The sequence below is a fragment of the Patiria miniata genome, unplaced genomic scaffold (assembly GCF_015706575.1).
Source record: "Patiria miniata isolate m_02_andy unplaced genomic scaffold, ASM1570657v1 HiC_scaffold_1, whole genome shotgun sequence".
Taxonomy (NCBI): Eukaryota; Metazoa; Echinodermata; class Asteroidea; order Valvatida; family Asterinidae; genus Patiria; species Patiria miniata.
This window is the reverse complement of record NW_024037047.1, coordinates 25,995,459-26,060,945: the sequence shown is the minus strand read 5'-3', so window position 1 is coordinate 26,060,945 and position 65,487 is coordinate 25,995,459. Positions and strand designations below refer to the sequence as shown.

General features: G+C 43.6%; 6 protein-coding genes across 6 annotated transcripts; 1 reads left to right on the top strand and 5 right to left on the bottom strand.

Moving 5' to 3' along the window:
- Positions 1-412: 412 nt before the first annotated feature.
- Positions 413-5,648, bottom strand: LOC119726772. The gene is made up of 3 exons (XM_038198618.1): positions 4,157-5,648; positions 1,405-3,084; positions 413-1,157 (listed from the first exon to the last, which is right to left on the bottom strand). The coding sequence occupies exons 1-3, from the start codon at positions 5,629-5,631 to the stop codon at positions 671-673; spliced, it is 3,642 nt and encodes a 1,213-aa protein (XP_038054546.1). The 5' UTR covers positions 5,632-5,648; the 3' UTR covers positions 413-670.
- A 9,450-nt stretch (positions 5,649-15,098) lies between these two features.
- On the bottom strand, positions 15,099-19,404 carry LOC119726762. The gene is made up of 3 exons (XM_038198607.1): positions 17,913-19,404; positions 15,820-17,499; positions 15,099-15,565 (listed from the first exon to the last, which is right to left on the bottom strand). The coding sequence occupies exons 1-3, from the start codon at positions 19,385-19,387 to the stop codon at positions 15,121-15,123; spliced, it is 3,600 nt and encodes a 1,199-aa protein (XP_038054535.1). The 5' UTR covers positions 19,388-19,404; the 3' UTR covers positions 15,099-15,120.
- Positions 19,405-24,719: 5,315 nt separating this feature from the next.
- LOC119732338 lies at positions 24,720-29,008 on the bottom strand. The gene is made up of 3 exons (XM_038205799.1): positions 27,534-29,008; positions 25,441-27,120; positions 24,720-25,186 (listed from the first exon to the last, which is right to left on the bottom strand). Exons 1-3 carry the CDS (start codon positions 29,006-29,008, stop codon positions 24,742-24,744), a joined length of 3,600 nt encoding a protein of 1,199 aa, XP_038061727.1. The 3' UTR covers positions 24,720-24,741.
- Positions 29,009-35,585: 6,577 nt separating this feature from the next.
- Positions 35,586-40,210, bottom strand: LOC119732329. The gene is made up of 3 exons (XM_038205789.1): positions 38,381-40,210; positions 36,285-37,964; positions 35,586-36,030 (listed from the first exon to the last, which is right to left on the bottom strand). Exons 1-3 carry the CDS (start codon positions 39,940-39,942, stop codon positions 35,586-35,588), a joined length of 3,687 nt encoding a protein of 1,228 aa, XP_038061717.1. The 5' UTR covers positions 39,943-40,210.
- A 266-nt stretch (positions 40,211-40,476) lies between these two features.
- LOC119726751 lies at positions 40,477-45,555 on the bottom strand. The gene is made up of 6 exons (XM_038198597.1): positions 45,281-45,555; positions 44,468-44,514; positions 43,321-43,455; positions 42,608-42,776; positions 41,811-41,887; positions 40,477-41,567 (listed from the first exon to the last, which is right to left on the bottom strand). Exons 1-6 carry the CDS (start codon positions 45,336-45,338, stop codon positions 41,439-41,441), a joined length of 615 nt encoding a protein of 204 aa, XP_038054525.1. The 5' UTR covers positions 45,339-45,555; the 3' UTR covers positions 40,477-41,438.
- Positions 45,556-48,750: 3,195 nt separating this feature from the next.
- LOC119726747 (cysteine--tRNA ligase, cytoplasmic-like) lies at positions 48,751-65,133 on the top strand. Its single transcript, XM_038198584.1, has 16 exons — positions 48,751-48,829; positions 50,151-50,328; positions 52,121-52,316; positions 52,799-52,948; positions 53,290-53,430; positions 54,304-54,392; positions 55,546-55,780; positions 56,771-56,899; positions 57,588-57,821; positions 58,594-58,694; positions 59,283-59,472; positions 60,234-60,302; positions 61,279-61,360; positions 61,845-61,993; positions 62,612-62,755; positions 63,596-65,133. Exons 1-16 carry the CDS (start codon positions 48,811-48,813, stop codon positions 63,758-63,760), a joined length of 2,271 nt encoding a protein of 756 aa, XP_038054512.1. The 5' UTR covers positions 48,751-48,810; the 3' UTR covers positions 63,761-65,133.
- The last annotated feature ends 354 nt before the right edge of the window (positions 65,134-65,487 follow it).

The window sequence follows — 65,487 nt, the reverse complement described above, 5'->3', positions numbered from 1 at the left end:
CTTCGGCCTCATTGTGGTATGTGGGACACAGACACACTACATTATTTAGTGTTCCACTTGCGCTCACGGGTTAACTAATATAGCTCTAAGCCCGTGACCCATTTCATTGTGCTAAGAAAAAATCAATGATTAGTTAATGAACTGCTGTTATTTGTATGGGTACCAAAAAAAGTAAGCGTTCCCTAAAGGTTTTATCCACAGAAATAAATTTAATAGAATTGTACATAATTCTTTATACCCTAAAAGAACATTCTTGAATGAACTCATGACGTCATTACGCGTGTCTAAAATACAAACAGGCTTACTTGCTTCAATATAATAAATCTAAGTACAAAAATAGCATGAAATTAAAAGAATCATTTACAATTTGATTCAATGTATTCAGAATTGACTACAGCCGTCATTTTTAAACTGCAAAAGGGCAAAATTATCCGTTATTCGGTGACACTTTTTTTTTAATAGGAATATTTTGGAAGCGAATACTTGACACCAAATAATGTAATCGGTGATCATTTCCCTTCCACAATTTGGTGTGTGATTGAATCGAAGAGATGTTGATCGTTGGACAAAACTTCGTAGTTTTTGACAACTCTATATAACAGGGCTACACTAAAAAAAAAAAAAAAAGCCAAAGATTAGATAGCAAATTATTGGTGACAATGAAGACAGTTTAGGATTCAAGATTGCCATTATCCATGGTGTCTATGTGAGTCAGACCTACCCCGGCCTCCATCAAACGTTTTTCCTTCTCTGCTCCATTTGCCCGGGCCTTTTTATTTGCCACACACAACCCTAAAAAGATGATTGCTAACACCCCAACTCCTACGGTCGTTCCAATCAGTGCTGCGATGACGGTACTAGCCTCAGATAGGGGAAGCCTCAACCCACCCACACTGACGGTACAAGGTTCCGGATCCAGTGGGCAGGGCCGGTCCGGTGGGCAGGGGGTAGGCTCCGGTGGGCAGGGGGTAGGCTCCGGAGGAGTAGGGGCAGGTGCTGTGATGGACGGTAGGTAGTTTGCCCAGAAGCGAAGGAGATGTTGCCAGTTGTTGTCATTGCCAGAGAGGGCCTGGGGACAGTCGGTAAGTGACATGTAAGTCAGGTCGGCCGAGTCGAATGCTGGCCACTTCGCTCCAGAAAGTGAAGCTCCCGGATCCCTAAATTGGAAAACAACAATCAGACAAAAAGTCTACGTAATGAATTGGTGAGAGAATCTGAAAATACTAATCCCCAATACTATTTAGAGATATGAGCAAGGTAATAGTGGACGAGTTGTATGGCACGATAGTGCTATTAATTTTCTTCATGTGCAAGGATTCCGTTAACTCCGTTCTCGCACAACAGGAATTTGATGACAAACGACATTTTAATCAAAATTCTTGCAATTTCTAGACCGAATCGTACCCATTGTATGTATACATTTTCAAGAATGCCATCAGCTCGAGGGTGAACCGCTTATCTTCCAGCCTGTAGGATAGCTGTAGTTCATCTCCAAGAGGACTGTACGGATCTCCAAACAGGAACTGAAGATCATCTGCAAATGTTGGTCCGACCTGAGGTGGAAGTGGCCCCTTGTAATGATGAGCAGGTGGTTTGAGATCAATCGAGTAGAAGTAGACAGAGTGACCGGCGTCGGCGTGGAGTCTAGCAGCTTCCAATGTGCTCCAGTATGACAGATAGTCGTTTATGAACTGTCTGAAACTTCCCCGTGTCTGGCAATCATCATCGAGTCCACCCTTTCCGATATATTCCGTCGCAAGAGCGAAAGCTGTTTTATTAGGATTGGTGAAAGACAGCCTGCTCACTGTGTCTATGTACTGCTGGATTTCTGCGGTACTTGGACAATCAAGGCCGGTGAAGGCAAATGCCACCGCGGCATGTTCGTCCTGTGTCAAGCCAACAAGTATGTCAACGTCATTGATTCGGCCTGCTTTTAGCAACTCGAGAGGTTTGTCAGTGATGAGATCACCGTCAACAACGGTCGGGAAAGCTAGGCCAAATGGAGCACTTATGGTGACGGACACAAGGGCAGCCGCGGGCTTGTTACGGAGACAGCTGACCATCATCTCACTGGTCTTAGTTGGACATCGAAGTTTGCTGGCTAGAGTTTTAGCTGTCTCGGATGCACTGGGAAGTACTGGATTATCGACAGGTGGGCTTATAGCAGTTGCGCTCATCAAAACAGCTCTGTTGAATAAGCCCTTCGCTGTCTCAGAGAGTGTAAGCATGTGAGCAAGAATTGCACCGGAGCCGTGACCTTGAACTGTGACGCGCTCTGGGTCGCCTCCAAAGCTTCCGATATACTTGTTGACCCATTTGAGAGAAGCCAGGATGTCATGCAGCCCGTAATTACCAGGCACTATTTCGTCTTCTGTAGACAGGAAACCAAGAGCTCCTAGACGGTAGTTCATCACCACAACGACAGCTTTGACCCGAGATGCAAGGAGAGTTGCATCGTAGACAGAGGATGTGCCGTATTCTGCGTCCCCACCGTGAATGAAAACCAAGACCGGCAGAGCAGGGTCGTTAGGGTCTTGAGTCGGTGCGTAGATGTTTAGAGTCAGACAGTCCTCGCTAGTTTGGTTGAACCCCAGACGAACCATCCAAGGATCTCGAGTGACATCCTGTGGGCAGGCAGGCGGTAGGTTCGCCGGGATTCCGAGCGGTTCATCGCCCCATGGGCCAGTTTCTTGAGGTGGCCTAAATCGCAGTTCGCCGAGTGGCGGTTTTGCGTAAGGAATTCCCAAGAATTCAGCAATCTCTTGTCCTCCCATCGCCTCGTCTGCTACTCGCAATGCCCCGGCGACAGATCCAAGCACTTCTCCGTCTTTGCTTGAAATCTGCAGCGTCATATTGTCTGGCTTTCGTAAAGTGCCCCTCCTAACAGGTACTTCGTAGGAGCAGGTTTTCTTGTAAGATGCAGGTTCGGTTATGGTTGGGATGTAGTTGTTCCAGAAGGCTATTTTGTCAGGTTTGAAGCGCTGCCCCGTCTTGAAGTCAGGGTCTAGAATGATGTAAGATCCGTTCTCTGTTTTAAACTCTGGCCACTCCGGTAAGCCTGGTAAGCCAGCTCCATTTGGATTCCTGCAGAAGTAGAAAATAATTGGGCAAAAAACAATGTATCGTGCCTTAATTCATGGATATCTGATTCGGCTGAAAATGAAGATAAATTTTGTCACAAATGGCTTTATCTAAGTCCAGGGATGGACTGGGTTTTTTTAGGGGGGAGGGGTGTGTTGGAAGGTAGGGTTATTTTTTTTGCTGGGGGGTTCCATTTGCGTTCTATTGAATTTCGAATGTGATATTGTGGTTTTTAGCATCCTAGTTTTGCATCCTTTATTTTACCAACGGTGTCCGTTTCTTATTGACCCGGCATGATTCAGGGACCGTACTGCAAATTTGTGCAGTCAGTAGTTCAAATGTCTATAGGTTTTCCCGGCCAATTTCCTAAAATGTTCATTCACTTCTGAAAATTGGTTATTCACTTTCGTCTGAATTTGAGAATCTCTCTGAACTACCAGAGCATTCAATTCCATTTCAGTACATTCGATTAAGTGATTGAGCAGCACCTTTCGTTTATGTCCTTTCATATTCATTTACAAGACTTCTTTTTCGCTTTTAGAGGGAAATTTCAAACATTCACTATTCTATTTCACTTTTAGTTTAATGCCATCGGCACGACATAAAATTAGGGGTTTCTTTTTCATTAACCGTCAATAAAATTAGCTGTTCCTGAAAACAATTTTGAAAAGGTATGCTTGAGCAAATGAATGCACAGGTAACGTAATTGGCCGTCTGTATCTCAAGACCGAATGCACGGACAGTGATAACGATTGAAGTTTCGCTGAATTCCCGTGTTGAGGGCACGTGTGGTCTTGCGGTGGAGCACAAGATTCATGATAGTGAGATGGTGTGGGTTTGAGCCCCACCGTGGCCATGCGTGTTGTACCCTTGAGTAATTGCTTCACCTCAATTACTTCTCTCAACCCATGTGTTAAATGGGTACGCACCGGCATTATCCAATGCTGGGAAGGTAACATATTCGCTGTGGAGGATGTGTGGCGACCCCCCCCCCCCCCCCCCCACAGGGGACTTGAGTTGACTTGAGTTGAATTGATCTGTTATTTGAAATCAATTTTAAAACAAAATTCCTTACCCGTATCGTGCAAATTGGGTCCAGTAATCCATAGTCGTGTTGGAAAGGATGGCTGCGTCCAGGTCGTTGGGATAAAAGGCGCTGATGAAACCAAAGACGTAAAAGGTGTCTAGTGCGTGCGGTGCCCCTGAGATCAGACCCGACCATTCTGGTGGAAGGAAGAACTCCTTCCCCGTCTCGTAGGTGAAGTGGTAAAAATATGTGCTCGTGTTGGCCGCGGATTCAGCATGACGAGTTAGAAAGTTGATACTGGGAACCTTGAAAAACTGATCACCGGTAACGTCCAGGTATCTCAGCACATTTTCATCGGGGTCTTCTAGATCTTGTCCGCCGAAGTAGTAAGCGAAAACCGCATCGGTGATTTCCTGCGGGTTTTCACACTGGCATGACAACAAGAAGTATTGAATATCGGATCTGAGTTCCTCTGCTGTATAATTTTTACTAACTTGACTGATGAAGACACTTCCATCTTGGTCGTTGAAGCCCATAATGAGATCGTACTGTCCAACACGGGGATGGGCAAGGAGCGTGTTGATGTTGGTAGGAAGAAACTCTCCGTCAATTATTGCTGACGATTGCACGGTGTAAGTTTGAGTAAGTAGAGTCTCCACGCTGATACCTCGGAGGCAGCTGATAAGATCACGAGATGTACTGACGACGGGTAGGTTACACCCGAGGATTGAGCCGACGTTAAAAGCCTGAAACCGAGCCACAGTGGCCGGGATGACCAGGTTAGGGAACACCACCCCACTTTCAGCAATCACCCGCTGGAAAAGAGTCCTGTCGTTGAGTGGTGTGATCATCTGGTAGGTCACGCTCCACGCACCGGCCGACTCACCAAAGATGGTGATTTGGTCCGGATTGCCACCAAAGTTTGCGATGTTGTCTTTGACCCACTGGATAGCCAGGCGTTGGTCCCAGAGTCCGTAGTTCCCGGGTGCTGAGTCGTCACCGGTGCTGAGGAAGCCGAAGAGTCCAAGACGATAGTTGATATTCACCACGACGACCTGCCCGTGCAACGCCAGGATTGTTCCATCATAGGTCATACTTTGACCGGACGTAAAACCACCCCCGTGTATGAAAATCATGACAGGAAGAGGTCCGGACGAGGCCACAGCATCATGAGGCACATACACGTTCAGCAGAAGACAGTCTTCGTCCATGTCAGCCATGTTTAGTCCAGGTTGCGGACAGCTGGGGCCGTACACCGTGGCGTTCAGCACGTCCTCCCAGGGAGCCTTCGGTACGGGCTTGGCAAATCGCCGTTCCCCGGTCGGCGGTTCAGCGTACGGTATGGCGGTGTACCGCGTCACGAGTTGATCCGTAAGAGGCTGTAATGGTGTTTTCACTCCCATAACGGGACCAGAGGTGGTATTTGTAATAACAAATTGCCCCTCACCGCTTTGCAAACATGCGGTAAAAATGAGAAAATTCAGCAGAAGGAGATTCATACTTCTTGTTACCGAAGGCATCATGTTTGCCAGGAAAAATGACCACAATGATGTTCTCTATGTAGACATCTATGATTAAATGCAATTCAGTTAGTGTGTGGTGCAATATATCTACTTGACCCACAAAACAATTCTGACTGCCGAGTGACGTGTCTATTGAAAACGATGACCCTCAACCAAACCCATATTTGCTTTGATTTTATAAGAAATACTCTTGCCGATATGATTGTTGAATTGTGGTTTATTTATCACTGCACGAACCTGGCACCCCATTATTGAGATGTTGCCTTTGAATCTGATATCAAGTGTTTTTGTTTACGTGTCAAGTGCGTGCTGACCGTGAGCTGATGTCGATCTGTCGCATAAATAATACGGCCCACGATTGTGCAAATGTACACGATTTATTATCTTGGACTAAACAAATGAGTGATCCGATCCTCCCCAACAAAGTTCAAGTGTCTTAAACAATTATATAGGAGAAGCACTAAGCAGGATCCACGATTGGAGAAGTTTACAATGTTTTTTTTTATATAAACTGCTATTTTTCTGTTATAATTGAACAGTTTTCCTTTTTGCAACAAATTGTGACGTGTCGTATACTACAATCTCGGCCAAAATGGTTGGGACACTTCCTGAGCCTGCCAAGGTCACCCACTCCCCCGCTCCCCCGGTCAATGTTTTTCTCTCCAGCTGATGGAGCACACACCGCGCAATGAGAGACAACATTGAACGGGGGCCGGGGGGGGGGGGGTTGTGGGCCCAGCGAGATTTGGCCAGGATTGTAGCTCTCCTTCGTCTAGGTGGTTTGTTCGGTAGCGTGCCGCCTCGATGGTGCCCTATCCCTCAAGTGGTGGGTCACAGCACCAGGTGCGCCCCTTTGCCCGGTGGGCAGGAACAGTAGGCCGGTGGAAGTAGGGCCAATGGAATACACAGGGAAATGGGAATGGGGAGCCGCAATAGAAATGTGGAGTTGGAACGTGGGTCGAGTCGGAATGCGGGCAGGCGCGGTTCTACGGGGGGCTAGGGGGGGGGCTGTAGCCCCCCCCCCCCAAATTTTGTCTAGCCCCCCCCCCCCCCCAAAAAATAAATTCCGTAAAAAAAAAATTGCATTAGCAAAAAGAAGGATTGTGATGTACATGCGAACGGTCTCCCCCTAAAGAAGAAATAGCCGTGATAAGGGTGCATTAGTTAATATAGTGTTTATGATTTTAGGATTTTATTGGCGCTCCCCATTGAAAATATGGCATGAGCCCCCCCCCCCCCCCCTCCCCCCCCCCACCCCCCTTTTGATTTTCGGAGGCCTAAGTGTCTGGAAAAAATAACCGGTCAACATTTCAGCACGCCTCCCTGAAAAAATTCTGGATCCACCGTGCTATAGCCCCCCCCCAAAAAATATTGGTTCTAGAACCGCGCCTGAATGCGGGTCGAGTCGGAATGTGTGATGAAGTCGGAATGTGGGTGGAGTCGGAGTGTGGGTGGAGTAACTTATTTTTCCCTGGGGGATTTTGCCCTTGAATCGTTTAATGCTAAGTAGATCTGACCATATGACACAGACTAGTAATTGGTGATCGGAGACAGTCATCAAGTACTATTATTAATTATTATTATTATTATTAATGGTTTATTTTATTAAACTTTCACGGCCATAAGGCCGAATTGCAGTTTAATTTACACACATTAAAAATAGTTACATATTAAAATTACAGAGAATTACATCGTGTAAAAGATACAATAAAAAGGTAAATCACAACAAAATACACACAAGTAATAAATATTAAAATCATTCAAATCCGACTGCGTAAAATACGCAGTCGCAGTCCCCCCACAGAGATTGCCGTCATTGAGTGAGCTCTATACGTTCATGAATACAATAAAAAGGTAAATCACAACAAAATACACACAAGTAATAAAATTAAAATCATTCAAATCCGACTGCGTAAAATACGCAGCGTATGATCGTTTAATACACGATATTAAAGTTCATCAACTATTCTTTCTAGTATTGCGAGTGACTTAGAAAAAGAAGTCAATAGGAACATAGTGCAGGACGGCGGGATTGCGTTAACATCTGGTTCCAGTTGTGCAGAAAGTGCTGGAGGTGACGTCACACCAACGAACCGGATAGGTCTCACTCAATGACGTCACTTCCTACAGATTATAGCCATAGACATATAATTAAACCTAGACACGACATTATCTGCTTTTACGTTGTGAATTCTGTGAGAAACGGGCTGCATGACGCGGCCTGGGCGATGCGCGAATTATCATGTGGCCATGTGACTTCGATTTACGCACATACTTCATACACATACCACGTATGTTCAGGCCAGCGGTGCCAACGCACTTGTGCACCACTTAGTTGTTTTTACCCACATGCGTACGGGACCAAACGATTCCAAATAACGCGCAGTGCGACCGCTTTCACCATTGGCGTGACGCGTCGCGCCAAAAATGAGCGTTCGCGTAATTAACATCATTCTATACGCGCAGCATTTTGCTCACAGGCGCAATAGACCGCTTGCCGACGCGTTCGATAACTGACGCGCGAAGGTGCGCAACGCCATGTTGTGGGACAAAATGTACATGGATAGATATGCGCTTGTCCCACAACATGGCGTCGCGCGCCTTCGCGCGTCGATTATCGAACGCATCTGCAAGCGGTCTATAGCAAATGTCGTGTCTAGGTTTTATTATACTAATGCAGTGCCCGTCTAAAATGTGCATATTCGGGAAACGCAAATTGCTTTGCCGCTGGTATAGGTTGCATCATTGCAGAGTTTTGGAGAACTGCTCGTGCAAACAACGCACGCGATTCAATGGTGTTGGTTTCACAGGTTGAACGCACACTTACGTCAACATTTTTGCCAAGTTTGAAGTTCGACCACCTACAATGGTCGCTCAGTCGACGGCAAAAATAATGTGCCCGTGTACATACGAAAACATGGTACGCAGTGCTATTCACCCATTGATCTCCATATACACAGACTGGATAGGACATCGCGTACGAACGTGCGTCCGCGCGCGCGTTTTTTGAAAAGGGTAAAGAACACAATTTCGCATTCGAGTTGTGTACACTTTCGAACGGAGGATTAAAAAAAGAAGTTGGGTTTTCTTCGGTTTCTTTGTCATTTTTGAAAGAATAAAAGAAACAGAGATCTAAATTGATCAAAATCGACGAGGAGTATAATCAAGGTGTGCGCAGCATTGGATTGCTGGAGTCGGCAAGTAAGGAGCGTTGAAGAATAGGACAATTATTCGCAAGTAAGTTGTTTTTTTAACGAGGCCTATACAAGTCAACATGGCATGGCATGGAGGAATATGAACATGGGAATGACAAAGCAAATTATGTCGCTCTGAGTTTGAGGGGACGGGCCTGTGTGGTAGCTAGCGAGATATTCTGTTCAAATTCCATGCGATCTAGGCCTGTCATGAGTGCTCAGTGGTCGGCATCATTTTTCTTTAAAAGACATAGGCCTAAACGTGCATGTATGATTGACCCGGCAATGGCAATGAACAAAAGTTGACTTGTTTAAGATAGTTTATTCGAATAACTTTATGCAAAATCTGATTGAATTATGTCTGCCTTGGCTTAACGCCTACCGAAATGTTTCTATTCTTTTCTTTATAAAGAGAAACCGAGGAGATGGTTTATGCTAACTGTAGAACCCCTCTGTAGTAAAACCCAGAGTGAAGTTTTTGTAGAAAGTAACACCCCCATAAAAAATTGGAATTGGCCAAAGACAACACAGAGTGCATGTGAGTGTGCCTGGTCACTTTCACATATTTTGGCAAAGTGACCAGACGTACTTACAACAGTGCTCTCTTTTGTCTTTGCCCAATAGGTATGTACAAATGTTTCTTTCTTTTTATTCACATCTAGGTTCCATTATTTCTGTTGTTCACATTTTCATTTACTTGGAGTATACAATCAATGACTTGAGTTGATCAGTTGGTTGAAGGTAAATTGTTCTTTGAATTTGTCAAGTTTACTCTTTTGCCAAGTTATCTAGAGATTGACAAGATTGAACTTTGTTTTATGATGCTTAGATATTTCCATTATTGTTTGTTTATTCACTTTTTGTAACTTTGGATGAGATTTAAGATGATATAAGTTTGATTAGTTTTTAGCAACTTTACTTTAGTTATTCACTTCAGTTATTCATGGAAAGTTTCACTAAGTTTCCTGGATTTGAGGAAAGTTTGGTGAATGTTTGTGGAGTTGATAATTTGTATTTCATTTATTCAAGAAACTGGACCATGTATGTTTTAGTAAACTGTGTTTGTGGATTTTAACATTGAATGTAAGTTTCACCATGTAGCCAAGGAAACTTCCATTGCAAGCACTGAGTGTATATAGATAAGCTGAAGCATGGCCTTGCCACGTTGTGGAGAGTGAATACTAATTAGGCTAGCTAGAACAATGACTGACTTGTGTGTGTAGAATGGAAAGACCACCTGTCACACAGTAAGGGTAGCACTGGGGGAGCAGTAGTATGCCCCAGGCCATTGACTTGGCTGGAGTTGAGCCATACAGTGGAAAGTCTGTTGCTATAGCAACAAGGGTGCTGGCCAGCCTGAGTAATGTGTTTATCTTTAAGACATGGCAGATAAGAGTTCTGGTAGTTGTGGCCATGAGATTATTAAGTTAAGTTTCCCCTATAGGTTAGATAGTACATGTAGTTGGCCATTAGTTTTAAAGTGATGGTTCTCCTAAAGTTTGATAGTTTTGGCCATACTGATTTAAAGTGTTGTTATTTAGGAAACTGACTTAACCTTTTTCTTGTACATTGTTTGTTTATTATGATGTTTGAATAAACACTTTCACATATTTTGGCAAAGTGACCAGACGTACTTACAACAGTGTTCTCTTTTGTCTTTACCCAATAGAAATAACGTTACCACATGACAGCTGGGTAACATAACTTACTGCACAACTGGCCGATTGACCTTCATATCAAACAAAGAACTTCAGCAAAGCCATATAGCAAAAACCACCAGCTGCAGGACCGAGCCGGACGAAAATGGAGAACTTCACGGAGGGATGGAATCGACTGTATCATCCACTGAATGGAACATGCGATGTGATAGGCATCTGAGCGTTTGACTTAATCAATTTTTACGATGTGGAACTGTTAACATTGATTGATTTTGGTTTTGGAAAGAAGTTGTGGAGTTCAACGCAAGTATTTTTATAAGCTCCCAAGATGACTGTCACATTATTGACAGTTTGTATGGTGAAGAAAGCAATGAGTACTTTTACGGTTTGAAATTATGTTGTGTACGCCGTTATATAAGATTACTAGCTATAGCCATAAACACCGTCATATTCGCTCACAAAAACGATTCCCATTACACTTACAAGTAATTATATTTATTTTCAGAAGTATAGCTTAACATTTAATTGCAAGACCGTGCGTAGCTTGAATTATTCTTTGACAAAATTAGTATAGTACTATTTTGGTTTGTGATTCATCTCCTTTCACACAATATCACAAAGAGGTAAACGATGTCATTCCCTGATCAATCTAGGGACGGGAAGAAGTTTTTACTGATTACTTTGTAAAATTAAAGTTTTTTTACCTTTTAGATTGTAATTGGTTCATGTTCAGGTTTTTTAATAAATATATCAATCATTTGAATGAATCTTCATACAATTTCTCGTGTGAGTGTTCAGTTAAAAAATATGATGTCATTTCAGCATATTATTAATACAATTATTCATTTCGTTGATGGAGTAATTCAGTGTGCTCTAATGACCAATGTGCCAAAAATGAAATGGCAATTTACTTACAATCATTTTTGGGAGGAGAAGGGATTTAAAAAAAATAAGGGAAAAGGAAATGGGGGGTTCTTGAATTTCAAAAATGCATAATAAGAAAGTGTATATCAAGAAAGTGTGGAAAAGCTGTTTGGAGGGTAACTCTTCATCGTTCAGGGTTTTTTTTTAAGATTGTTTTGGAGGAGCGCTTGAACTCCCTCCTGTAAGAAAAATTTCACTAAACAATCCATTTTCCAAAGTAAACAAAGTGAAAGCACAATGCGCGTTTACCCGTCTGACAGTAAACGCGCCGCCATTGTTCGGCCGCGCATTCGTGCACAAACACGGCGCGATGTCCTATCCAGTCTGTGTATATGGAGATCAATGTATTCACCCATTGATCCATTAGTATTCACCCATACTGGACAATGTATCGCCCTGCAATGCACGTGCGCGTGCCCGTCCTTTTTGCATTGTTTGCGTCATATTGAGCACGCGCGCTTTAGCTTAAACATGACGTAAAAACAATTGAAAAGAACGGCAGTGCGTGCGGGTGTTATGTTCTAAGCTATATACTGCCACGTTTGCCTCAGAAAATACTGCTTTTTTCAGCTTTTTCGAGAACCGCTGGTCCAAACTTCAAACTTTGCACTGCATATTCTGTTGTCCCGAAAAATATACCCGCCGATTTTTAACTTCATACGGTGCCCGGTTCTGAAGATAATCGACGGACAGACAGACAGAGATTCCTGGAATTATAGTAAGACTAGTGCAGGGCCAGTCGAAAATGTGCGTGTTCGGAAGGGGCAGTTGAGAACTGCAGCTCTTGCAAACAACGCACATTATTCAATGGTGTGAACGCACACTCGCAAGTTAAACGCACAAAAATGTCGTCACCCCCCCCCCCCCCCGGCACTGATATTTACCCCTACTGGACAATATGGTATCGCCCTACAACTGTAGGGCGTAGTTGTAGGGCGATACCATATTGTATTAGACTTGCTCAGTCGACCGCCTACATACAGTGCAGTGATGGTTGCTCAGTTGACTACAAAATGCATGTGCCCGTGCATGCCACTCACCTACATATGTACGTACGAAGACGGTGTGCAGTGCTATCTATCGCTCTACAATGTGACCGTCCTTTTTGCACTGTTTGCGTCATATTGAGCACGCGCGCTATAGCTCGAACATGACGTAAACAATTGAAAAGATCCCAATGATGTGCCCGTCCTTTTTTCGTTGTTGCGTCATATTAAGCACGCGCGCTTTTGCTCAAACATGACGTAAACAATTGAAAATCCCTGCGCGTGTTCTAGGTATGTAATCTGCCACGTTAAGTCTAAAAAACTGCTGCTTTTTTGCAGCTTTTTCGAGAACCGCTGGTCCAAACCACTTTAAACTTGGCACTGCACATTCGGTTGTCCCGAGCAGTACACCCGCCGATTTTCAACTTCATACGGTGCCCGGTTCTGGAGATAATCGGCGGACAGACAGACAGACAGACAGACAGACAGACAGACAGAGATTCCTTGAATTGTAGTATAGACTAGTGCAGGGCCAGTTGAAAACGTGCCTGTTCGGAAGGGGCAGTTCAGCTCATGGAAACAACGCACATTATTCAATGGTGCTTCCACAGGTTGAACGAACACTCGCAGGTTAAACGCACACAATGTCGTCTTGCCCTGGCGCTGATATTTACCCCTACTGGATAATATGGTATCACCCTACAGTAAGAGTTGCTCAGTCGACCGCCTACATACAGTGCAGTGATGGCTGTTCAGTAGATTACAAAATGCATGTGCCCGTGCCTGTGCCCGTGCATGCCACTCACGTACATGTACGTCAAAAAAAATGCACCTGTTCGTTAGGGGCAATTTCAAAATGCTCATATCATGCAAACAACGCACACGATTCAATTTGTGTTGTTTTCACAGGTAAAACTCACACTCATAGAGCGCACTTTGTACATGTCGCCAGGCCATCCCCGGCACTGATATTCACCCATACGCCCGTGCAGCTACTCACCTACGTGAGTAAGGTTGCTCAATCCACCGCCTACAATAGTGGTTCAATCGACTGCAAAATGCATGTGCCCGTGCAGTAAACGGAAACATATGGTACGCAGTGCTATTCACCCATACTGGACAATGGTATCGCCCTACAATGCACGTGCGCGTGCCCGTCCTTTTTGAATTGTTTGCGTCATATTGAGCACGCGCGGTTTAGCTTTACAAGACGTAAACAATTGAACAGAACGGCTGTGCGTGGTGTTATGTTCTAGGCTATATTCTGGCGCGTTTGCCTCAGAAAATACTGCTTTTCTGAGGCCAGTCGAAAATGTGCGTGTTCGGAAGGGGCAGTTGAGAACTGCAGCTCGTGTAACAACGCACATTATTCAATGGTGTGAACGCACACTCGCAAGTTAAACGCACAAAATGTCGTCACCCCCCTGGCACTGATATTTACCCCTACTGGACAATATGGTATCGCCCAACAACTGTAGGGCGTAGTTGTAGGGCGATACCATATTGTATTAGAGTCGCTCAGTCGACCGCCTACATACAGTGCAGTGATGGTTGCTCAGTTGACCACAAAATGCATGTGCCCGTGCATGCCACTCTCGTATATGTACGTACGAAGACATGGTTGCAGTGCTATAGCCCTACAATGTGCCCGTCCTTTTTGCACTATTTGCGTCATACTGAGCACGCGCGTTAGCTCGAACATGACGTAAACAATTGAAAAGAACCCCATGATGTGCCCGTCCTTTTTTCCATTGTTGCGTCATATTAAGCACGCGCGCTCTTGCTTTAACATGACGTAAACAATTGAAAAAAAAATCAGTGCGCGGAGTTCTAGGCTATATTCTGGCGCGTTTGCCTCCGAAAATACTGCTTTTTTGCAGCTTTTTCGAGAACCGCTGGTCCAAACCACTTCAAACTTGGCACTGCACATTCGGTTGTCCCGAGCAACACACCCGCCGATTTTCAACTCCATACGGTGCCCGGTTCTGGAGATAATCGGCGGACAGACAGACAGACAGACGGACAGACGGACAGACAGACAGAGATTCCTTGAATTGTAGTATAGATGTCTATGATTGTAACGTGCATCGGTATTTTGCATAGATATAGAATAAAAAGATTAACCGACCGACATACAGATCCTTGTCATTTGATTGGTGTAACTCACATCATGTCGTTCTCATACAGTGTACGATATACACGTTGGGAGGCTCGGAAAAAGCGGTGACCAATAACCAATGCCAAAAAATGGGGGTTCTTCAACGTCCGCAACAGGTGAACACTTTACGAATGAAATCACAACTAGCATCCAAACCGCTCGAATTTATGGGGTCGCAAAAGTGGACCCCGAAATTTGTTCTCACATGCATAATACAGGAATAACACAAAAACACCCAGTTTTGAAAGGATAGTTGTGTGGATGTTTATATTCTTGTTTTAAATGTTCTTTCCGATTAACATAGTCTCGTTCAAAGTGCGTTTTGTAGCCCAATTGGGCTGTTCCAGGACCTATAGTGTCCAAAAGCGACACCGATTCGAAAACGTATTCGTATTCCGTCGTGTCCGATGTAAATAACCGGGGATTTTTGCGCCTTTCCCGGGAACGGTAAGTCTTTATGTTGGTTTCCTTTTAACCACACGTTTGGAATAGGATAAGTGAACAATCCAAAACATGAAATTTTCGGGAATTTCAGGACCTAGTGCCCCTTTAATGATGATAAAGACAGATTAAAATATGGGATCGTCATCATGCGTGGTTTCTATGTGGGTCAGATCTACCCCGGGCATCATCCAACTCTTTCTCTTCTCTGCTCCATTTGCCTTGGCCTTATTTGCCACACACACCCCTAAAAAGATGATTGCTAACACCCCAACTCCTACGGTCGTTCCAATCAGTGCTGCGATGACGGTACTAGCCTCAGAAAGGGGAAGCCTCAACCCACCCAGACTGACGGTACAAGGTTCCGGGTCCGGTGGGCAGGGGGTAGGCTCCGGAGGAGTAGGGGCAGGTGCTGTGATGGACGGTAGGTAGCTTGCCCAGAAGCGAAGGAGATGTTGCCAGTTGTTGTCATTGCCCGAGAGGGCCTGGGGACAGTCGGTGAGTGACATGTAAGTCAGGTTGGCCGAGTCGAATGCTGGCCACTCCACGCCAGAAAGCGAAGGCCCCGGAGCTCTAAATGTAATAAAAAACAATACAAAATGTGTACGTCAGCGAATTTGTCAGAGAGTCTGAAGAAAAAAATCACCAATGCTAATACGGGACTTGAACAAGGTCTTTAAGATAGGTTTTAATCAAGCAACTGTATGATAACATTTTCGTCATGTCCAACGATTCAGTTCACTCTTCCTCACCAGTTGGTAGTTGGTCAGGTACAAAATATTACTGAAATTTCCTGCAAGTTCTGGAAAGATGGTTGGTAATCTTACCCATTGTATGTAAACATTTTCAAGAATGCCATCAGCTCGAGGGTGAACCGCTTATCTTCCAACCTGTAAGACAGCTGCAGTTCATCCACGAGAAGACTGTATGGATCTCCAAACAGGAACTGAAGATCATCTGCAAACGTTGGTCCGACCTGAGGTGGAAGTGGCCCCTTGTAATGATGAGCAGGTGGTTTGAGATCAAACGAGTAGAAGTAGACAGAGTGACCGGCGTCGGCGTGGAGTCTAGCAGCTTCCAATGTGCTCCAGTATGACAGATAGTCGTTTATGAACTGTCTGAAACTTCCACGTGTCTGGCAATCATCATCGAGTCCACCCTTTCCGATATATTCCGTCACAAGAGCGAAAGCTGTTTTATCAGCATTGGTGAAAGAAAGTGTGCTCACTGTTTCTATATACTTCTGGACTTCGGCGGTACTTGGACAATCAAGGCCGGTGAAGGCAAATGCCACCCCGGCAAATCCGTCCTGTGCCAACCCAACAAGTATGTCAACGTCGTTGATAAGGCCTGCTTTCAGCAACTCGAGAGGTTTGTCAGTGATGAGATCACCGTCTACGACGGTCGGGAAAGCTAGGCCAAATGGAGCACTTATGGTGATGGACACAAGGTCGGCCGCGGGCTTGTCACGGAGACAGCTGACCATTATGTCACTGGTCTCAGTTGGACATCCAAGTTTGCTTGCCAGAGTTTTAGCTCTCTCGGATACACTTGGAAGTACTGCATTATCGACAGGTGGGAATATAGCAGTTGCGCTCATCAAAACAGCTCTGTTGAATAAGCCCTTCGCTGTCTCAGAGAGTGTCAGCGTATGGGCGAGAACTGCACCGGAGCCGTAGCCTTGGACTGTGACGCGCTCTGGATCGCCTCCAAAGCTTCCGATGTACTTGTTGACCCATTTGAGAGAAGCCAGGATGTCATGCAACCCGTAATTACCAGGAGCTGCTTCGTTTTCTGTCGACAGGAAACCAAGAGCCCCTAGACGGTAGTTCATTACAACAACGACAGCTTTGACCCGAGATGCAAGTAGGGTTGCATCGTAGACAGAGGATGTGCCGTATTTTGCGTCCCCACCGTGAATGAAAACCAAGACCGGCAGAGCAGGGTCGTTGGGGTCTTGAGTTGGTGCGTAGATGTTTAGAGTCAGACAGTCCTCGCTAGTTTGGTTGAACCCAAGACGAACCATCCAAGGATCTCGAGTGACGTCCTGTGGGCAGGCAGGCGGTAGCTTCTCCGGAATTCGAAGCGGTTCGTCGCCCCACTTTCCTTTGTCTTCTGGTGGCTTGAATCGGAGTTCGCCGAGTGGCGGTTTTGCGTAAGGAATTCCCAAGAATTCAGCGATCTCTAGCCCTCCCATCGCCTTGTCGGCCATTCGCAAAGCCCCGACGACAGATCCAAGCACTTCTCCGCCTTTGCTTGTAACCTGCACCGTCATATTGTCTGACTTTAGAGACGTTCCTCTTCTGACAGGTACTTCGTATGTGCAGGTTTTCTTGTAAGATGCAGGCTCGGTTATGGTTGGGATGTAGTCGTTCCAGAAGGCTACTTTGTTTGGTTTGAAGCGATGTCCCGTCTTCAAGTCAGGGTCAAGAATGAGGTAAGATCCATTCTCTGTTCCAAATTCTGGCCACTCCGGTAAGGCTGGTAAGCCAGCTCCATTTGGATTCCTGCATAGGAAGACAGGAATTGGGGAAAAAATGTATTTTTCCTCAATTCACAGATTATAGACTCAGGTGAAAAGCAGTTAAACCTTTGTCCCATATTACACCATATCTGAGTTAAGGCAAGGTCTGAGATTTGTTGGTGGATTGTGGGTTCGATTTGGGGTTATTTGCCTTCTATTAAATGTTGGATGTGATATTGTGGGTGTTTACTTCTTAGTTTGCATCCTTACTACTGTGAAGTAAAGTTTGTGTTCATCTTTAAACTGCACCTTTTTCTTTGATCGATCGTTTCACTGTCATCTTAAATGACTTATAATGAAACGCATTCGGTGAGCAACATCCAATCCAAAACTTTTATGTTGGTAAATACTAATTTATCTTTTACTTTAAATCAAATTTAAAACAACATTTCTCACCCGTATCGTGCAAATTGGGTCCAGTAATCCATCGTCCTGTTGGAAAGGATGGCTGCATCCAGGTCGTTCGGATAAAAGGCGCTGATGGAACCAAAGACGTAAAATACGTCCAGTCCGTGCGGTGCCCCTGAGATCAAACCCGACCATTCTGGGGGAAGTAGGTACTCCTTCCCTGTCTCGTATGTGAATTGGTAAAAATATGTGCTCGTGTTGGCCGCGGATTCAGCATGACGAGTTAGAAAGTTGATACTGGGAACCTTGAAGAACTGATCCCCGGTAACGTCCAGGTATCTCAGCACATTTTCATCGGGGTCTTCTAGATCGTGTCCGCCGAAGTAGTAGGCGAAAACCGCATCGGTGATTTCCTGCGAGTTTTCACACTGGCAGGACAACAAGAAGTATTGGATATCGGCTCTGAGCTCCTCCTTGGTATAATTTTTATTTACCTGACTCAGGAAGACACTTCCATCTTGGTCGTTGAAGCCCATGATGAGATCGTACTGTCCAACACGGGGATGGGCAAGGAGCGTGTTGATGTCGGTAGGAAGAAACTCTCCGTCGATTATTGCTGACGTTTGCACGGTGTAAGTTTGAGTTAGTAGAGTCTCCATGCTCATCCCTCGGAGGCAGCTGATAAGCTCACGAGATGTACTGACGACGGGTAGGTTACACCCGAGGATTGAGCCGACGTTAAAAGCCTGAAACCGAGCCACGGTGGCCGGGATGACCAGGTTAGGGAACACCACCCCACTTTCAGCAATCACCCGCTGGAAAAGAGTCCTGTCGTTGAGTGGTGTGATCATCTGGTAGGTCACGCTCCACCCACCGGCAGACTCGCCAAAGATGGTAATTTGGTCCGGATCACCACCAAAGTTTGCGATGTTGTCTTTGACCCACTGGATAGCCAGGCGTTGGTCCCAGAGTCCGTAGTTCCCGGGTGCTGAGTCGTCGCCGGTGCTGAGGAAGCCGAAGAGTCCAAGACGATAGTTGATATTCACCACGACGACCTGCCCGTGCAACGCCAGGATTGTTCCATCATAGGTCATACTTTGACCGGACGTAAAACCACCCCCGTGTATGAAAATCATGACAGGAAGAGGGCCGGACGAGGCCACAGCATCATGAGGCACATACACGTTCAGCAGAAGACAGTCTTCATCCATGTCAGCCATGTTTAGTCCAGGTTGCGGACAGCTGGGGCCGTACACCGTGGCGTTCAGCACGTCCTCCCAGGGACCCTTCGGTACGGGCTTGGCAAATCGCCGTTCCCCGGTCGGCGGTTCAGCGTACGGTATGGCGGTGTACCGCGTCACGAGTTGATCCGTAAGAGGCGGTAATGGTGTTTTCACTCCCATAACGGGACCAGAGGTGGTATTTGTAATAACAAATTGCCCCTCACCGCTTTGCAAACATGCGGTAAAAATGAGAAAATTCAGCAGAAGGAGATTCATACTTCTTGTTACCGAAGGCATCATGTTTGCCAGGAAAAATGACCACAATGATGTTCTCTATGTAGACATCTATGATTAAATGCAATTCAGTTAGTGTGTGGTGCAATATATCTAATTGACCCACAAAACAATTCTGACTGCCGAGTGACGTGTCTATTGAAAACGATGACCCTCAACCAAACCCATATTTGCTTTGATTTTATAAGAAATACTCTTGCCGATATGATTGTTGAATTGTGGTTTATTTATTACTGCACGAACCTGGCACCCCATTATTGAGATGTTGCCTTTGAATCTGATATCAAGTGTTTTTGTTTACGTGTCAAGTGCGTGCTGACCGTGAGCTGATGTCGATCTGTCGCGTATATAATACGGCCCACGATTGTGCAAATGTACACGATTTATTATCTTGGACTAAACAAATGAGTGATCCGATCCTCCCCAACAAAGTTCAAGTGTCTTAAACAATTTTATAGGAGAAGCACTAAGCAGGATCCACGATTGGAGAAGTTTACAATGTTTTTTTTATATAAACTGTTATTTTGTCTGTTATAATTGAACAGTTTTCCTTTTTGCAACAAATTGTGACGTGTCGTATACTTCAATCCCGGCCAAAATGGTTTGGACACTTCCTGAGCCTGCCACGGTCGCCCACTCCCCCGCTCCCCTGGTCAATGTTGTTCTCTCCAGCTGATGGAGCACACACCGCGCAATGAGAGACAACATTGAACGGGGGCCGGGGGGTTGTGGGCCCAGCGAGATTTGGCCAGGATTGTAGCTCTCCTTCGTCTAGGTGGTTTGTTCGGTAGCGTGCCGCCTCGATGGTGCCCTATCCCTCAAGTGGTGGGTCACAGCACCAGGTGCGCCCCTTTGCCCGGTGGACAGGAACAGTAGGCCGGTGGAAGTAGGGCCAATGGAATACACAGGGAAATGGAAATGGGGAGCTGCAATAGAAATGTGGAGTTGGAACGTGGGTCGAGTCGGAATGCGGGTCGAGTCGAAATGTGTGATGAAGTCCCTGAATGTGGGTGGAGTCGGAGTGTGGGTGGAGCAACAAATTTTTCCATTGGGGATTTTGCCCTTGAATCGTTTAATGCTAAGTAGATCCGACCATAGGACACAGACTAGTAATTGGTGATCGGAGACAGTCATGAAGTACTATGATCATGCCTGTAATCATCATCATCCGTCGTGTCATTCAATCCTGATCAAGGGGCCTTAGGAATTATCCTAATCATTGGAGAATCAAGCAATCAACTACCTAAACCTAGCCCTGCAACGCCTTTCATACACTTTTTTACAAAACAAAACTTAACGCACATACATCAGACAGACAGATAGACAGCGTATGATCGTTTAATACACGATATTAAAGTTCATCAACTATTCTTTTTAGTAATGCGAGTGACTTAAAAAAAGAAGTCAATAGGAGCATATTGAAGGACGGCGGGATAGCTTTAGTTGAAGGATGTAGTCACCCTTGTAACACCCAGAGCCGTACACAGAAAGAGTTGCGACAACGTAGGCCTACACATTTAGGCGCGTCATGCGTTATAGGTCCAACAGCTCGTGTGACATTGTGCACAATCACTGGTATCTCTGTCACTAATGTTGACAATGCCATTACAAAAACCCCAGAGTCTCATGACAGAAGTTTTCTTGGACCACAAATATCGTCCAAAATCGGTACCCCTCATGTCGCAACCCTCTCTTTTGGGGCCTACGGTTCTGAACTACTCTAACTGTAATCAATAAACGGTTCGATAATGTATACATAAAAACAATTATAATTGTAAAATGAAGCAAATGGTCGATTTAAGACACATACTATTCATTGCTAAAAAGAGCTGCGAGAACTGAAGGTTCATGACCTTAAAATATATTCAAAGTTAGAAATGTTGGCCTAATGCCAAGGCACCAATGTTTAGTTTTTAGCAGGGTCAAAACATAGAAATATACTCTTTATTTGGTAAGTTAAAAGTGTCAGTGATGGTAGGGGATGTGTCTTCTTTCTGTTCAAAATGGCTTTCTTATTGTCAACTCGAAAATCATTGATTCAGAAGGTACAATGTTTTCTTTTATTCCCATGATATTTTCTTTGTCGTTTGATTTATTTTCTTGAAGCAAATATAGGGCCAAAAACTATTTTTATACACGCGTTATGATTATACTTGAGATACTTGTAAGACAGCCTCTGGCGCTGTACAAGCGCACAATTAATGTCACGCCCTCTGTGGAGAGGTCCCGAAGACCGACACGCTTCAGAAAATGACGTCACTCATCCAGACTCGTATTAAATGAACCACGTGACTGACGCAACGACCTCCCGAAACCAAGGAAACGTTTCTAGCAAAATCAAATATGACACTTTTTAGGTTACGGGCTATACATCTTACGCAATGGTCATACACAAGATTATAAAAACTATTTCGCCACAATAATTATATATGTGAATGTACAATGTTGCAGACAAATCCTTGAAATCAAACTAAAATCAATTGATTAGTTATCATTTTGCTTCTAGAATGTTTTAATTGAAGACATGCTTAACACTAGATACAGCTCTAAATTCACACTATCTATCGCCTTTTGTTATGATTTACTAAGCGATTAAAATCCAAAGGATATTCAGCAGCCTTGACTCCATGGGCGCGTGCGCGTTCCTTACACTCCCGCAAGGCATAATGGAAAACAACATGGCGCAGCAAGATCGTACCCATGGGGAACGAGGTTGGATATTCAGTCTATCCGGCTCGTAAGTAAAAAGGTCATACACGCGCGCGCACCACTGATTACTAGCACCCAATGGCTGCAAACGCTCGAGCCGCGTTAACATCTGGTTCCAGTTATACAGAAAGTGCTGGAGGTGACGTCACGCTAACGAACCGGATAGGTCTCACTCAATGACGTCACTTCCTACAGATTATAACCATAGACATATAATTATACCTAGACACGACATTATCTGCGTTTACGTTGTGAATTCTGTGAGAAACGGGCTGCATGACGCGGCCTGGGCGATGCGCGAATTATCATGTGGCCATGTGACTTCGATTTACGCACATACTTCATACACATACCACGTATGTTCAGGCCAGCGGTGCCAACGCACTTGTGCACCACTTAGTTGTTTTTACCCACATGCGTACGGGACCAAACGATTCCAAATAACGCGCAGTGCGACCGCTTTCACCATTGGCGCGCCAAAAATGAGCGTTCGCGTAATTAACATCCTTCTATACGCGCAGCATTTTGCTCACACGCGCAATAGGAAATGTCGTGTCTAGGTTTTATTATATGTCTATGATTGTAACGTGCATCGGTATTTTGCATAGATATAGAATAAAAAAGATTAACCGACCGACATACAGATCCTTGTCATTTGATTGGTGTTACTCACATCATGTGGCAATCGTTATTGCTCCCATTCATGCCGCGGATCAAAAAGTACTATCCGCCCATGGGGAATGGGAAATACTATTCAACAGTTAGGATCATGACGCGGTATTTGTGTGCAAATGCATGCTGGTGTGCGCGTTCAGCGTTGCGCGTAGCGCGTATTGTTCCAAAGAGCCAGCGCTACAGCGTTAGGTTCAAACATTTTCGTGAAAGGGTGGTTTGGAAGAGAGAAATACATTCAACTCCTGTTTTGTATTGAAAAAAAGTTCAAATATATCAAATGACAAGGATCTATATGTCAGTTATATAAAACAAATATTGGGTGGCTTTAAATTGTGAAATGGGAGGAATATTATCGCTCAGTAAAATCTGGACTTTTCCAGTTCACTCGGCTTCGCCTCGTGAAATGGAAAAGTCCAGATTTTACCTTGCGATAATATTCCTCCCATTCCACGCAATATTTGTATACTAGATCGGATGCGCGTGTATACGCGCAGCCTTGCATGGAGGGTCACGTGCTGGGGTAAAGATACAAATTGCGCGCTAGACCGTGACGAACGCAACGCCGTTGACGCGCACAATGCGAGTTTACTTCTGTTATGTACTTTACTTGAGACCTTCAATGCTAATAAAAACACAAGAGCATAGATAAGAAACACCGTTCCCATAATGTGAAACACCAGTCTACTCTTGTTGTTTATTTCAATAAATATCTCTTGAACATGAATGGTTATTATTATGACTATGGCCTACTTATCTTTGGTTGTCTTAAAACAGGTTTATTGTGCCGAAATTAAACTGATATATCCCATGCGGCATACCAACGTGTAAGCGTGCATGTACGCATTGCGTAAATACTCGGTGCGCATTTCTAGCTTCGCGCGCGTTGAGCTTGGTCACTTGCTGAAAGAAAGATACATTTAGCTCCATTATTTCACGTTAGTTTGTTGCGCGTCCACGAGAGACAATAAAAATGGCGGAGATTTATCGCACAGTGAATGGGTGCGTGTGGACGCTGTGCGATCTAGTCTTTTTATTCTATATCTATGGTATTTTGAGCGTCAAATTTTTGTGACACGCATCAGCTGCGCTACGCTGCGCCCGCGCCGGGCCGTATTTCGAAAAAAATTCGAGCAACACGCGCGTGTGTTTAGAACAGTTTGTCCACTGCGCGCACACGCACCTGATGGGGCTGAATACACAGTTGTAATTTGCCTACGAAGATGGCGTAGTATGAGAGAGATGTATAGGTTAAAGGGGCACTAGGTCCTGAAATCCTCGAAACTTTCATGTGTTGGATACTTATCCTATTTCAATCGTCTGGTTGGAAGGAAACCAACCTAATGTCATATCGTTCCCGAGAAAAGACGAAAAAAAACCGCTTGTTTACATCAGAAATGACGGAGTACGAATACGTTTTTTGTGTCGTTCTCATACAGTGTACGATATACACGTTGAGAGGCTCGGGAACAGCGGTGACCAATAACCAATGCCAAAAAATGGGGGTTCTGCAACGTCCACAACAGGTGAACACTTTACGAATGAAATCACAACTAGCATCCAAACCGCTCGAATTTATGGGGTCGCAAAAGTGGACCCCGAAATTTGTTCTCACATGCATAATACAGGAATAACACAAAAACACCCAGTTTTGAAAGGATAGTTGTGTGGATGTTTATATTCTAGTTTTAAATGTTCTTTCCGATTAACATAGTATCGTTCAAAGTGCGTTTTGTAGCCCAATTGGGCTGTTCCAGGACCTATAGTGTCCAAAAGCGACACCGATTCGAAAACGTATTCGTATTCCGTCGTGTCCGATGTAAATAACCGGGGATTTTTGCGCCTTTCTCGGGAACGGTAAGACATTATGTTGGTTTCCTTTTAACCACACGTTTGGAATAGGATAAGTGAACAATCCAAAACATGAAATTTTCGGGAATTTCAGGACCTAGTGCCCCTTTAATGATGATAAAGACAGATTAAAATATGGGATCGTCATCATGCGTGGTTTCTATGTGGGTCAGATCTACCCCGGGCATCATCCAACTCTTTCTCTTCTCTGCTCCATTTGCCTTGGCCTTATTTGCCACACACACCCCTAAAAAGATGATAGCCAACACCCCAACTCCTACGGTCGTTCCAATCAGTGCTGCGATGACGGTACTAGCCTCAGAAAGGGGAAGCCTCAACCCACCCAGAGTGACGGTACAAGGTTCCGGCTCCGGTGGGCAGGAGGTAGGCTCCGGAGGAGTAGGGGCAGGTGCTGTGATGGACGGTAGGTAGCTTGCCCAGAAGCGAAGGAGATGTTGCCAGTTGTTGTCATTGCCCGAGAGGGCCTGGGGACAGTCGGTGAGTGACATGTAAGTCAGGTTGGCCGAGTCGAATGCTGGCCACTCTACGCCAGAAAGCGAAGGCCCCGGAGCTCTAAATGTAATAAAAAACCATACAAAATGTGTACGTCAGCGAATTTGTCAGAGAGTCTGAAGAAAAAAATCACCAATGCTAATACGGGACTTGAACAAGGTCTTTAAGATAGGTTTTAATCAAGCAACTGTATGATAACATTTTCGTCATGTCCAACGATTCAGTTCACTCTTCCTCACCAGTTGGTAGTTGGTCAGGTACAAAATATTACTGAAATTTCCTGCAAGTTCTGGAAAGATGGTTGGTAATCTTACCCATTGTATGTAAACATTTTCAAGAATGCCATCAGCTCGAGGGTGAACCGCTTATCTTCCAACCTGTAAGACAGCTGCAGTTCATCCACGAGAAGACTGTATGGATCTCCAAACAGGAACTGAAGATCATCTGCAAACGTTGGTCCGACCTGAGGTGGAAGTGGCCCCTTGTAATGATGAGCAGGTGGTTTGAGATCAAACGAGTAGAAGTAGACAGAGTGACCGGCGTCGGCGTGGAGTCTAGCAGCTTCCAATGTGCTCCAGTATGACAGATAGTCGTTTATGAACTGTCTGAAACTTCCACGTGTCTGGCAATCATCATCGAGTCCACCCTTTCCGATATATTCCGTCACAAGAGCGAAAGCTGTTTTATCAGCATTGGTGAAAGAAAGTGTGCTCACTGTTTCTATATACTTCTGGACTTCGGCGGTACTTGGACAATCAAGGCCGGTGAAGGCAAATGCCACCCCGGCAAATCCGTCCTGTGCCAACCCAACAAGTATGTCAACGTCGTTGATAAGGCCTGCTTTCAGCAACTCGAGAGGTTTGTCAGTGATGAGATCACCGTCTACAACGATCGGGAAAGCTAGGCCAAATGGAGCACTTATGGTGATGGACACAAGGTCGGCCGCGGGCTTGTCACGGAGACAGCTGACCATCATGTCACTGGTCTCAGTTGGACATCCAAGTTTGCTTGCCAGAGTTTTAGCTCTCTCGGATACACTTGGAAGTACTGCATTATCGACAGGTGGGAATATAGCAGTTGCGCTCATCAAAACAGCTCTGTTGAATAAGCCCTTCGCTGTCTCAGAGAGTGTCAGCGTATGGGCGAGAACTGCACCGGAGCCGTAGCCTTGGACTGTGACGCGCTCTGGATCGCCTCCAAAGCTTCCGATGTACTTGTTGACCCATTTGAGAGAAGCCAGGATGTCATGCAACCCGTAATTACCAGGAGCTGCTTCGTTTTCTGTCGACAGGAAACCAAGAGCCCCTAGACGGTAGTTCATTACAACAACGACAGCTTTGACCCGAGATGCAAGTAGGGTTGCATCGTAGACAGAGGATGTGCCGTATTTTGCGTCCCCACCGTGAATGAAAACCAAGACCGGCAGAGCAGGGTCGTTGGGGTCTTGAGTTGGTGCGTAGATGTTTAGAGTCAGACAGTCCTCGCTAGTTTGGTTGAACCCAAGACGAACCATCCAAGGATCTCGAGTGACGTCCTGTGGGCAGGCAGGCGGTAGCTTCTCCGGAATTCGAAGCGGTTCGTCGCCCCACTTTCCTTTGTCTTCTGGTGGCTTGAATCGGAGTTCGCCGAGTGGCGGTTTTGCGTAAGGAATTCCCAAGAATTCAGCGATCTCTAGCCCTCCCATCGCCTTGTCGGCCATTCGCAAAGCCCCGACGACAGATCCAAGCACTTCTCCGCCTTTGCTTGTAACCTGCACCGTCATATTGTCTGACTTTAGAGACGTTCCTCTTCTGACAGGTACTTCGTAGGTGCAGGTTTTCTTGTAAGATGCAGGCTCGGTTATGGTTGGGATGTAGTCGTTCCAGAAGGCTACTTTGTTTGGTTTGAAGCGATGTCCCGTCTTCAAGTCAGGGTCAAGAATGAGGTAAGATCCATTCTCTGTTCCAAATTCTGGCCACTCCGGTAAGGCTGGTAAGCCAGCTCCATTTGGATTCCTGCATAGGAAGACAGGAATTGGGGGAAAAATGTATTTTTCCTCAATTCACAGATTATAGACTCAGGTGAAAAGCAGTTAAACCTTTGTCCCATATTACACCATATCTGAGTTAAGGCAAGATCTGAGATTTGTTGGTGGATTGTGGGTTCGATTTGGGGTTATTTGCCTTCTATTAAATGTTGGATGTGATATTGTGGGTGTTTACTTCTTAGTTTGCATCCTTACTACTGTGAAGTAAAGTTTGTGTTCATCTTTAAACTGCACCTTTTTCTTTGATCGATCGTTTCACTGTCATCTTAAATGACTTATAATGAAACGCATTCGGTGAGCAACATCCAATCCAAAACTTTTATGTTGGTAAATACTAATTTATCTTTTACTTTAAATCAAATTTAAAACAACATTTCTCACCCGTATCGTGCAAATTGGGTCCAGTAATCCATCGTCCTGTTGGAAAGGATGGCTGCATCCAGGTCGTTCGGATAAAAGGCGCTGATGGAACCAAAGACGTAAAATACGTCCAGTCCGTGCGGTGCCCCTGAGATCAAACCCGACCATTCTGGGGGAAGTAGGTACTCCTTCCCCGTCTCGTAGGTGAATTGGTAAAAATATGTGCTCGTGTTGGCCGCGGATTCAGCATGACGAGTTAGAAAGTTGATACTGGGAACCTTGAAGAACTGATCACCGGTAACGTCCAGGTATCTCAGCACATTTTCATCGGGGTCTTCTAGATCGTGTCCGCCGAAGTAGTAGGCGAAAACCGCATCGGTGATTTCCTGCGAGTTTTCACACTGGCAGGACAACAAGAAGTATTGGATATCGGCTCTGAGCTCCTCCTTGGTATAATTCTTATTTACCTGACTCAGGAAGACACTTCCATCTTGGTCGTTGAAGCCCATGATGAGATCGTACTGTCCAACACGGGGATGGGCAAGGAGCGTGTTGATGTCGGTAGGAAGAAACTCTCCGTCGATTATTGCTGACGTTTGCACGGTGTAAGTTTGAGTTAGTAGAGTCTCCATGCTCATCCCTCGGAGGCAGCTGATAAGCTCACGAGATGTACTGACGGCGGGTGGGTTACACCCGAGGATTGAGCCGACGCTAAAAGCCTGAAACTGAGCCACAGTGGCTGGGATGACCAGGTTAGGGAACACCACCCCACTTTCAGCAATCACCCGCTGGAAAAGAGTCCTGTCGTTCAGTGGTGAAATCATATGGTAGGTCACGCTCCATCCACCAGCAGACACACCAAAGATAGTGATTTGGTCCGGATTGCCACCAAAGTTTGCGATGTTGTCTTTGACCCACTGGATAGCCAGGCGTTGGTCCCAGAGTCCGTAGTTCCCGGGTGCTGAGTCGTCACCGGTGCTGAGGAAGCCGAAGAGTCCAAGACGATAGTTGATATTCACCACGACGACCTGCCCGTGCAACGCCAGGATTGTTCCATCATAGGTCATACTTTGACCGGACGTAAAACCACCCCCGTGTATGAAAATCATGACAGGAAGAGGTCCGAACGAGGCCACAGCATCATGAGGCACATACACGTTCAGCAGAAGACAGTCTTCATCCATGTCAGCCATGTTTAGTCCAGGTTGCGGGCAGCTGGGGCCGTACACCGTGGCGTTCAGCACGTCGTCCCAGGGAGCTTTCGGTACGGGCTTGGCAAATCGCCGTTCCCCGGTCGGCGGTTCCGCGTATGGTATGGCGGTGTACCGCGTCACGAGTTGATCCGTAAGAGGCGGTAGGGGTGTTTTCACTCCCATAACGGGACCAGAGGTGGTATTTGTAATAACAAATTGCCCCTCACCGCTTTGCAAACATGCGGTAAAAATGAGAAAATTCAGCAGAAGGAGATTCATACTTCTTGTTACCGAAGGCATCATGTTTGCCATGAAAAGTGACCACAATGATGTTCTCTATGTAGACATCTTACGATTAAATGTAATTCAGTCAGTGTGTGGTGCAATATATCTACTTGACCCACAAAACAATTCTGACTGCCGAGTGACGTGTCTATTGAAAACGATGACCCTTAACCAAACCCATATTTGCTTTGATTTTATAAGAAATACTTGCTGATATGATTGTTGAATTGTGGTTTATTTATCACTGCACGAACCTGGCACCCCATTATTGAGATGTTGCCTTTGAATCTGATATCAAGTGTTTTTGTTTACGTGTCAAGTGCGTGCTGACCGTGAGCTGATGTCGATCTGTCGCGTATATAATACGGCCCACGATTGTGCAAATGTACACGATTTATTATCTTGGACTAAACAAATGAATGATCCGATCCTCCCCAACAAAGTTTAAGTGTCTTAAACAATTATATAGAAATCAGGATCCACGATTGGAGAAGTTTACAATGTCTTTTTTTATATAAACTGCTATTTTTTCTGTTATAGTTGAACAGTTTTCCTTTTTGCAACAAATTGTGACGTGTCGTATACTACAATCCCGGCGAAAATGGTTGGGACACTTCCTGAGCCTGCCACGGTCACCCACTCCCCCGCTCCCCCGGTCAATGTTGTTCTCTCCAGCTAATGGAGCACACACCGCGCAACGAGAGACAACATTGAACGGGGGCCGGGGGGTTGTAGGCCCAGCGAGATTTGGCCAGGATTGTAGCTCTCCTTCGTCTGGCTGGTTTGTTCGGTAGCGTGCCGCCTCGATGGTGCCCTATCCCTCCAGTGGTGGGTCACAGCACCAGGCGCGCCCCTTCGCCCGGTGGACAGGAACAGTAGACCGGAAGTAGGGCCAATGGAATACACAGGGAAATGGGAATGGGGAGCCGCAATAGAAATGTGGAGTTGGAACGTAGGTCGAGTCGGAATGCGGGCAGGCGCGGTAATACGGGGGGGGGGGGCTAGGGGGGGCTGTAGCCCCCCCCCCCAAAAAAAAAATTGTCTAGCCCCCCCCAAAATAAATTCCGTAAAAAAAAAATTGCATTAGCAAAAAGAAGGATTGTGATGTACATGCGAACGGTCTCCCCCTAAAGAAGAAATAGCCGTGATAAGGGTGCATTAGTTAATATAGTGTTTATGATTTTAGGATTTTATTGGCGCTCCCCCCCCCCCCCCCCCCCACCTTTTGATTTTCGGAGGCCTAAGTGTCTGGAAAAAATAACCGGTCAACATTTCAGCACGCCTCCCTGAAAAAATTCTGGATCCACCGTGCTATAGCCCCCCCAAAATATTGGTTCTAGAACCGCGCCTGAATGCGGGTCGAGTCGGAATGTGTGATGAAGTCGGAATGTGTGATGAAGTCGGAGTGTGGGTGGAGTAACTTATTTTTCCCTTGGGGAGTTTGCCCTTGAATCGTTTAATGCTAAGTAGATCCGACCATAGGACACAGACTAGTAATTGGTGATCGGAGACAGTCATCAAGTACTATGGTCATGCCTTTAATCATCATCATCCGTCATGTCATTCAATCCTGATCAAGGGGCCTTAGGAATTATCCTAATCATTGGAGAATCAAGCAATCAACTGCCTAAACCTAGCCCTGCAACGCCTTTCATACACTTTTTGACAAAACAAAACTTAACACACATACATCAGACAGACAGATAGACAGCGTATGATCGTTTAATACACGATATTAAAGTTCATCAACTATTCTTTTTAGTAATGCGAGTGACTTAGAAAAAGAAGTCAATAGGAACATAGTGCAGGACGGCGGGATTGCTTTAGTTGAAGGATGTAGTCACCCTTGTAACACCCAGAGCCGTACACAGAAAGAGTTGCGACAACTAGGCCTACACATTTAGGCGCGTCATGCGTTATAGGTCCAAAAGCTCGTGTGACATTGTGCACAATCACTGGTATCTCTGTCACTAATGTTGACAATGCCATTACAAAAAACCCAGAGTCTCATGACAGAAGTTTTCTTGGACCACAAATATCGTCCAAAATCGGTACCCCTCATGTCGCAACCCTCTCTTTTGGGGCCTACGGTTCTGAACTACTCTAACTGTAATCAATAAACGGTTCGATAATGTATACATAAAAACAATTATAATTGTAAAATGAAGCAAATGGTCGATTTAGGGCTGCGAGAACTGAAGGTTCATAACCTTAAAATATATTCAAAGTTAGAAATGTTGGCCTAATGCCAAGGCACCAATGTTTAGTTTTTAGCAGGGTCAAAACATAGAAATATACTCTTTATTTGGTAAGTTAAAAGTGTCAGTGATGGAAGGGCATGTGCCTTCTTTCTGTTCAAAATGGCTTTCTTATTGTCAACTCGAAAATCATTGATTCAGAAGGTAAAATGTTTTCTTTTATTCCCATGATATTTTCTTTGTCGTTTAATTTACCTTCTTGAAGCAAGTATAGGGCCAAAATCTATATTTAGAAATGCGTTATGATTATACTTGATATACTTGTAAGACAGCCTCAGTGCGCTGCACATGCGCACAATTAATGTCACGCCCTCTGTCGCTAGGTCCTAAAGACCGACACGCTTAAGAAAATGACGTCACTCATCCAGACTCGTATTAAATGAACCACGTGACTGACGCAACGACCTCCCGAAACCAAGGAAACGTTTCTAGCAAAATCAAATATGACACTTTTTAGGTTACGGGCTATACATATAACGCAATGGTCATACACAAGATTATAAAAACTATTTCGGCAAAATAATTATATATGTGAATGTACAATGTTGCAGACAAATCCTTGAAATCAAACTAAAATCAATTGATTAGTTATCATTTTGCTTCTAGAATGTTTTGATTGAAGACATGCTTAACACTAGATACAGCTCCAAATTCACACTATCTATCGCCTTTTGTTATGATTTACTAAGCGATTAAAATCCAAAGGATATTCAGCAGCCTTGACTCCATGGGCGCGTGCGCGTTCCTTACACTCCCGCAAGGCATGATGGAAAACAACATGGCGCAGCAAGATCGTACCCATGGGGAACGAGGTTGGATATTCAGTCTATCGCGGTGCCAACGCACTTGTGCACCACTTAGTTGTTTTTACCCACATGCGTACGGGACCAAACGATTCCAAATAATGCGCAGTGCGACCGCTTTCACCATTGGCGTGACGCGTCGCGCCAAAAACGAGCGTTCGCGTAATTAACATCATTCTATACGCGCAGCATTTTGCTCACAGGCGCAATAGCAAATGTCGTGTCTAGGTTTTATTATACTAGTGCAGTGCCCGTCTAAAATGTGCATGTTCGGGAAACGCAAATTGCTTTGCCGCTGGTATAGGTTGCATCATTGCAGAGTTTTGGAGAACTGCTCGTGCAAACAACGCACGCGATTCAATGGTGTTGGTTTCACAGGTTGAACGCACACTTACGTCAACATTTTTGCCAAGTTTGAAGTTCGACCACCTACAATGGTCGCTCAGTCGACGGCAAAAATAATGTGCCCGTGTACATACGAAAACATGGTGCGCAGTGCTATTCACTTTATTGATCCATTAGTATTCACCCATACTGGACAATGTATCGCCCTGCAATGCACGTGCGCGTGCCCGTCCTTTTTGCATTGTTTGCGTCATATTGAGCACGCGCGCTTTAGCTTAAACATGACGTAAAAACAATTGAAAAGAACGGCAGTGCGTGCGGGTGTTATGTTCTAAGCTATATACTGCCACGTTTGCCTCAGAAAATACTGCTTTTTTCAGCTTTTTCGAGAACCGCTGGTCCAAAGTTCAAACTTTGCACTGCATATTCTGTTGTCCCGAAAAATATACCCGCCGATTTTTGACTTCATACGGTGCCCGGTTCTGAAGATAATCGACGGACAGACAGACAGACAGAGATTCCTGGAATTATAGTAAGAAGACTAGTGCAGGGCCAGTCGAAAATGTGCGTGTTCGGAAGGGGCAGTTGAGAACTGCAGCTCTTGCAAACAACGCACATTATTCAATGGTGTGAACGCACACTCGCAAGTTAAACGCACAAAATGTTGTCACCCCCCTGGCACTGATATTTACCCCTACTGGACAGTATGGTATCGCCCTACAACTGTAGGGCGTAGTTGTAGGGCGATACCATATTGTATTAGAGTTGCTCAGTCGACCGCCTACATACAGTGCAGTGATGGTTGCTCAGTTGACTACAAAATGCATGTGCCCGTGCATGCCTCTCACGTATATGTACGTACGAAGACATGGTGTGCAGTGCTATCGCCCTACAATGTGCCCGTCCTTTTTGCACTGCTTGCGTCATATTGAGCACGCGCGCTTTAGCTCGAACATGACGTAAACAATTGAAAAGAACCCCATGATGTGCCCGTCCTTTTTTTCATTGTTGCGTCATATTAAGCACGCGCGCTTTAGCTTTACATGACGTAAACAATTGAAAAGGACTGCGTGTGTTCTAGGTATATAATCTGCCACGTTGAGGCTAAAAAAATACTGCTTTTTTGCAGCTTTTTCGAGAACCGCTCGTCCAAATAACTTCAAACTTGGAACTGCACATTCTGCTGTCCCAAGCAACACACCCGCCGATTTTCAACTCCATACGGTGCCCGGTTCTGGAGATAATCGGCGGACAGACAAACAGACGGACAGACAGACAGACAGAGATTCCTTGAATTGTAGTATAGACTAGTGCAGGGCCAGTCGAAAATGTGCGTGTTCGGAAGGGGCAGTTGAGAACTGCAGCTCGTGCAAATAACGCACATTATTCAATGGTGTGAACGCACACTCGCAAGTTAAACTCACAAAATGTCGTCAACCCCTGGCACTGATATTTACCCCTACTGGACAATATGGTATCGCCCTACAACTGTAGGGCGTAGTTGTAGGGCGATACAATATTGTATTAGAGTTGCTCAGTCGACCGCCTACATACAGTGCAGTGATGGTTGCTCAGTTGAGTGCAAAATGCATGTGCCCGTGCATGCCACTCACGTATATGTACGTACGAAGACATGGTTTGCAGTGTTATCGCCCTACAATGTGCCCGTCATTTTTGCAGGGCCAGTCAAAAAAAATGCACCTGTTCGTTAGGGGCAATTTCAAAATGCTCATATCATGCAAACAACGCACACGATTCAATTGTGTTGTTTTCACAGGTTAAACTCACACTCATAGGTTGAGCGCACTTTGTACATGTCGCCAGGCCATCCCCGGTACTGATATTCACCCATATACGCCCGTGCAGCTACTCACCTACGTGAGTAAGGTTGCTCAATCCACCGCCTACAATAGTGGTTCAATCGACTGCAAAATGCATGTGCCCGTGCAGTCATCACGTACCGAAACATATGGTATGCAGTGCTATTCACTCATACTGGACAATGGTATCGCCCTACAATGCACGTGCGCGTGCCCGTCCTTTTTCCATCGTTTGCGTCATATTGAGCACGCGCGCTCTTGCTTTAACATGACGCAAACAATTGAAAAGAACATCAGTGCGTGGTGTTATGTTCTAAGCTGCCACGTTGAGGCTCCGAAAATGCTGCTTTTTTGCAGCTTTTTCGAGAACCCCTAGTCCAAACAACTTCAAACTTGGCACTGCACATTCTGGTGTCCCGAGCAACACGCCCGCCGATTTTCAACTCCATACGGTGCCCGGTTCTGGAGATAATCGGCGGACAGACAGACAGACGGACAGACGGACGTTCTAGCCAGACGGACTTGTGGGGTGATAGCATTGTGTTCCCATTATCCCTTTTTCTAAAGATTCCCTTCTGGGGTGATGTTTTTCCATTGTGTAAAAAGTGGGGTGATGTGTTCTGAAAGGAACATCACCCCACAAGGGTGGTCTGGTCAGAACAGACAGACAGACAGACAGACAGAGATTCCTTGAATTGTAGTAAGGATGTCTATGATTGTAACGTGCATCGGTATTTTGCATAGATATAGAATAAAAAAAGATTAACCGACCGACATACAGATCCTTGTCATTTGATTGGTGTAACTCACATCATGTCGTTCTCATACAGTGTACGATATACACGTTGGGAGGCTCGGAAAAAGCGGTGACCAATAACCAATGCCAAAAATTGGGGGTTCTTTAACGTCCGCAACAGGTGAACACTTTACGAATGAAATCACAACTAGCATCCAAACCGCTCGAATTTATGGGGTCGCAAAAGTGGACCCCGAAATTTGTTCTCACATGCATAATACAGGAATAACACAAAAACACCCAGTTTTGAAAGGATAGTTGTGTGGATGTTTATATTCTAGTTTTAAATGTTCTTTCCGATTAACATAGTATGCTCAAAGTGCGTTTTGTAGCCCAATTGGGCTGTTCCAGGACCTATAGTGTCCAAAAGCGACACCGATTCGAAAACGTATTCGTATTCCGTCGTGTCCGATGTAAATAACCGGGGATTTTTGCGCCTTTCCCGGGAACGGTAAGTCTTTATGTTGGTTTCCTTTTAACCACACGTTTGGAATAGGATAAGTGAACAATCCAAAACATAAAATTTTCGGGGATTTCAGGACCTAGTGCCACTTTAATGATGATAAAGACAGATTAAAATATCGGATCGTCATCAGGCATGGTTTCTATGTGGGTCAGATCTACCCCGGGCATCATCCAACTCTTTCTCTTCGCTGCTCCATTTGCCTTGGCCTTATTTGCCACACACACTCCTAAAAAGATGATTGCTAACACCCCAACTCCTACGGTCGTTCCAATCAGTGCTGCGATGACGGTACTAGCCTCAGAAAGGGGAAGCCTCAACCCACCCAGACTGACGGTACAAGGTTCCGGGTCCGGTGGGCAGGGGGTAGGCTCCGCAGGAGTAGGGGCAGGTGCTGTGATGGACGGTAGGTAGCTTGCCCAGAAGCGAAGGAGATGTTGCCAGTTGTTGTCATTGCCCGAGAGAACCTGGGGACAGTCGGTGAGTGACATGTAAGTCAGGTTGGCCGAGTCGAATGCTGGCCACTCTACGCCAGAAAGCGAAGGCCCCGGAGCTCTAAATGTAATAAAAAAAAACATACAAAATGTGTACTTCAGCGAATTTGTCAGAGTCTGAAGAAAAAAATCACCAATGCTAATACGGGACTTGAACAAGGTCTTTAAGATAGGTTTTAATCAAGCAACTGTATGATAACATTTTCGTCATGTCCAACGATTCAGTTCACTCTTCCTCACCAGTTGGTAGTTGGTCAGGTACAAAATATTACTGAAATTTCCTGCAAGTTCTGGAAAGATGGTTGGTAATCTTACCCATTGTATGTAAACATTTTCAAGAATGCCATCAGCTCGAGGGTGAACCGCTTATCTTCCAACCTGTAAGACAGCTGCAGTTCATCCACGAGAGGACTGTACGGATCTCCAAACAGGAACTGAAGATCATCTGCAAACGTTGGTCCGACCTGAGGTGGAAGTAGCCCCTTGTAATGATGAGCAGGTGGTTTGAGATCAAACGAGTAGAAGTAGACAGAGTGACCGGCGTCAGCGTGGAGTCTAGCAGCTTCCAATGTGCTCCAGTATGACAGATAGTCGTTTATGAACTGTCTGAAACTTCCACGTGTCTGGCAATCATCATCGAGTCCACCCTTTCCAATATATTCCGTCACAAGAGCGAAAGCTGTTTTATCAGCATTGGTGAAAGAAAGTGTGCTCACTGTTTCTATATACTTCTGGACTTCGGCGGTACTTGGACAATCAAGGCCGGTGAAGGCAAATGCCACCCCGGCAAATCCGTCCTGTGCCAAGCCAACAAGTATGTCAACGTCGTTGATTCGGCCTGCTTTCAGCATCTCGAGAGGTGTGTCAGTGATGAGATCACCGTCTACAACGGTCGGAAAGGCTAGGCCAAATGGAGCACTTATAGTAATGGACACAAGGTCGGCCGCGGGCTTGTCACGGAGACAGCTGACCATCATGTCACTGGTCTCAGTTGGACATCCAAGTTTGCTTGCCAGAGTTTTAGCTCTCTCGGATACACTTGGAAGTACTGGATTATCGACAGGTGGGAATATAGCAGTTGCGCTCATCAAAACAGCTCTGTTGAATAAGCCCTTCGCTGTCTCAGAGAGTGTCAGCAAATGGGCGAGAACTGCACCGGAGCCGTAGCCTTGGACTGTGACGCGCTCTGGATCGCCTCCAAAGCTTCCGATGAACTTGTTGACCCATTTGAGAGCAGCCAGGATGTCATGCAACCCGTAATTACCAGGAGCTGCTTCGTTTTCTGTCGACAGGAAACCAAGAGCCCCTAGACGGTAGTTCATTACAACAACGACAGCTTTGACCCGAGATGCAAGTAGGGTTGCATCGTAGACAGAGGATGTGCCGTATTTTGCGTCCCCACCGTGAATGAAAACCAAGACCGGCAGAGCAGGGTCGTTGGGGTCTTGAGTTGGTGCGTAGATGTTTAGAGTCAGACAGTCCTCGCTAGTTTGGTTGAACCCAAGACGAACCATCCAAGGATCTCGAGTGACGTCCTGTGGGCAGGCAGGCGGTAGCTTCTCCGGAATTCCAAGCGGTTCGTCGCCCCACTTTCCTTTGTCTTCTGGTGGTTTGAATCGGAGTTCGCCGAGTGGCGGTTTTGCGTAAGGAATTCCCAAGAATTCAGCGATCTCTAGCCCTCCCATCGCCTTGTCGGCCATTCGCAAAGCCCCGACGACAGATCCAAGCACTTCTCCGCCTTTGCTTGTAACCTGCACCGTCATATTGTCTGACTTTAGAGACGTTCCTCTTCTGACAGGTACTTCGTAGGAGCAGGTTTTCTTGTAAGATGCAGGCTCGGTTATGGTCGGGATGTAGTCGTTCCAGAAGGCTACTTTGTTTGGTTTGAAGCGATATCCCGTCTTCAAGTCAGGGTCAAGAATGAGGTAAGAACCATTCTCTGTTCCAAAATCTGGCCACTCCGGTAAGGCTGATAAGCCAGCTCCATTTGGATTCCTGCATAGGAAGACAGGAATTGGGGAAAAACAATGTATCTTTCCTCAATTCACAGATTTTAGACTCAGATGAAAAGTAGTTAAACCTTTGTCCCATATTCCACCATATCTGAGTCCAGGCATGGTCTGAGATTTGTAAGTGGATTGTGAGTTTGATTTGGGGTTATTTTCCTTCTATTAAATGTCGGATGTGATATTGTGGGTGTTTACTTCTTAGTTTGCATCCTTACTACTGTCAAGTAATTGTTTTGTTCATCTGTAAACTGCACTTTTCCTTTGATCGATCGTTTCACTATCATCTTTTTATGACTTATAATGAAACGCGTTCGGTGAGCAATATCCAATCCAAAAAATGTTAAGTTGGTAAATACTAATTTTATCTTTTATTTTAAATCAATTTTAAACAAAATTTCTCACCCGTATCGTGCAAACTGGGTCCAATAATCCATCGTCCTGTTGGAAAGGATGGCTGCGTCCGTGTCGTTTGGATACAAGGCTTTGATGAAACCAAAGACGTAAAAGATGTCCAGTGCGTGCGGTGCCCCTGAAATCAAACCCAACCATTCTGGCGGAAGGAGGAACTCCTTCCCCGTCTCGTAGGTGAATTGGTAAAAATATGTGCTCGTGTTGGCCGCGGATTCAGCATGGCGAGTTAAGAAGTTGATACTGGGAACCTTGAAGAACTGATCACCGGTAACGTCCAGGTATCTCAGCACATTTTCATCGGGGTCTTCTAGATCGTGTCCGCCGAAGTAGTAGGCGAAAACCGCATTGGTGATTTCCTGCGAGTTTTCACACTGGCATGTCAACAAGAATAATTGAATATCGGCTCTGAGCTCCTCCTCTGTGTAATCTGTATTGACTTGACTCAGGAAGACACTTCCATCTTGGTCATTGAAGCCCATGATGAGATCGTACTGTGTAACACGGGGATGGGCAAGGAGCGTGTTGATGTTGGCAGGGAGGAACTCTCCGTCAATTGTTGCTGACGATTGCACGGTGTAAGTTTGAGTTAGTAGAGTCTCCACGCTGATCCCTCGGAGGCAGCTGACAAGCTCACGGGATGTACTGACGGCTGGTAGGTTACACCCGAGGATTGAGCCGAGGGTAAACGCCTGAAACCGAGCCACAGTGGCCGGGATGACCAGGTTAGGGAACACCACCCCACTCTCAGCAATCACCCGCTGGAAAAGAGTCCTGTCGTTCAGTGGTGAAATCATCTGGTAGGTCACGCTCCACCCACCGGCCGACTCACCAAAGATGGTGATTTGGTCCGGATCACCACCAAAGTTTGCGATGTTGTCTTTGACCCACTGGATAGCCAGGCGTTGGTCCCAGAGTCCGTAGTTTCCGGGTGCTGAGTCGTCACCGGTGCTGAGGAAGCCGAAGAGTCCAAGACGATAGTTGATATTCACCACGACGACCTGCCCGTGTAACGCCAGGACTGTCCCGTCATACAACATACCTTGACCGGTAAAAAAACCTCCTCCGTGTATAAAAATCATGACAGGAAGAGGTCCAGAGGAGGCCACAGCATCATCAGGCACATACACGTTCAGAAGAAGACAGTCTTCGTCCATGTCTGTATTTGGGAGAAAAGCGTCCATAGATGATATGTTTAGTCCAGGTTGTGGGCAGCTGGGGCCGTACACCGTGGCGTTCAGCACGTCGTCCCAGGGAGATTTTGGCACGGGCTTGGCAAATCGCCGTTCCCCGGTCGGCGGTTCAGCGTACGGTATGGCGGTGTACCGCGTCACGAGTTGATCCGTAAGAGGCGGAAAGGATGTTTTCACTCCCACAACGGGACCAGAGGTGGTATTTGTGATAACAAATTGCCCTTCACCGCTTTGCAAACAAGCGGTGAAAATGAGCAATTTCAGCGCGAGACTTGTTATTGAAGCCATGTTGTCATGAATAGGCCTATGGATCACAGTGAGAATCTCTGATTGCAATTTAGTGAGTGTGTTGTCCAATATCATGTACTTGACACTAACATGTTTGACTGCCGAGTGACGTCAGATGAAAACGATGACGCTCACCCGAAACATATTTACTCTGACTGCAAACGCATTCCATGCCGATATGATTGTTGTATTCTTGTTTACTTCTCACTGTCAAGCATGTTTGATATATCGCCGTTGATTCTTATCGAGTGTTTTGTTTACGTGTCTAGCGTGTACTACTAACCAGGAAGCTGATACCGATCTGTCGGGTGTAACACGGCCCACGACTGTGCAAAGATACAAGCATTACAATCTTGCCAAAAATAACCAGAAAATCAGTGATCCTCCCCAACAAAGTTTAAGTGTCTTATACAATAGGACAAAGTAGGATCCATGATTGGAGAAGTTTGCAATTTTCCGGTTTTGGTTATTATTGCTGTCGTTTCTGTTATAATTGAACAGTACCGTTGTACTTTTTGTAAATACCTGCATTGTTATCATAGTGTATTTGTTTTTCTCAGGGCACTCCTTTAAATAGAGGTAAAAGTCCAGAATTTGATTATAGAGGTAAAAGTCCAGAATTTGATTACAAACAAATATAAAACTCTTTTGTCAATCATATTTTATGATTTTGAAATGTGTATGAGGCAAGGGGCGGACTGACCTCAAAAGAGACCAATTTTCACACAACACTGGCACTACTTTTTTTCCCTTCACTGGTAGGGGGCTTTTACAAATGGGCAACAACAATAATATTATGCCATCATCAACTGAACTTTCTTTACAAAACGTACCTTATAGTAATATGCTACTATACAATACTCCACCTGTATACATTCTTTATGAAATTATCACTGATAATCCAGGTTTGTAAACTACATAGAAAATAGTAATATATAACGAATTAGGTCTTATGTTAAAACATAATGACGGGGAAGATTTAGTCACTTTAATTGTATCAACCACCCTACGGTCGCAGCTCGCTGGTGACCGCTAGTCAATTTAACACAAAACCAAACTGTGAAGGAAACGCAAAGTATTGTGGGCAGCTCGCTGCCACCGAGTGTCCGATCAAACAACATTTATCCAATGGGAGCACAAGGAAATTAGTCACCCGTAAAAATTTACTAGGCCTTGATATTTTTTATCAGTTACATTATCAGTGCAGTAAAATAACAACTGGCCGAAGAATATTTATAATAGTCATCATGATTAATGACCTTAAAAAGTTTCAGTCAGAAATGTTGGCACAATGCCAAAGTGTCACAAGTTCATGTTTTGACACTGTCAAAACATAAAAACGGAGCTCATTATTGTTGAACATGTACAAGACTGTAAGCATTTTATGTTGGCTAAAATAGTAATTATTATAATCCTGTGTATGATCATTACGTAATAATAGTCCGTGATCTAAAGAAAAAAAAAGTACAATTGCCGTCATAGGTCCAATGTTACAACCTCAGTATTGCGATATGTTAATTGTTATGACTTTTCCTTGGTTTCGTGGGGTCATTAGCCGCCAGTCACGTGGTTTATTTACGAGGCTTGATGAGTGACGTCATTTTTTCAAGCGTGTCGGTCTTCAGGACTTCGTGACAGAGGGCGTAGTATTTGTACGGGAGTGCGGTGCAGACGCTGTCTGCAATGCGCTGAAGGTCAACCTGGCAGGAAAAATAATAACAAAAGAAATTGGTATGGTGGCCATAGTAAGCCTTGTAAATATTCTAAACATCTACAACATTACAAATCGTACAGTAACCTCGTTAGTTCTGCAATAACATGGCACTGATCAAAGTAAATACATGTACGTTAATCCCCCTGCACTGACAGGAACCAGAAAAAAAATATGTCCTTCGCCCTCCGACTATTATTATTAGTTGTATTTTTGTCAATTTTGGTTTTACCTCTTTTCCCCTGAGGGCGCCCAGCTTGTTCATGTTGGGTACTCCATCGCCATGCAAGACTGCGGGATTTTGCAATTCTGCAAGGAAATTATTCACAAAGAATTTAGTGGCGAAATTGCCAATGTTGGGCGGTAGAGACACGCCCACCGAAATCAGTGCCCCGCCATCCGCTGTAACAAAACTGACTAATGCTTCAAGTGGTATGAACAATGGGCACATACAATCAATCACTGTGTCATTTGCGAACACATATTTCCTTTTATTGATCCACCATCAAGACATAATCGTGTCAGGTTACAGGAAGAAGGTTCGGATTTCGGTTGAAAGATTGTATTTGTGCATGTGCATAATGATAGCATCCCCAACCCCCACATATTTACCCCCCTCCCCAATTTTATTATTAGTACGGCAGATAGGCCTAGGGGATGGCATTGTGCCTTTTGTGATACAAGCATGGGATTTGGCACACAAAATATGTCATGAGAAAGATATGTGGCTTTAGGGCCATCGCATATATTTCCTTTGAATATTGGTAGAATAACAAGCAATGGCAACCGTTTTGGAAATTTTTAAAATTGCTTGTTATTTTACCTATATTTTTTCAAAGGACAAATCTGCGATGGCCCCATAGCCAAATACCTTTCTCATGACATACTCTGACTGTGTGCCAAATTACATGCTTGTGTCATTTAAGGCACATATTCCCTCAAATATCTCCCCTATCTGCCTCACTATAATAGAGTCTGGAGCAACCACTGTCAACTCTACCCCCACCCCTTGATTCCCTCTCAAGATACCTGAGACATCGCAGACAGTCAGGAGCCTGCACACTTGGACCGGGATGAACTCCTCCAGAAGCAACTCGGTCAGCATGGGCACCAGCTGGTTGGCCAGGTCGTTGCATTCAGCCCGCACAGAGGTGGGCAGGGCATTGCAGACCTTGCCGAATAAGAAGAAAAGACCGTTCTGTTGCAAAGAAAATTAAACAATGATTATCAGGAATTTCACACCGATATATTTTGTGAACATCTTCTAAAAACCCTAGATTATTGAACAAACGTCTGTGACTTCTTTTTACTTTTCGATGCACGAATGAATCGCTTTTGTTTTTTTTCATGGTGTATGTCGGAGTCGAATTGACTTTTAGCCCGCTGCGTGAGATGGTAGGGGGAAAAATAAGAACCTGAATTAGCTCGTTAGTGCGCCCGCACTGAGGACAGCTTTTGTTATTTCAATTCAGTGAAAATGAAGGCACAAAATGTATTCTAGATTTCATGCGTATCACAGAGGAACATAATGACCTGCCCTCAGTTGTGGCGTCAGAATGCAAGAGGTGTATTGTTTGTGTGTGTTGCTCTATGCACGAAGTTTCACGTTCTAAAATGGCCATGCCCAAAGTGTGATTACGAAACTTAGGGGGCTTGTACAGACTTGCCTGTCCGCAACTGGGTCTGTTGAAACTAAATCTGAAGTCCCCAGTAAGCTCTCGGAGCTGATTGGTTGAACGTACCTCGGTTTCATTGATAATGTGGGCATCCAGCCACTCAACGAGGGCCACGCATATCGAGCACCAGTTCACGATCACTTTTTTCTCTCCGGGGGCGCCCTCCACGGCTGTTCCATCTCCCTGTGGCTCATACAACACCTATCATCAACCATAGAAACAAAAGTAATTCAGAAATCGCTTTTTATGAACCTGCTCAAAACAGCACCCTAGAAACAAACAAAAAATATCCCAAAGAGACAATAAACAAGATGACCTAATGTACAGCCAGGCGAAATAGCAAAAACCGTCAAAATCTATGAGTAATACATTGCGTAACCAGCGGGGTTGGGGGAGGGGGGTTAACGGTTTTTAATCCCCCCCCCCATATTTTATAAAGACTGCCCTTTTCCATTCAAATCCCTTTTTTACCAGCGCTTACCCCCCCCCCCCCTCAATACTTTGTAAAGAATGTTTTTTTCTGAACAAGTGCCCTTTTGAAAAAGAAGAGGTGCCCTTTTTTGTGTCATCGGCCGTTCTGTGTGCCTTTTTATTTAATTTCACGCATGTATCCCCTAATTGTCCGTTAGTGTGCATAATCGTCGGTGTTGAACAGCGCCCCCATCGACAGATGGTACCACATCGACAGATGGTACCCCGAAATAGGTGCTGGGGTATTAGGGAGCCATTGAAATGTCTCCCTAATTCTACGTCTCCCAAAGGTAAACCTCCCACGCTAAAGTGTCTCCCAATTGGTACAATTTGCAACAGTAATCATACATTTACATTGCGCAAATTTCATAAGAATATGATCAAATGATTACAATTATTATCCCTGTTCATCAGGAATGACACCCTGCAGCATCTCAAGATCCGAGCAATATGGTCTGTACTTTCACAGGTACCCATTTATACTCCTGGGTGGAGAGAGGCCGAGTAAAGTGCCTTGCCCGAGGGCACAAGCACCATGTTCCCTGTCAGGGTTCAACCCATGTGCCACAACACACGAGTCGAACACCGTAACCATTGGACCACGGCACCCCACCATACTGGAAACATGACAGGACCATATCCACAAGAAGGGGGTCTAGAAACTGGCCATTGGCATCATGAAATAAACAAATCTGTTTTGAAATAAATGCATTTTGCTTAATGAGCAAAACTTAATACGGACCTTCGTTGCTGGCTTCTCAGGGTTGTTAACAACACCGCTCTCTGCTCCTAAAAAAAAAAACCATGAGCAACACAATTTCATAAGATGAAATTTGCGTCGGGATGATGTGAATTAATCGGGTAAATTAATAGCGGCAAATTAATATTAAACATAATTTCAGTCAACACTTTCCAAAAGCAAAATTCAACCTAAAATTCTGTATTTAAATACAGGGTGGTGCAAAAAAGAAGGAAACCAACTTTTAACAGGAATTGTAACCCTACTTACTTAAATTATTTGAACTGTTTTTTTTTTTTTGTAAAGTGTAGTCAAGTATAGCTCTTCAACTAAACGTGCTGAAAACAAAAATCTTTACAAAAATTGCAAGAACAGTGTTATATTATGCTAATTTGAATACAAGATCACTGTTGTCCACGTGTAAATCTAGTGTAGTGGTTTTTTTGTCCTTAAATCAAGCTCCGGAGCTCAGTCAAGCGGATGGAATAAAGCCGTGGACAAACATGGTTTGGCACATGACATTTTTAAACTACTATATCTCAGAGGCAAAATATGCATTTGCAATCATTTTTTCGTCACTTATGTTTAAAGATCAATATTTTAATACCATTAAATTGAATATTTAAATATGCTCAACAAGTTGGTGAAATTTTTTGTCAAAGGTGGGTTTCCTTCTTTTTGCACCACTCTTTAAATCTCGGTACAACTCTTTCCACAACATGCCGTGGTTGGGCAGCTTGCATTTTTTTTTTATCTGAGAGTAATTTCAGAGCAAATACATACAATATGAGCCTAAATGCTATACTATTTCCTTGCCTACAAACAGCAGAAAAAACACCAGGCAAACCGCAGTTGCGAGTTGAAACTTCATCATTGAAGAATCTTCAAGATGCGTGATGCTCGGCAGGCTGATGAAAGGTTAATTCTAGTTCTGTGTAGACTGAGTATATCTAGCACTAGAAGTGTGTAGCCTCGCGAAAGTACGACGTTCCAGCTGAGTATCAAAAAACTGTATCACCTGATTATTCAATAGAATTTTGTATTGCCTCGCACAGGTACAGCTGCGGGGTGAATTGGGGCCATTACGTGTACATGTACATAATACCTCTACGCTACGCTGCACTCTGAAGGTTTTTCCATACAAATGAGTTGACCCCTACACCCAACACGGTAGCTATGCGATATGCCCGAATGAGTCTTTTCACAAAAGCCTATTTATGAAGCTAATTTTGAAGGCTTTAATATGGAACCGGGGGCCTCCGAAAGGTAGTCGTCTGATCTGTCCTTGATGAGGAAAATATTCATCATGCGGTTTTTCGACAACGTTAAATCGATGTCACACTCATGTTTTGTCACTTTTCTGAAATGATGGTGGTGTCTCGGGTGAAGGGGATCCGGAATTGTCCCCAGGGCCGTATCATATTAAGTCCGACGCCTCATAGGTCCAACGCCTCATGTCCGACGCCTCATAGGTCCGACGCCTCATAAGTCCGAAATTTATGAGGCGTCGGACCTATGTCGCGTCGGACTGGGCCCTTACTTGGTTGGGGGACGCGATTAGTGTCGGACCATGAGGCGTCGGACTTATGAGCGGACCCCGTTGTCCCCTTATCGTTTTGGTAATTAATTGTCGTCCTGTCAGCAAAATCACGTGTCTGCCAGCACTATATTGTGCCGCATCGAATGTCGCTTTAACGTAGTTAAATGATGTGCACTCCAGCAGAGTTTGACTTTAGAGGTAGCCTGCTAGCCCAATATGCTAGTCAAAACAGCGGCGGGCCTAGTCAAACTTCATGTACTCCTTATAAGTTGACGAGTCAAACATTATTTAAATTCAGAAAACAAACCTGTAATTTTGTATCAATTAGTATATATTTTTATGAACTGTTTGGGGTTAATATAGATCTGTTTATTAAAGACACGAAGAAGATTGCCTCAGCTCAGGATACACGTTTTACATGCATGATGTTTATGAGACAATCTATAAAAGACAAAATGAGGGCTAGTGGACACGCCCAGGGACTAGTAAAGACGGTCTACCTTTTTTAATTTGTGACCCAAGTGTCTGGGAAATTGTTAATCTGAATATTTTAAAACTTGGTGATATTTTTTTTCATTTGGCTAGCTAAATGTATGTTTACTCTCGTAATTTATTACCACAAAATAATCCAAGCCAACTTTTTACCCAGTTCTTCAGTTCACACTCACCAGACTCGGAGTTCAGCTGAAGGGAATCTTTTTGTGAAACCAAGTAGGACTGATTTTTTTTTTAAAGAGTGTCTTTCATAAAGGGGTAATTCTATGCTGGAATGATTTAAAGATATAGTCCATCATTTGTAATTTGTGCATTTTGTTGGTTTGAAGCAACAAAAGTGCTCAAAATCTAAAGAAGGGTACTGAACAACTAACCTGATGAAGTTCAGCTCAGCTTCAGCTGTATACTCCGAGAAAAACAGCATTCTAGGATCTCAATTTCAAATCAAAAGTTGCTGAATCATGTTTTGAATTGGGCCAGAATTCAGCGTCCGAGACACGTTCTCACTGAGCCGATTGCAGCTACGCGATGTCGCGCACTGAACCGACGAATTATAGCAACCGCGCGCGCGTGTGCGTCGTGTCAACGCTTGCGCGCGCTTCGCCGAATAAAAAAAAACGCACTACTAACGGAAATTTCCAACGGTGCGTCTTAAGACGCACCGTTGGAAAGGCCTTCTTTCCTTGATTACTTCAAAATGACAGCTTGCCAGAACGAATAATTTCACAGGGAGTTTAGCCCCCTTACTATCCTTCAACCAAGTATGTTTTTCAACAATAATTACGCCAGTTACATTTCGGATAGCTGCAAATGATGGACTATAGCTTTAAATACAGACCTTAAACAAATCAGCCAGTTTTGCATTTTTTGTAAAAAAACTAAAGAATATTAATAAGGGAATAAATGTGTGCTCCGGAGGTTTTTATCACTCGTTTAATACCGCTTAGAGTCTGGGTGCTGATAATTACCCGAGCCGGAGGCGAGGGTAATTATCAGCACCCAGACTCTAAGCGGTATTAAACAGAGTGATAAATACCGACGGAGCACATATTTATTCCCATTCATAAATACCTTATCCGTAAAAAAATATCAAATAATTCGTTCAAAACATCCCGATTTTGTTCAACGAATTCACTTTATGCTTTTTGAAACATCCCTCTTGCAAAATAATGGAGTGTTCAGCTGGCGAGTAAGATGTAAACAACCCTTTTATGGAGATTGACGCGCGCGTAACATGTTCTGCGCGATGTCACGCTGAACGCACCTGGGGCGTTGCGTTTTGAATTTAGAACTATAAAATTCTGACTCGCTTGTAGTGTTGCGCATGCCTACGTGAGGATTGTGAACGTTCAACCAATGAAACGGTAAGAGGCACTGGATTTTTAGGAGTCCACATTTTATTGTGACACTGGAAAAGTGTTTAAGACCAGCTGGCCATGTCTTTATCATCCGTTTAAGACCGGCCACGTGACGGGCTCTCGACCAATAGGAATAGCTAAACTGTCTGAGGTATTTATGAATGCTGATTTATACAACTCTTAATTTATTTGCATCTCTCTTCATATTTTTATTACACAAAATATTTTGATCTCTATATATCTATTGCCCGGTCTCACTCATGCATAACATGTCCTTGTCCCTATTACATTATTTGTATGTACTTTTGTCCTCTTGTGCCAGTTTATTCTTTTGTTTTTGTGTTCATAGGGACGGGGAACAAAAAGCAATTGCTTCTCCTTTTTCCTACATGTTAACATCACTTCATTATTTATTTATTATATATTGCTAATTTGCTATAGACAAAATATTTCTTTTGAACAAGTTGCAGTGTACGATGAACATTGTTATCACATTTTTTTCAATGATGTTGACATGAAATAAATGTATCTGAAATGGAATGAAATATGAAATGAAATGAATTCCTTGTATGCTGGCCGCTTTTTTTCTAGCACGTGGTCTGTCGGCAAATTTGTCGCGAGCCCCTCCCCTCCCCCTCTGAACCCCCCCCCCCCCCCCCCATTTCAAATTGGTCTGTCGCACCTTTGCGTTATATGGTGAACACTATATATAGAAGATAGAGAAAACAGCGAATGCATTTGCCCAAATAGCCTGACTCGTAATTCAGTTTCGTCGCTAGGTTTGGACAACTTTTTTTTGATGTGGCCATTTGAGGACACCGTAGCAATTGCATCAGACGAGTGGAAATAATACATTCGTGTAGTACATGCAAATCAAAATATACACACTTTAATATGGAAAGTTGTGGTACGAACTGCACGGTACTTGAAGTATAGCACTCACACGTGAAAACATGGCGGCGCCCACAGATGGTAAGTTTTGAGTGGAGAAAAGGAAGTATTTGATCCAATGACAGAGTTTATTTTGTAGTGAATGCACGATTTGAGATTATGACATACATAGCGACTATAAAGCAACGCAGTTTAGACTATGAAATGGCATGAATGGGGGCTATTTGAGAACAGAACGTGTATTCGCATGAATGTCAGACAAGTCGACCGTTGTCGTTGAGACAACTCGACTCGGGACAAGTCGACCGTTGAGACAACTCGACCGTTGAGACAAGTCGACCGTTGAGACAACTCGACTCGGGACAACTCGACCGTTGAGACAGCTCGACTTAATGGAAATGTGTACACGTGGAGCGGAAAAAGTTGCAAAAATCTGTGGCAGGACCGGTCCCGGGCGCGGCGCGGGCATACTCGATGCACAGAGGGCGATCCGATCCGGTGGCCGTCGCGTTGGGCCGGCGCGCCCTGCCCGCGAGGACCGGGCCCGGCCCGGCACGCGGGCATGTCAACCGGCGCGGCAAGTGGGCGCACAGGCCCGGCAAAAACAATCACGCTGCGCTATATCGGCTCTGTTATATATGCAACAAAAAATCCTCATGTGTCATCACTCCCAAACGGCGATCAGCCGCCGTCATAAAACCCCGGTACTATCCCCAAAACTAGGCCCAAAAACATGCGAGGCGACTTGCCTCAACGGTCGACTTGTCTTCCATTTATCGCACATACGGTCGAGTTGTCTCAACGGTCGAGTTGTCTCAACGGTCGACTTGTCCCGAGTCGAGTTGTCTCAACGGTCGACTTGTCTGACCCCCATTCGCATGATGTACGTCATGATGTACACAAAAGTCCACGAAATCCAAGTCTACGCACTGCTATGAATGACTGCGTGATTGCCAGTGCCACTGGAGTCTGGAGTCTGTGGCACTGGCAATAAGCCATTTACGAAATAAATTTGAAACCAATATTTGCTTTAACATACCAATCCTCCAAATCCATTTAGGCATATTTCTGAAACTTGCAGCAAAATTAAAAGCAAATGTTGTACATTCCCTTTAAACCGGAATTCGGGGGGGGGGGGGTAGTAGTGTTTCTGGCTTTTTATTGATATATTGGTGGCATCTCTGCAAATTAAACTTTGAATTCTCCAGACCAGATACTGTTAATTTTACATGTACCTCAAACTTGTTGAGAAATTGAGGCATCTTTTTGGATTTGATATGCACATTAAACATCCACTATCTTGGGGGGGGGGGGGGGGGGAAGGAGAGGGGAAAAAAGCGTCTCCTTCATCATTTCAAAAAGCCTGCAAATTATAAGTGAACATTGTAATGTTTCTCCTCAGCCAAGAAGAGAACGCAACCCCCCTGGGAGCCTCCCAGTGGAGCTGGCTGCCCCAAGCTACACCTGTACAACAGCCTGACAAGGCGGAAGGAACCATTTGTGCCACAGGAGGGCAAGAAGGTGACATGGTACAGCTGTGGTCCGACGGTGTACGATGCATCCCATATGGGACATGCGAGGTAGAGCCATTTCATCATTGCATTTTCTTTTTAACCCTCCTGCTGTTTAAAAGGTCACAGACGGTCAAAATTTCCATCCACTCCCCGTGGCATACTTTTAACAAACCAATGGGTCACTTGACCAATATTGATCCAAATAACAGCATGGCTCTGAATGCATGCTTCCATAGTGTGAATGACACATTTTTTTCTGGTGAAATTCAGTATGGAAAAATGTCTTATGTATTGAATCTGAATCAATATTATAAATGTCTGGTTGCCCATCTACATTATAATCCTCATCATTTAAATCCTCATTCATAAATACCTAAGACAGTTTACACATTCCTATTGGTCGAGAGCCCGTCACGTGGCCGGTCTTAAACGGATGATAAAGACATGGCTAGCTGGTCTTAAACACTTTTCCAGTGTCACAATAAAATGTGGACACCTAAAAATCCAGTGCCTCTTATCGTTTCATTGGTTGAACGTTCACAATCCTCACGTAGGCATGCGCAACACTACCAGGGAGTCAGAATTTTAAAGTTCTAAATTCAAAATGCAACGCGCCAGGTGCGTTCTGCACGACATCGCGCAGAACATGATACGCGTGCGTCAATCTCCATAAAAGGGTTGTTTACATCTTACTCGCCAGCTGAACACTCCATTATTTTGCAAGAGGGATGTTTCAAAAAGCATAAAGTGAATTTGTTGAACAAAATCGGGATGTTTTGAACGAATTATATGATTTTTTCTTACCGAAAAGGTATTTATGAATAGGAATAAATATGTGCTCCGTCGGTATTTATCACTCTGTTTAAGACCACTTAGAGTCTGGGTGCTGATAATTACCCTCGCCTCCGGCTCGGGTAATTATCAGCACCCAGACTCTAAGTGGTCTTAAACAGAGTGATAAAAACCTCCGAAGCACACATTTATTCCCTTATTCATAAATACCTGAGATAGTTTACCCATTCAGTATTGGTTGAGAGCCCGTCAAGTGGGTGGTTTTAAACATGTTAACTCTTTCGCTACTGAATTTAATTTCCCGATTTTTTCACGTTTGTACGTAATAAATCGCTGGAAATTCCGCCGTGTGTCGATGTCGACGCCGCCATCTTTAAACGTCTCTCTGTAAACAAACTGCTCACAATAACCTGCAGCAGACCCCGGCGAGACGGAGAGCCGTTGGCAGCGGCTCAAACTAGGGTCAGAGGTTATATGATATAAATTATGTGAATAAGGCACACGTCATGGGGATACCCCTGTTTATCTACAGTGCCGTCCTCGAGCCGCTGCCAGCGGCTTGCCGTATGACATGTACAGTTTTTGTGCGCTGCTGTCAGCGGCTCACCGTAGCAAAAGAGTTAAACTGCCGGTAAAACACCTATCAGTGTTAAAAACAGCAATGTTTAAAACCAGTTGCATGCACACAGTACAAAACCACAGCTTATAAGAGCCCCGATATAATCTCCTTATAAGGAAAGTTGTCCTCAGGCGCCTCACAAACCATAGAGAAGTCACAGCACTAATTGGAGGACGTTTGTCAACTTTAATAAAGACTTTTTATGGTTTTTAACAAAAAGGTATTTGTAAAAAACCATGGTGCTACTGCAAACCACTTATCTTATTACCTTTTTACCATGCAAACCTTTGAATCTGATATTAGCCTCTTAATATTAACCAATTTGACATATCCCCCTCCATGTCGTCAGAAAGTAGTCAAATCCGCCAACACCTCACACATGCATAATTTCAAATGACCTCCCTCAAACCATGCTCTATCATTGTACATCTCACATGTTCTCATCAGGTCATACATTTCGTTTGACATCCTGCGGCGTGTGCTGACTTACTACTTTGACTATGACATCCTCTATGTCATGAACATCACGGACATTGACGACAAGATCATCAAGAGGGGGCGCACTAACTATCTGATGGACCGGTACCTGCTGGAGGCATCGAGCCCGGAGCAACGCCTGAAAGACGTCCAAGAAGCAATGAAGGTGTTTATAGAGTGTAGTTGGGTTTTATGAATGTTAGGGGAAAAACTAAATGTTTGTATTACCCCTGGATGGGATGCCAGTCCATCACAGTTACTCCCTAGCTAATGCACTTACATATGCCCACTCATACTCCTGGGTGGAGAGAGGTAAGTACAAGTAGGGGTGACGTGGCTTGCCCAAGGACACAACAGATGGCAGGCAGCTGGATTCAAACCCCTGACCCTCTGATCATGAGTCAAAAACCCCAACCACTAGGCCACACTCTCTTCGCACACTCAGGACGACCGAAGCATAATGCTCAGTGGTGAAAGATTTTTTTTTTTAATTAAAAATCAAGAGTCCAAGAGGTGAAAGCTTTCAATTGCACAATAAAAAGATTTTCTGTTGGGGTAAAGTGGATTGCCCATGGACAGAACCTATGGCCAGCAGTAGGATTGGAACCCCTGACCCTGTGTTGGTAATTTTTTTCCTCTCTGTGATAGATGTTTGAGAGTAAGCTTAACAAGGAGACAAATCCGGACAAAAAGCAGATGTACATCGGCATTGCCAAAGCAACAACAGAAGCTACTGAAGGCCTGCAGAGCACCCTCAAGAGCCAGAAAGAAGGAAGTGAGATTGAAAAAAGTACCAAGGTACATCTGTAATAAATTTGTATATTTCATATCATTAAATATCAATTTCGAAAGTTTTGGTTTTATATCAATAAATATCAATTTCCAACATTTTGGTTTATGGTTTTTAATTCTCTAAAGTTTCATAAAAGTGCAAATCTTCACTTTTTTGAAATGGAAATAACTCCCTAGGGGATGTGCAAAATCGTATTGAATTTGGAGGATTCAGGACTGTTACGGCCATTGGAAACCTTCAGCACTTCTGATCTTGCCTTCTTATTAAACTCCTTGGAGAACTTTTTATTAACTCCTTGGAGAACACCTACTACGTCTCATTTCTAGTTCTCGTCCTTCCATCATAGGTGATGCTTGAGGCAGCCAGAGACCCACTCTGTGATTGGCTGGATGCGGAGCACGGCAGCGAAGTCAAAGATAAATCCATCTTCTTCAAATTAACCCAGCATTGGGAACGAGAATACCACAAGGATATGGATGCGCTCAATGTACGCTGCAGCCCATATTACAGAATCTTACACAAATAATGAATGTTTATGAGTGCAATGGTCAGAATAATTTCATCATAATGTGACAAATTGAATGTTCCAAAGCTGAGTGAAATGAAACATTCGATCTGTCACCTCATGGCAAAGCAGAGTGAAATAGAACATTCCATCTGTCACCTCATGAAATTATTCTTTCCATTGCACGAGTGTGAAACATTGACTTTTTGTTTTATACAACACCTGAATAAATCCTTGTCATCTGATTGGCCAGTGCCACCAATCGTGTGACCGTATCAATGGAACTTGTATTTACTGTGGAATAGAACTTCAGTGTTGGCGTTACGAATAATTCAGTGACGTGAAAAACGACCCACCAATCAGATAACAGGGATTTATTCAGGCGTTGTATATATACAACTATAAACTGAGGGACCCAAAGGTTGACATTTTTCCTGCACTTTGTAGAAAGAATGCATAAAGGAGTGCATCTGTAACCGTATCCAAACTTATAGAATTACCCAATGGCATAACTTCACTCTTGTGCATCACTTAAGCTGCAGCTGCACAGCAAGTTTTGACACATTTCATGAAAGTTATTGAAGGAGAATAACTCGGTGTTTTGAATTGCACATCTTGCATAATGATAATTTACATTTATTCAAATTAAAAAGTATGAACATCTCGATAAAAGCAAATTGGAATTACAAGTATTTGACTTTTGATCAGATATTTCTACAAACCACATCTTAAAATTATCACTACAGCATCCGGAAGAACCTGTTTTTTTTATATGTTTGATACATATTCTTTTTTGAAGCTACACAGTTGTATGTAAGCTGAATTTAAATCTGTTTGGTTTTGTTTTTCTCTTAGGTCCTACCTGCTGACGTTCTTACCAGAGTCAGCGAATATGTGCCGGAAGTCATCGCCTACACACAAAAGATTGTGGACAATGGCTTTGGGTGAGTTTTGAAAAGCATCTACTTTAATTTCAGGCACAAGAAATCAGCCAAAATGTCATTTAACATAGCTCTATGGTTAGTGCCCGTCTTAAAGCCGGAGTCCATCATTTGCAGCCATCCAAAAAAGTAACTGGCGTAATTATTGTTGAAAAACATACTGGTTGAAAGATAATAAGGGGACTAAACTCCCTGTGAAATTATTCTTTCTGCCAAGCTCTCATTTTGAAGAAATCAACGAAAGAAGGCATTTCCAACGGTGCGTCTTAAGAAGCACCGTAGGAAAATTTAAATTAGTAGTTCGTTTTGTTATTCGGCGCAGCGCGCGCAAGCATTGCCACGACGCACAGGCGCGCGCCGTTGCTATAATTTGTCGGATCAGTGCGCGACATTGCGTAAAGCTGCAATTCAAAACAATTCAAAACATGATTTAGCAACTTTTGATCTGAAATTGAGATCCTAGAATGCTGTTTTTCTCGGAATATACAGCTGAAGCTGAGCTGAAACTTCATCAGGTTAGTTGTTCAGTATCCTTCATTAGATATTGAACACTTTTGTTGCTTCAAACGAACAAAATGCACAATTACAAATGATGGACTATGTCTTTAAATCATATCCAGGATGAGTTCCTGACAAGTTAGGGACATTGTATTGTGTACAAGTTGCAGGATTCTGAACTTCTTCCGGACAAAGTGAATGACACCAAATATGCCTTTCGGATATTTGAAGAAAAAAATTAATGTACACACATGCGCAACGACTGTGATGTTATTTTAATCGGAAATTTGTGGTGCTTTATTGTCAGATGCCACTTTTTTGTCCACAGTACCTTTTTTTGTCAAACGACAATTCATTCTTCCCATCCTTTTAGCAGGTTAAAGCCCTCGACAAAGAAAAGTATACTTATGCCTACTTCAAAACACTACAGCATCCAAAAATATCAATGCACACAAATTTAACTTTTGAACGGCGCGGCACACTGGCAAGTGTAAAACTTGATTAGCAAGTATCGAATATTCGAATATTTGGTCAAATGCACTTTCGAATAATCAAATACTAATTTAGTCGGAAATGGACAGCCTTAATCCCACACGGTCTGGAATGTGGATGGAGTTTTCAGTCCCTATTAGTAAAACTTCACATATCTTCTTGACAGATACGAGTCCAATGGCTCGGTGTACTTCACCACTTCCAAGTTTGACACTGCTCCCGGTCACCACTATGCTAAGCTGGTACCCGAGGCCTTCGGGGACCAGGAAGCATTGAAGGAAGGCGAGGGGGACCTGTGCATCTCTCAGGACCGGCTGAGCGAGAAGCGATCGGCCAACGACTTCGCACTGTGGAAGGCTTCCAAACCCGGCGAACCGGCTTGGGACTCGCCCTGGGGGCAGGTAATGCATACTGTGAATAGACTGATCAACTTATCCGTTACCAACAATACTACATTGCATTACAATGTGTTTATTTACTGATGTATCCATAAAACTATATAATACTTTGGCAATTTTCAGGAGTAACAGGCAAGGCAGCTGGGGGGGGGGGGGGTTTGGAATACGGTAACTAATGAGTTAAAGAGCAAATATCCATTCCACCAAACTGAATAAGCCTCTGTACTGATTACGTCACACTTTGCTTTCCTATGGTGCTCAGTGGACCGTGGGCCCCCACTGGCGCCAGAGGAAAATGTACATGTAAAAAAAGTGTGACGTCCTCAGTACAGAGGCTTATTAAAATACTGAAATACCCCCTTTTGGTTTAAATTTTCTAAAACTGCATTTTTTTTCACAGAAAATGCCCCATCCTGCTCTTGACACTTGACGGCACTGTTGCATGCCGTTACTTCAGGCACACGCATATAGTTTACAAATGCAGAGTTTATTTCAGAAAAGCGATAAAGACCATTCACTTCCCATTTACAACCTTGCTCTCTCCTGACTGCCCAAAGACAGTTTCGACAGGTTTCATTTAAACACAATTTCAGAAGGCACTAGAGCTAAAATGAAGTTTAGAAACAGATATTTAAATTGTTTTTTTATTCTTTGAACTTTAGTAAACATGTGTAAACCTGTCTCTTTTTTTTTCAAGTGGATATGTCACGTCATGTGAAAAATTTTGAACCCAAAATGTGGCTCATTGACAACATTTGCGCATGAAATTTACTCAGTGACTTAATGTACGTGTAAGTGCTGTATCGACAATGAAACACCAAACAACTTCAAGATGATTGCGGTAAAACCCAAACATTGAGTCATTGCATTTCTGAGATCAGAAGGGGTGTGGGAAATCTTGGTCCCCTTTACAGTGGCCTAAACAATCTTTCAGGGTTAACTATAAGACTATTTTTGAAGTTAACAATGATTCATAATTTTCTTGATCAACAGGGTCGTCCCGGATGGCACATTGAATGCTCCGTCATGGCAAGCAGTATACTGGGAGGGTCCATGGACATACATACAGGAGGAGTCGACTTGAAGTTCCCTCACCATGACAACGAACTGGCCCAAGCTGAGGTAAGTAGTAGGACCCAGTCTATGAAGTCTGTGATAGACAAAAGGGTAGTCTATGGCCAAGTGAATTTGGATTTTGTGCCACTAATTAAGCCAGTCCCAAAAAGCCTTGACAAGTTAGAAGGTAGAATAAGGTGCCATGAACTAAATCCCTTCTTGGGAACTTTGGCACTGGGACCCAAGAAATCTTGACCCAAGGAAGAATGAGGTTCACTTAGCCCTAACCACCCCAACTCCATCAAAATCTAACCCCCCCCCCCCCCCCCCATTCGGTGGATTTTGGGGGACTTGGTCCAGAAGGCCTGGCGTGACTAAATATTGATGGAGTATGATGGACTTGGGCCTAATGGCCTGAAGCAGTGCTAGGGGTATCCGATTGATTTTGCCTAGCTTCCTGTACTGCTATTGCGATAAAAGCCATGTGTAGCACATCCATGAATGTCAACCAGGGCGTCAGTGGTGGATTCCATTATGTCATGTACAGTTTTGTATTGGACGCACAGTGATTGATGGATTTTGATGGACTGGGTCCAGTTTTTAGTAAAGACGCTAGGGAGTTAGGATTATCAACCATCCCTTCAAATTTTGGCTCTTCCTTATTGCAGTGCAAAAGTTATGGCAATTGTTTTTGCAGCTTTAGCTCATTCCATGGTGACAGGTCACATTTTTGTCCGTTCATTTTCCTTGCCAGGCCCACTACGACAATGACCACTGGGTCCACTACTTCCTCCACTCGGGCCACTTGACCATTGCCGGCTGCAAGATGTCCAAGTCCCTTAAGAACTTCGTCACCATCAAGGATGCCTTGAAGCAGTACACTTCCCGACAGATTCGATTGGTCTTCTTGCTCCATTCCTGGAAGGACACGCTGGACTACTCGGCCGACACGATGGACGTTGCGGTGCAGTACGAGAAGACAGTCAATGTGAGTCAGATCTCCTAACTGCTGTTGTAGTTAGGCCGGGTTTAAAAAAAAAAGGAGGAGGCAGTTTTTTTTTTTTTTCAAAATAGCCGACAGCAGTTGGTTTTTACACTGTTCAAAGATACAAGAAAGGAAAAGGACATTCTTGACAAGAGAATTCAACATATTTACATTGTTTTTTAATCGTTTTCTAGCACGGTGTTACAAGAATAAAAAAAACCTGCTGCATGGGCAAGAATGTCCGTGTCGTGGCTGGTATGGGGATGGCAGGGTCGACTGCATGATGTGGGAAGTGACCGTTAGAGTCTAGAATTAGAAGTTCTGACTTGCTAGTATTTAATTTTATTATGGACTAGTCACCATTTTTGCTTTTTTTTTTCAAAAATAAAAAAACAAACATTCCAAGCGGCTGCCAAAAAGGAAGCAGGGCGGGGTTGCTAAACATTTTTTTTTTTATACTTCCCCTTAAGATTAATCACAAGTCTGGTCACAAGTAACATGGGATGAAACAAAATAACACACATCACCACATTTCATTTGGATAGCTTGTACCTTCATTCGAGACTGGAAGAGTTGTGATGGACTTGTGATGCTTGTGATGGACTCGACTACAATGTACAACACTGCCCTCAATCTAATTGCAACAGATTCACAAAATACAGTTGCATAACTTTTGCCACATCTTATTGCAAAAGTTGCACAACCAAATGTGTTGAAAAAAGACTAGCGAGTGAAAACGCATTGCATTTAACTGAGTGTTTATTGTTGTGCCCAGGAGTTCTTTCTGAATGTCAAAGCCATACTGCGTGATGCTCCCTCTAGCGGCCCCGAGGCATTTGAGAAATGGAACCAGCCAGAGCTGGATCTCAACGAAAAGTAAGAATTCTCTCTGGATTCTTACACTTAGTGTATATTTGAAAGAAAAAAAACGTACAGTACTTATGTACAGTTAAACTTATATTTGTCCTCATGTTTTCCCTTCATTTTCTCAAAAAAGAAATCACTTTGACAACAAAGGAATCATTTTAAGCAATAGAGGTTTTCCATTCCAATGATGTAATTGTAGATGAAGTGACGATATAGTTTTCTGAGGGTGAAATTACGGTCAGACAACTGGGTATTTGCAACAACCATTTAAGTGTAGCAACCAATCTACTATACATGCCCCTTGTTCATTCAAAAACAGGTGGCAGCTCATAATTGATTGATTCTGCTGGTTTATTTTGTTTTTTTTTGCGAGAGCAGTTTCTGTGTCTAATTTCTCTCTTTTGAGTTTTGGAAAAGGTAAACTTTTTGTTATTGTATAGCGAAGGATCTGACAATTTTTGGAAGGAACTTGCTTCATTAAAATTGAGTTTAAATAAACCTATACAATACTATTTATTCAAGATAAATGGACAGGAAAATTTGTCCAAACTTACCACTGTCTTTTACAAGTTTTTATTTTATTTATTTTCTCAAAAGGTTTGAGACTTGCAGATCAAAGGTCAACGAGGCGCTGTGCGACTCGGTTGACACCAAGATGGCGCTGGAGAGCATGCGGGCGCTGATTGGCCAGTGCAACGTGTACATGCAGGAGAGGCGGGCTGCTAAGGCCCCGCCCAACAGGAGACTGCTGCAGAACGCTGCAGTCTATATCACCAAGATGCTCAGGGTGAGGGCAAACTACTGTCAAACATGTAAACAACATCAAAAATTAGAAAGTATAAGGCCAAGTTAACAAATAAGCCAGTTTCTCGCCCTCACCTGCTTTCTTTTTCGGCCATGTTTGCAGTTTCTATAGTTGTAGTGGTGCTCAGCACTTTGTAAAACCATGAAATTGCTATAAGATTTTAGGCTTTGCATGGTGGAATATCAGTATCGTTTCGGTTTGCGGTAACACCATGTGGCATGATAAGAACTTGTCCTGCTTATCAACTTTCGCTCAGTAGATTTTAATTCTGATAAGAGCAGTCCTGCTTTAAGTTCTAAAAGAACTTGTCTTTGGTCTCAACATTTCGACTAGCCTGTTCTAGCCATTGTCAGGAGATGACTAGAGCAAATGAAATTTTCTGGGAAGATGGTAACAAATTAGATGCTAGGAAGACAGTAACAGGATGCCTTATAAGATTTTTTTAGGGTGACATAAAGTTTAACATGAAAAAGTGGGAGGACCAAGTGTACATGTATTGTAGGGTCCTAAGATGCTGGGTAGGAATTCATCACGGAAAGCCCAATTTTTGTCCTGGAAAAGTCGTGGTATTTCATTTAAAGATATCTGTGAAAACTTTAGATTAAATGAGTCAATCTTTTGATGACTTGTACATGTAGTCACACCTAACCATTTCAATGTCAAACTTTAAAATCAAATTTAGGAATAATTTAGTTCTGGTTCACCAGATTGAAACAGGTGGAATTTTTACCATTGTTTTTCAGGTGTTCGGTGCAATAGAAGGTGACGAGCCCATAGGCTTCCCGATGAGTGGGGCTGCCCAAAATGTGAATGTAAGTATTCAGTCTTTAAATGTGTCATAGTTATTAAAGGTTTCCAGCCAAACATGCTTTGGAATTAAAAAGCAAAACTTAATACTGTACTTGAAGACTTGCAATCGTATCTGTAGATGAGAACTATTGATTTCAAATGAACCCACGAGCACCTGTACTACACTGTATAATGTATTGCATTGTATAACATTGTATTACATTGTATAACACTGTATTACATTGTATAACACTGTATTACATTGTATAACATTGTATTACATTGTATAACATTGTATTACATTGTATAACACTGTATTACATTGTATTACATAGTATATCATTGTTTTACATTGTATAACATTGTGTTACATTGTATAACACTGTATTACATTGTATATCATTGTATTACATTGTACATATTCCCTGCTGCATCCATAAAACCGTACAGTGCTGGAGCAGTTTGGGCAATACAGGGAGTAACAGAGAGAGCAGTTTTGGTGGTTCCGGGAATAATGTGGGTAGGCGTGGAACTGGGGTGCAATGGACAAGGATTGGTCATGCATGCCTCATATCATATGCAGGAAAGGGTTGATTAATCCCAGGTCTGTTCCTCAGTTTAACCCCTTACTTACCACCCCAAAGCGCCCTGTCAATTACTCCTTATATTGTCCAAACCGCTCAAGCATTCTGTGGCTCTCTGGATTAATCATAGAGTAATAGGGCCGATATCAATTCATGTCTCGGATGAGTTCCGAACATTGTGTCAGGTATAAGATGCGTGAATCTGAACAACTTCCCCGCAATCTTCCCACAATGAAGTTATCAGTATTGGTGAGTCAGGCATTCGCTAATAAAAAGGGAATAATTCTAGCCACAACTTGACCAGAACTCGTCCCGGATATGAATTGAGACGGGCCCTAAATTCAATGTAATATAATGTAATGGAAGTGTTAATGGGTGAAAACGGCTTTTGTTTTCCTATACACATTGATAACAGGTGGAAGAGACCGTCATGCCTTATCTGCAAGTCTTGTCAGAGTTCAGAGAACAAGTCAGACAAACCGCTCGACAACAAAAAGGTATGCATTTTTTTAAATACATGTACATGTAAATAAGGCCACAAAAAAAAGTCTCCGGTTTCTGGTATGGAGCTTGCCCAAAAAGTGGTGCGGCGATGCAGCTTTTTTTTTTAACCTGTTTTTTTTGCTTCAAATGTCTTCTGATGACTGCAAATGGTGCCCGACTAAACTTAGTGCAAATATATGGGAGTCCAGAGAGGCCACATCAAGCTTATTCTCGATCATAAACCCATCTAAAAACACGTTAAAATTGTGCAGCAGCAGGATTCAAGTCAAACCAGTGAGTTTGGCGGTTTTGAGACATCATCTTTTATTGAAAAAAAAAACTTTTTCATTTGCCGACGCGCATGGCTACAACGACGCGCGAGCATACCAGAAACCGGATACTTTTTTTTTTGGCCTAAAAAAAATGTACTTCTTTTGTTTAAATGGAAACACGTTCCTTTTCACACATCCATGTGGGTATCTGTCTTTTGTTCACCAGCCGTGGATATCCTGAAATTGTGTGATGCCCTGCGGGACGACATTCTGCCTGACCTAGGGGTCAGACTAGAGGACAGAGAGGAAGGGGCAGCGGTGGTCAAACTGGTGGACAAAGAGACAATACTGCGAGAGAGACAACTCGCTAAGCAGGTTTGTATATATGCCATAAGTTGGGTAGATTTGCGTTTTTGATTCTCTGTTATTTAAAAGCATGCAAATCCAACTGTGTATAGGACTTGTCTGGTATTGTTAAATACAACAATATGCAAAAGGTTTTTTGATGACTAAATATCTTCGGTGCATGATGCCGATTCGGATATCTTCGCTTGTATGATTTTTATTATTTTTTTCATGTTAAGCATTTACAATATTTAAGACAGATTTTTTTGTGGTTGTTTTGACGTCAATTTCACAAAAATCAGATGTAGCGTTCTGCAAAATGCCACATTTTGCAACCCGGTTACTGAAAAATCTTTTTGTTTCTCAATGACGGCGGGTAGGAAAATACACTTACTTATTCTCACTCATTTACAGAGGGAAGCCTGGAATGTTCATGATCAAAATTACAAAATACTTTGTTCGATTGACCTGTAACTTTGCGTAGGTAAGAAGCATGAATGTTTCATAACAATCAGCCATTGCAATTCCGAGACGAGAAGGGGGCAGAATCCCTCCCCCCCCCTTTTTCCCATGGTTTAAATTGACCTGAAAAAAAAACGGCTCTTTATAAATGCTTTTGTTTTTGTTTTTTTCTTCGGATTGATGCAGCAAGCGGAAGAGAAGCAGAGGAAGAAGGAGGAAGCCAAGAGGAAGGAGCAGGAGAAGCAAGCTGCCAAGGATGCCCAGCGACGCATCCCTCCATCACAGATGTTCCTCCAGGAAACATCCAAATACTCAGCCTTTGATGATAAGGTAAGTCATCAGGCCTGGGGGGGGGATCAACTCCCAAAGTAAAACTTTTCGTCTCAACTTGCTCAACATGCACCGTACTCTGCTTAATATGAAAGTTGCTCATGCTAACCTATGTTTTGTGAGCACAGGGTGTCTTACCTATATTTTTTTCTACATTGAGAGGCCTCGCAAATGCATGAAAGTTAGAAAAACATTTAAACCAGAAAAAAGTAATAGTGGAGTACGAGGGTTACTTCAAACCTCCCCCCCCCCCCCTTTCCCCAAGCATACTGACTTGGTAATCTTATCAGCCCAGATTAGCTGTAGTTAAGGCCTATACACAGAATTGTGGTTATAAAAAATGAAAACAAAAGGTGGCATAATTATGTGAAAGTAAACATACACATTGTACACATTGATAGAGAACTGTGGGATAAATCTATTATGTTTTGCAAGTAAAGAAAGATTAAATTATCAATCCTAACAAATCCCCAACCAGCCAAACTCCAACACCAGGGTTTGCTGGAATCTGTTAGGATGAGTGCTGCACTAGTAAACGCACTGTGCTTTACATATGATTAGGCATACCACAAAAATTAGAGTCCAATTGTTCATGTGCACAGTTTATGGTGTTAAGATTTTGCAAGCACGAGGAAGGTTCCTAGTAAATCACCCTAGGGAGTTAGGGTTAATGGGATGTACACAGGCACACAAGTCAAAATCCTTGCTGAACTTTTAAGAAGTACACTAATTATTGACATATATTTTTCTGCTATAATAGTTAGCAAGGCATCGTCGCTTACGGTAAGCACAGTTATGTAATTTGGTCTTGATCACATTTTTTATTGTGCTTATCTTCAGGGCATGCCCACCCACGATGCCGAGGGGAAGGAGCTTAGTGGGAAACAAATAAAGAAACTTGCCAAGTTGTACCAAGCGCAGGAGAAACTCTACAATGAGTACCTCAAGGTCTCTGAGGCAACACCCAGCAACGACTCAGTCTCAGCGGCAACGAATCTATCTTAACGATAAAAACCTAGTCACACTTTTTATTTAATTTCCTAATTATACTAGGAAAGGTATTTGTTGCAACCATAGAGCTATGTTAAATGACTAAGGAGCTAATGACTAAGGTGCGCATCAGCATTTTTATTCGAAAAACAATGCTTAAATTTACGATTTGAAAATTGTACGTTTACAAATTTAAACAAAAAAAATCCATATCCGTTTACAAATTTTCCAAAACATTTAAATGAAACCCGAATGATAATTCAGGGACAGGTTACAAAATGTACGTTTACACTTTCTTCCTTAGAGTTAAACTTTACATGGCACATATACTTATTGATGTTAGTTCTTGATTACATTCAGGGTATAAATATAGTTTTTACGTCTTCCATGACTGTCCGCTATTTATTTTGTCAGTCATTGTTGATTTATCATGTCAATTATGCCGGTCAATGTCTACAGACATAATGGGCAGGCGTCAGCTTCTGTGAAAATAGCTAAACGTTAAAGGTTCTTGAAATATTTACCAAATGTTTACAATATCAATGCAGTCAAGTGCAAATCTTCAGCTTAAATGGAACTAATGCGCCCAGACCAAAATACACAATCCGTAAAATGAGCAATTGATTTGTAAACAAGGCACATGTACGCGTATGGCTTTCGATGATGTGGGTTTCTTTTATACTTTAACCTCGTCTTCGTACGGTGTTTGATGTACACTCGCATTGCATTGAAAACTCATCACTGAAATTTTGTTTCATGTAAATTTCAATATGATCTATGATCACGCACATTCGCTTCAAAACGTCTGCACCTAGCAAGCGTCTAAAAGTATTCTACACGAGAAGTGAGTTTAGCACTGTAGTAATTTAATACAGCTCTACGGTAGTAACAGAGACGATCATGTTTTGTCGTCAATTTGAATCTCAGATATATTTGTGAATTTAAAGCTGCTTTGAAGCTTTTTGTTTTTGTTTGTGTTCCATTTGTTGAATTTATGCAAAGTATGTCGGGTACTTCGTATGACATTTGCTGATGCCTAGAAGCATTGTGTACCATTATAATTATGTACAACTACATGTATATGTCATTTTATTTTCTGTCTGCAAACTTTTTTTCTCTATCCATCTCTTATTTTCACTTCTAAACTGTAACCAACAAATGGACTCTTGTCTTGTTTGAAAAACCTTAAAAATCACTTGAAATGAAGCAATCTTTATTTAAATTTTATCCTGCATGTTTCAATGCACACTGAGTACGTATTTAAAACCCAAGGAGTTTCGGTTTTTACATTGGCTTAAAGCTTTGGGCGGTTTAGGCGATATTCGCGATTTGATTATTTGCGCCATTGAGCAAAAAAAAAAAATTCCATCTTATGAATAGCTTTTGAATTGATAATGATCATTCCGGTTATTTAATCATCCATGAATCTGCTTTTCATATTATTACATGGTCCCATCTTTGAGTGAAGGTCTCTATTTAATGAATTTGTTTTAAAAATATATATAAAAAAAAAATAGCCAAATAAAAACAAAAAATTCTTAATTAAGGCATGACATGTCGTGTGTTCAGTCCTCATTTCAATGGAGTCTGATGTAGCTCCGTTTATAATATCGATGCTCGAAGACCGACGACACAATACAGCGTTATTGGTTGGCGCGGATTTTTTTTTCATTGCCTTGTCTAGCTCCCAGACCTATGTTCTTAAAACTCGATGGTTCTTGAGTCTGGAGTGTTGAATGGTA

Excerpts from the sequence above, each read along its gene's own strand:
- LOC119726751 (XM_038198597.1), bottom strand. The coding sequence starts at position 45,338 with ATGATGAAGTTTCAACTCGCAACTGCGGTTTGCCTGGTGTTTTTTCTG. Across the intron at positions 44,515-45,280 it reads GTTTTTTCTGCTGTTTGTAG|GAGCAGAGAGCGGTGTTGTT; the intron begins GCAAGGAAATAG and ends TTTTTTTTTTAG. Across the intron at positions 42,777-43,320 it reads ACATTATCAATGAAACCGAG|AACGGTCTTTTCTTCTTATT; the intron begins GTACGTTCAACC and ends TCTTTGCAACAG.
- LOC119726747 (XM_038198584.1), top strand. Across the intron at positions 50,329-52,120 it reads TCCCATATGGGACATGCGAG|GTCATACATTTCGTTTGACA; the intron begins GTAGAGCCATTT and ends TGTTCTCATCAG. Across the intron at positions 57,822-58,593 it reads AGTACGAGAAGACAGTCAAT|GAGTTCTTTCTGAATGTCAA; the intron begins GTGAGTCAGATC and ends TGTTGTGCCCAG.
- LOC119732329 (XM_038205789.1), bottom strand. The coding sequence starts at position 39,942 with ATGATATTGGACAACACACTCACTAAATTGCAATCAGAGATTCTCACT. Across the intron at positions 37,965-38,380 it reads ACCCAGTTTGCACGATACGG|GAATCCAAATGGAGCTGGCT; the intron begins GTGAGAAATTTT and ends CTTCCTATGCAG. Across the intron at positions 36,031-36,284 it reads AAAATGTTTACATACAATGG|AGCTCCGGGGCCTTCGCTTT; the intron begins GTAAGATTACCA and ends TATTACATTTAG.
- LOC119732338 (XM_038205799.1), bottom strand. The coding sequence starts at position 29,008 with ATGATGCCTTCGGTAACAAGAAGTATGAATCTCCTTCTGCTGAATTTT. Across the intron at positions 27,121-27,533 it reads ACCCAATTTGCACGATACGG|GAATCCAAATGGAGCTGGCT; the intron begins GTGAGAAATGTT and ends CTTCCTATGCAG. Across the intron at positions 25,187-25,440 it reads AAAATGTTTACATACAATGG|AGCTCCGGGGCCTTCGCTTT; the intron begins GTAAGATTACCA and ends TATTACATTTAG.
- LOC119726762 (XM_038198607.1), bottom strand. The coding sequence starts at position 19,387 with ATGATGCCTTCGGTAACAAGAAGTATGAATCTCCTTCTGCTGAATTTT. Across the intron at positions 17,500-17,912 it reads ACCCAATTTGCACGATACGG|GAATCCAAATGGAGCTGGCT; the intron begins GTGAGAAATGTT and ends CTTCCTATGCAG. Across the intron at positions 15,566-15,819 it reads AAAATGTTTACATACAATGG|AGCTCCGGGGCCTTCGCTTT; the intron begins GTAAGATTACCA and ends TATTACATTTAG.
- LOC119726772 (XM_038198618.1), bottom strand. The coding sequence starts at position 5,631 with ATGATGCCTTCGGTAACAAGAAGTATGAATCTCCTTCTGCTGAATTTT. Across the intron at positions 3,085-4,156 it reads ACCCAATTTGCACGATACGG|GAATCCAAATGGAGCTGGCT; the intron begins GTAAGGAATTTT and ends CTACTTCTGCAG. Across the intron at positions 1,158-1,404 it reads AAAATGTATACATACAATGG|GGATCCGGGAGCTTCACTTT; the intron begins GTACGATTCGGT and ends TTTCCAATTTAG.